The sequence below is a fragment of the Phaseolus vulgaris genome, chromosome 8 (assembly GCF_051622355.1).
Source record: "Phaseolus vulgaris cultivar YP4 chromosome 8, ASM5162235v1, whole genome shotgun sequence".
Classification (NCBI taxonomy): Eukaryota; Viridiplantae; Streptophyta; class Magnoliopsida; order Fabales; family Fabaceae; genus Phaseolus; species Phaseolus vulgaris.
In genome coordinates, this window is record NC_143505.1 from 56,802,737 (window position 1) to 56,865,631 (window position 62,895).

The 62,895-nt window shown below is 28.7% G+C and overlaps 2 protein-coding genes across 3 annotated transcripts; both read left to right on the forward strand.

The window, feature by feature from the left end:
- The first annotated feature begins 26,346 nt into the window (after window positions 1–26,346).
- Window positions 26,347–29,908, forward strand: LOC137824304 (Microsomal signal peptidase 25 kDa subunit (SPC25)). Its single transcript, XM_068629878.2, has 5 exons — window positions 26,347–26,563; window positions 26,678–26,829; window positions 27,094–27,175; window positions 29,303–29,445; window positions 29,583–29,908. The coding sequence occupies exons 1-5, from the start codon at window positions 26,483–26,485 to the stop codon at window positions 29,677–29,679; spliced, it is 555 nt and encodes a 184-aa protein (XP_068485979.1). The 5' UTR covers window positions 26,347–26,482; the 3' UTR covers window positions 29,680–29,908.
- A 10,948-nt stretch (window positions 29,909–40,856) lies between these two features.
- On the forward strand, window positions 40,857–47,821 carry LOC137826974 (flocculation protein). Of its 2 annotated transcripts, XM_090293489.1 has the most exons (5): window positions 40,868–41,434; window positions 41,569–41,684; window positions 44,855–44,901; window positions 45,805–46,048; window positions 46,212–47,821. In XM_090293489.1, the coding sequence occupies exon 5, from the start codon at window positions 46,212–46,214 to the stop codon at window positions 47,544–47,546; it is 1,335 nt and encodes a 444-aa protein (XP_090149615.1). In that variant the 5' UTR covers window positions 40,868–41,434; window positions 41,569–41,684; window positions 44,855–44,901; window positions 45,805–46,048; the 3' UTR covers window positions 47,547–47,821. The 2 variants fall into 2 exon arrangements, with proteins under 2 accessions (XP_068489244.1, XP_090149615.1); XM_068633143.2 differs by lacking the exon at window positions 44,855–44,901 and having other exon boundaries at window positions 40,857–41,434.
- Window positions 47,822–62,895: the final 15,074 nt, after the last annotated feature.

Genomic DNA, 62,895 nt, shown 5'->3' on the forward strand with positions numbered 1-62,895 from the left:
AAAATATGTTTTTATATTTTAAAAAGTAAACTATAAAATGTTCTGGAATATTCCTTGTCAATGTTCCGGAATTAAAGTTCCCTTTTGTTTTTTCCATTTGAATTTAATTTATTGTCAAAATATAGGTTGAGAAAGTCATGAAATGTTGGGTGTTTAACGAAATAATAATTTTCTTATAACTGAAATTGTTGAAAGAATTTTTTACCAACAGCTTAAATGATAAATATTAAAGATAGAAATGTTCTGAATTTTGATAACGTGGTTAAATAGAAATGGGCAGTTGGCAAAAGACAGAGGGTGTGGAATCTGTGATATAAAACAAAGCGTTGGCCGGTAATTAATTCATGCACCTTCTGCCTATGTCATATTGCTCCAATAATAATATTATTATTTTTATTACTTAATAAACAAACCAATGACTCTAGCTGACGCCATACGTCAAAAAAAAATAAAAAATCAATACAATAATTTTCGGTTCATTCATGAAGGTGCTGACCAAGTGTGAATGCTCAGTTTCACCATTCATCTATTTTTTTTAATCTAAATTCTTTAATAGAAATAATCTTATTTTAATTTTATTATAGGCAACACATTCTACTCCGAAGTTAGAGACAACTAAATGATATTACCTATTATAAGTTGATCAACCATCGTGGAATGAAAAGCTACTTTTGTTCTTTTACATTTTTAATATATCACTTTTGGCAGTCAATTAATGCATTTTATACAATTTTGTAAATAAGGTATGTTATAGAGATGAGAAAGCGGACAACTAGTTTGGATTCTTCGCAGTTTGCTGAGAAAAATTATGGGATACACCAACTATTTCAATTTCTTGACCTGAGGTTTGTCTCGCATAACTTAAAATTTGTGTAAGTTAAGTGTAGCGTGGGATGAACTGACTCGTATAACCAATGTAACTTAAAAATTTCAAAATTTATTTTTATATTTTTATATTTTTTTCATGCAGTCTCTTATTGTATAAAATTATAAAATTATTCATTTCAAATTCTATGATCTGGAATACAAATTTGTATTATGGATTCTATAATCTAGAATATTGTCAATTCGAAATATAAATTTTAACTTCTAAATTTATTGGACTATCTATAAATATATAGTCTTATGCACGACTTGATAATTTAGGTCTGAGGGGTGTGTTGGAATCCTGTATCAACTAAGGATAAAAATATTTTATATAATATAAGTGAGTGCAAATATAACCTTATAAAATCAATTTTGTAAGGTTGAATTAGACTAAAAGTTTACTTCTTAATAAAAACTAAAGTAAAAAATTTGCATAAATTAAAAAAATAAGTAATATTATGAAATAAGTAATTAAGTTTTAAACTTAGCATATAGATTTAGTTTATGTAAAAATATTATTAGCTTCCAATATATTTTAAAAATAATTGAAATAATATTGATTTGATATATTAGAAAAAAAAACAAAATAGTTGTCAATAATATAAAACATAGTGAAATAATATCAATTATAGTGATTGAAAAATTTGGAAGGAATTGAATTAGTATTTTTTTTTGGTCAGTTATATCTTAAACTTTTGCATTATAATCTTCTAATAAAGTGTTTCAAGCAAAACAAATTTAAGACTCACGTGCTTGAACTTAAAGTTTTTTAAGGCCTATTTATCTTTTAGAATGTAAAACTTATCTTTCTTATAAACCGAAATTGCACAAGAGAGAAACTCAATTTGATCTTTTTTTTCATCTCCAACTAAAATGTGTTGGTCAAAGTATATTATAAAGAAAAATCTTAAAGCTTTTTATAATTGTTGTGTCTACTACTAAGGTAAAAATACAATATTACATCTATTAATATTACAACTAATTAGGTAATATGTCTACTTTTTTTTATATTAGTTATAATCAGTAACTAGTATAATTTTTTTATTTAATTATTTATTTTAATTTAAAAAACATATTACAAATTTTTCTAACATCAACTAATATAAAAAATTATTATTGTTATTATAAGAAAATGATGCTGCATAACACTTACATCACTCTTAAAATCAATACAAAATATCTAAAATAAATTATTGTAAAAACTCCCTGTTATATAGATTCAAAGGTTTTACCAATCATTTCCTAAAATGAAATGACTTGTTACTCTTGGCAACAACCCACAATCATTCTTAAGTAACATAGCATTCCACAGTCAATGTATGTTGAATTCTCACCATCAAATAGCATTTTGGCAACAGTAAGAAAAACAACAACCAAAAAGTAAGTGGGAAGCCCTTTTGACCATTGAAACCTATTTAAACCTTTTTTATTAAGGAAATAATAATTATAAAATTATATTCAATTATTGTATGCAATATTTGACGATATTGTACCCAATTATATGTAATTAATTTAATAATTATAGAATCTCATGATTAGTATCCTACCTAATTAGATTGTAATTTGGGAGAGAGAAACTCCCTATATATTTCCTATACATGACTGATGTAATATAATATAAGAGAATAAAAAACATTTTTTCTTCTTACCATTTTTTATCATTTTCTTATATTTTTCACAAAGAACTTAAGTTGATAAAAATCAAAAGTGGTTAGTAAAGAGGTTGTTCTCATCTTCATCAACACTAGTTCTCATCTTATTTGTTGATAAAAAAATATTATTTTGACATTACTTTTTACATTGGTCCAAATTATATTTTTAAAATGATAGAGGTTATGAAATGTAAAAAAATATTTTTATTATTTGTAGATTTGTAATTTGGACAAAAAGAAGTCAAATATATTATCATTGCTTTTGTTGATCCATACTTTGTTTCAAACACATAAAGTCAAAGACCTCATTTTTCTTGCAACATACGTCATCGCCACATATCTTGTTTATTTGTCTATATCTTTAATGTCTAACCACTGTATTCCTTTTCCAAGCATGTATTAGTGTATTAGTGTCTTTCTTCCTACTACTGAATAAATACTAAAAAATATTATTAAATAAAAATTAATTTTAAAAAAATTACTAAATTATATACTATTTTAAAAATTAAATAAATATTAATATTTTAAAAAAATATTATTAATAAATAGTTTATAAAATTGTATTTAATAGTTATTAAGATTTTAACTACAAATTTTAAAATGTAAATAATTGGTATCTAAAATCTCAGTGACTAATTAGATACAAATTTTTAAACTATCTATTGATAATAGAAATTAATTTAAATATAAATAAATTTTTTAGTCTCTAAAATAATATTTAATTTAATCAATATAACAATTAATTATTTTTATTTTTAAAATATTTTTTTATTTAATATTTTTATTATAGTGTGTGTCATAAAAATATAAAGCCAAGAATATGGGTATGCAATAATAAAAGTGGAGATAACACATGAAGTTAGTTTCAAGAAAAAATGTCTTTTCAATTATTATGTGTCATCCATATTCAGCGAGTTAGGTTTCCAATTTTTCATTGTCATATTAACAAGGCACTCCCAATTTCAAGTATTGTAAAATAATGAAGTGATGACATGAATGGCCGATATTATCCATAAAAGAACAAACAAATATGTTAAGTAATAAAATAAATAAATAACACAATCGACAAAATCAAATTTTACACTTTTTTTTTTTTTGAAAAATCAGTTACTAAAAGTTTAGTGATGTATTCATATTATTATTCAATTACCAATAAAATAAATTTATAATATTTTCATAATAATTATTTTAAAAATTAAGTTAATATTAAATATTTATAATAATTGATTTTTTTTATCATAAGAAAGAATAAATAAATATGAACCACTTCAGGGGAAGTCTAAACTTTATACATCTTAGATAGAAAGCGCACCGCTATCTAGTCAACAACAACAACCCCTCATAAATAGCAGAAGGAAACACCAACCCAACCTACCACTAATCACTTGTTTTTAAATGAAAACATATAACCCAATGGATCAAGACACCAATCAAAAAAGAAAAAACAAGTGGAAGGAACTTTGGTAGTAACCTAAGACCGTACCTTTAGTTGAGCAAAAGAAAAAATTTCAAAATGATCAATCACTCTTCCCTTGAAAATATGTTTATTCCTATGATGTCAATCTCACTAACCAAAGCAATCCAAATATTTTCACAAGCTAAATTGACAGCAGCAGAAGCGCCAATCAAGTTAAAATGCAAGAAATGTGAAGTAGGCTCATTATGATCAACTGACTTCAACCCTATCCAAGCATAACAAAGATTCCATACTAGCTAAACAACTCTACATTCAAAGAACAAATGATTTGTGATCTCCTCTTTCTCCCTACAAAAGCAACAAATCGTACTATCCACCGCAACCCCACGTCTTGCCAGATTGATCTTGGTAGCGATCTTGTTCTGCAGAACCCTCCAAGCAGTGATGTGAGCTGAGGGTAAAGCCTTAATCTTCAAAAAATAGTTATACAAACTTGAAGAATCCCCTTCTAACAAATCCTTTAAAAAACCGTACGCAGAGTTGACTGAATATTTAACGCTATCACCATCATTCCAAACTCATTTATCATCAAAATTAATTGAGGGACTCGAAAGGTGTACAGTCTCAAGAAGCTGAGTAACATGTTCCGATTCCCAAACGAAAAGACCCTTTCTCCAAGAAAAATCCCACACCCAAACATGATTAACCCAAGCCCCACAAAAAGAGATCTTAGCTTCTTTTGATACTGACAGTGAAAACAACCTTCGAAAAAGACTTTTTAAACGGCCAAAACCCAACCAATTATCTTCCCATAAAAGTAACTCATTTCCATTACCAAACTCTCACCTGAATAGATCTTCCAAGGACGATCCCAAGACTTCTTGCTTCTAAACCTTCATTAGATCTCTCCACCAAAGTGAATCTAAGTTGAGTAGTCGTTGCTCTTTAAGACTTCTCCACCCACCATATTTAGACTCTAGGATATCCTTTCAGAGCCCTCCCTTAGTTTGACTCAGACGCCAAATCCATTTCCCTAGCAATGCCAGATTAAACAACCTAATATTGTGAATGCCAAGGCCTCCTGCATCCTAAGGCTCGCACACCTTATCCCAAGCGATCCAAACAATTTTCCTCCCCTCGAACCCCCAACCCCACAAAAAGTTCCTTTGGAGGGTCACAATCTTCTTCATAGGAAGGCATCTTGAACAAGGATAAAAAGAACAACATAATAGACGAAAGAACAGACTTGACTAAGCAAATCCTCCCAGCCATCGAGATAAATTTCTCTTTCCAGGTACTCAGTCTATACTTGATTCTGTCAATTATACCGTCCCAAAACGCGTTCCTCTTCTTACACCTCCTGATAGGCAACCCCAACTACCTGAAAGGGTCTTCGTCACCTCACAATTGAGAATAGACGCAAAGCGAAGGATAAGATTTAGATCGATCCCCACCCCTCTGATTCTGTTATTTGAGAAATCCACCTTCAGCCCATTAGCAACCTTAAAACAATTCAACAAAACCCTAAGGTCGTACACACTCTTAATGTTGGCAGCGCAGAAAAACAAGGTGTCATATGCGTACTAAAGCATATTAACCTTAACCTCTTTGTACCCGACCTCGAGATCCTCTAACAAGTTTTTCTCAGTCGCTTTCCTTGAAACCTCGGCTAGTCATTCTACTGCAATAAGAAACACGAACGGTGCTAAAGGATCACCTTAACTCAGTCATTTCTTTGGAGAAAACTCATTAGTCGAGCTTCTGTTTACAAGAACAAACACTTTTGCAGATTCCAAACAAGATCTAATCCAGGAAATCCACTTCTCGCAGAACCCAAGTCTGTCCAACATGTAGTGGAGGAAATCCCAACACACCAAGTCATACGTCTTTTTGTAATCCACCTTAAAAAAGACACAACTAGCCTTTTTCCTCTTCATTTCCTCTAACACTTCATTAGCTACTAACACGTTATCCAATAAACCCATACCTTCGAGGAAAACAATTTGTCTAAGATCAATGACTTTATTCAACACCTTCTTCAACCTTGTAGACAAAATCTTTGAAATAATCTTATAGATACACCCAACCAACGAGATTGGTTTAAACTCACTCAACTCTTAAGGATTTTCTGATTACAGAATGAGACAAATGAATGATGCATTTGACCCCCTAGGCCATTTTTCTCTATTAGCAAAGTCATTTACTGTCGAGGATATCCTCCTTTAAACAATCCCAACAAAAAATTTTAAAGCCAAAATTGAAACCATATGGGCCAAGACTTTTCGAGTTGCCACAACTCCACACTGCCTCTTTAGAAAAAACACCTACGAGCATCAAGTTATCATCACTAGAAATTTTATTGAAATCTTTTTTATCCAATCTGACTTGCGACCCAAAATCTCCGTCAAATTTGGCTTTGAAAAAAATCTTTGACCTTATTTTTAACACTTCCCTTTTGAAGAGTGAGATATTGTGTAGAACTATGTGACTATTTATTGTTACAATCAAAATGTCATTCAATTAAGTTGTCATCAATTTAGCACGAGAGGACCAAACACATAGACATTATACTACACTTAAAATTGTTTAGTATAGGAAAGTTAGAATTGAGAAGATAACCTCAGAGGAGAATCCCATAAATGTGTTTCAAAGTTCTTGCCAAGATCAAAGTTCAAACGGTGTTTTGAATGGATTAAATTTTGATTTGTGGACAAAAAAAGATGATGATAGAAATTCTTCCGTGATTTGAAGTCAAAGTAAATAATTGTGACTAATCATACTTGATGAGCATTCAATGAGACAATAATACTGTTTGATGAAAAGGAACTACAAAATCATCTATTGATGATCTAGATGATATACAATATTATATTTGATTAGATGTATAAACTTTACTCGGTTAATAGAAATGTTTTTACTGTTAACCTAAAAAAAATGTTTTTATTTGTTTTAATTTCTTCAATGATTGTCTTTTAATTGGCAATGGATTTCTTCACGTTGCAAAACTCTTCATATCCCAAACTCTATATGTAGTCTAACTTTGTCTATTTGTTTTTGTAATAATAGAAAACTTGCATATTCTACACGTCTCAGAAGTATTACAGTTTATCTAACAATCTGAAAATTATGTTTCCAAAAGCTGCAAGAACGCAAGGTCTACTGGTTATTAGAAGGATCGCAAGCAGTGACGTTTCGTTAGAACGAAAAGCGTGGTGGTTATGATAAATGTCTGGAAGATCATCACCCATTCTTATATCAGAAGAAAAGAAAGGGTTGTTGGTTTCTCTCCTTTTATGGTAGTAGTTGTGATGATCATGGTGTTGTTGAGTTATTTTCTCGAGTCAACTGCAGTACATATATATACAATAATATGTTTGGGCAGGATTCCCACCTATAATATGCTATGGCCATTTTTCATGGTTCGTAGTGATGATGAATACGTGACTTGAACTTGGTCATTTACTGTCACAACTGCTGCAACTGCTGGGAAGAGTTCAAAATCAAAGTCTCAAAAATGGCTCCATTGATAGAGCACGCAAGCACGATGGCCTTTGCTAAAATTAATATTTTTTCGTGCACACATGTCTTCTTAGGAAGAAACATACTTCGTCGTATTATGACAACAAGATAAAAAGATAAGATGAACCACGCTTGTACCCTCCAAATGCATGCATTATGTGATGAATGTTGCATCGGATGCAATTGTCTTCTAATAACAACAGTGAACACAAAGAGGTGTTACTGTTGTTACGTATCAGCCTTTTTTTTTTGTTTTTCTCGTCTTTGGGGAGATGAACGTAGCCTTTTGTTAACCCAATGTGTGATTAAATAAAGGAATCTTGGTCTCTCTGCAGAAAATACTATATGAAATTTTGTTCTTGTTGTTAACAGCTTAACGATTGTGACGTTAATTTAGTCTATTTTGGATTTGACACAAGCTAATAACTTCTCGACACAACACAACCAACAACTGATAGTAGTATATTTTTTTTTTCAACCCTCCGAAAAGATATGTTAAGGCCAATAATTTTGTCCGTTCAACATTTTAATCTGTCTTTATATATAACGACAATAAATTAGTACAATTGTTTCTTTTTTTCATTTTATGAGAAATAGATGTACTTTATTAGATAAACATTATATAAATTCAATGAAATTAATTTTTTTTATAAATATATAACTTAATTATATGTCTCTTAAATTTAATTTAAAAGTCCTTATTAAACTTGAAAAATGTATCAATAGGAATCTTATAAATCAATTTTGTGTGTATGATGAATTAAACTTAAATTCAACTTTTAACATGGTATTCAAATCTATCTTAACGAGATTATGGTGAATCAATGATATCATTTGTTATCGGATCGAGATAATCTTCACCTTACAAACTAATTTTGTGATAATCAATCAGACTTAAACTCACTCCTTAATACCTAAATTTGTTGTCTAATCTGATTAAATATAAGTTAGTTTAAAGCAAGTAAACTTTGATTGCAAACGTTTTAAAAGTGAAATTAAATTTACACTAAAGAAAAAAAATAAATAGAAACTAATTTAAAAAAAAATAATTAGTTATTATATTGATAAAATTAGATATTATTTTAATTACTAAAAAAATATTAGTATTTAAAATAATTTCTATTATTAATAAAGAGTTTTTAAATTGAAATTTAATTAACTATCAAATTTTTAGCTATCAACTACTTAAATTCTAGTTGATAGGTAAAACCTTAATAATTAATTAAATATCAATTTAAGAATTTATTAATGATATAAACTATTTTAAATAATAATATTTTTTTATCTCTAAAATAATATATAATTTAATTAATATAATAATTAATTATTTTTATTTTTAAAATTAATTTTTATTTAATGATTTTCTATATGTATAATTAAAGTTGGCAACAATAAAGTGATGTTTAATTTATTCATATACGGACCATTTCTTTCTTCGTAGGGCACTTAGAATTCGTTATACCAGCAAATTTGTTATAACTTATTAGAATAGGGGTATCCATAACCTGAATTGGTAGTTGCGCAAATAATAATTATGATTGGTTTTAGGGTGGTTATACTTAATATATAGCTCTTAACTGAAAATAATTATAACGGGTGCAACTTCTATAACCATACTAATCTTGTTGGGGTTAAGAATCTGGTCAGACTTGAACTCGTTTTAATGCATAACTAATGTATCTTGACTTAAATTCGGCAATTAGTAATAACAAGTAGGGGATGTATTTAAGGATAAAAATGAAGGCAAAAGGAAACTTTGAAACCGAAGTGAGATGTCTTGTAAATTTAATATTAAAAATTTCACATCAATTAAATATTACCATCTAATAGTATATAATTCTCATTATATACATTATTGCAAAAAAAATAATATTAATAACGATTAAAAAGAGTATTTAAAGATAGTTCTAAAATGATCGTTAATTTAGGTGTAGTTATAAATAAAAATTTATAATGACCATTCTAGAACTGTCGTTGATTCAACAAAACAAAATTAAAAAAATAAAAAATTGGCGCAAAAACGGAGGGAGGAACTCCAATGGGGACGACTGGGTGTGGAGGTCACGGTTGGGGCGATATCACGCAGAGCTGGCGTGTTTTTGGTTCAATGTGACTGAGGCAAAGGGTGAAGGTTGCGGTGTCGCGCAAGATGACACTTTTCCGGTGCGGTGCGGTTGGAGTGGGGTTACGTGACTGGAGTGATGGAGGTTGTAGTGTTGTGCAGTTGAAGTGAGGGTGAATGTCGCGATATCGTGCGGTTGGAATGGTGGAGGTTGCGCGATGTGGTGGAGGTCGCGGTGTTGCACGGCTGGAGTGATGGAGGTTGCACGATGACAATTTCGCGGTGTGGTGGAGGTTGCGGATGGAGTGTGGTGGCAGAGAGATGAGTGTGTGAGAGAAGTGATATTGAGAAGAATGGGAGCAGGACAAAATAGAAGAGAGAGACGCACGCGTGACAACATATTTCAAAAAAATTTACTTTTTAACGATGGTTCCTCCATAACCATCTTTATATCATAACAATTTTTAATGACGGTTCTTCCAAAAGCGTCATTACAAAATTGCTACCACTTTTTTTTGCGACAGTTTTCTACTAATCGTCTTTATACAGGGTCGTGATTTTGATATTTGGTACTAGTGATAACTGATTGCAAATCTTATTTAATAAATTAATTTTATAAAATAAAGTTAAATATAAATTTTATTTTTAATTTTTTTAATATTTAACTGTATCATAACTTCATATAAGTTTAGTATAGATTAGTTTTGTTATACAACTTTTTTTTATATTATCTATTTATATAAATAATCTAAATTTTTAATTTACAGTTTATTTAATATTTTTTATGCTATTTTTATTTTTAATAATTAATTTTTAAATTTTTATTTTAATAGTTATATTTAAATTCTTATATTTATAAGATATTCAAATTTAATATGAAATAATTACAAAATAATTAGACGATTTATTTTTTAATTTTTTAAAAAATTTATGTAAACCGGTCAAGGCTACAATTCTACGGGAGAAAGCAAAGTATTAACCTGTAAGATTTTTTTTTGTCCAAGCTTGCTTTTAGTCGGTCAATGCGTAGACTAAAATAGGACATATCTGTACGCATTTGTCATCTTTTGGTATATTCCTAAAAAAATGGTAAAAAATCATTAATTCTTTTAATAGATTTTTTAAATTAATACTAATCAATTTATGTAACGAAATTCGTTAGGAAATACCATATAATCACAAAATTTGATGTTATAACTTTTTTATACCAAATATTTCACTTAAGTTTTGTTTGGATGAGTTGATGATGTACTTTTAAAAATGATAGGTGAGTGTAGAAGATTGAATGCACTTAAAGCTTGGATTACATGATGAATTTATGTTTTTACTTTTTGTCACATGCAAAGATTTATCCTAAAGACAAATTTAAACATATCAAACTTATTTAAAGGAAAAAGGAGTAAAGTAAATTTACTTTCTCTAAAAACTCTTATCAGACAATCTTATAGTATTTGGTGTCAAATTCAATGACGGACTCCTATCGTGATTCTAATGATAGAAATGTTCAAAAAATTAGAGAAAAGGTAGAGGAAGGAAAAATGAAAAGTTTATATTGATGATGATTCTTTTAAAATGGAACTTTAATAATTGATTTTTTCTATTTATATACCTTTTTACTTTAATAATAGAATATTTAGGTGTCTTTTAAAATATATAACTTATACTTTAAAGCTATTTTCAGGGTCCTAACATTCTCCTAACAAAAAAAATCGTCCTCGAAAATTGACTTGACAAAAATGAGATAAGGATATGTTTAAATAATGATTTCTCCTAATTCCCTAATTGCATCACAAGACTTATCAGCCCACATCACTTTCATCATACTGATGGTCTTGCCTCTGAGCTGTTTACTCTAATGATTTTCAATTGTAACTCTTTAGCCTCCAAATATAAGTATCTCCTTGAGTTGCACATCATACATCTCCAACACATGACTAAAATCAGATATATACTCTCACTGTTGAGACATATGAAAAAGATTATGTAGGTTTGTTAACTGGGGAGGTAAAGCAATCTCATACGCTACTAAACCTATCTTTCTCAGAATCTGATAAAATCCAATAAACTTTAGGAGATAACTTCCTCGATTTGCTAGTTCGTCTTATACTCTTGGTAGGTGTTACTTTTACGAATACAGGTTCTTCAGTTGCAACCCCAACATTTTTCTCCTCTAATCTGCATAAGATTTTTGTTTACTTTGAGAAGTTTTAATCCTCTTTTGAATTTGCTTTTCCTTTGCAGTAGTCTATTGAAGTAACTCAGACCCAACCAAAACTTTCTCGCTATTTTGGTACCAGTATAAAGGAGTGTTGCATTTCCTTTCATACAAGTTGTATGTCATCCTAACTACCCAGATGATCACATACACACTTCTTCAACAAATATTCTAAAGACTAGATTGTTCTCTCAGGTTATAGTGTGAAGCCATAGAGCATGTCCAATATGTGAAGAGAAGACACACACCATATGAACAGTTGAAACACGGAAGAAAAACTGTGTATCTTGGGCATCGTAGATTTCTAATGAAATACCAGCACGATCGTAGATTGAGAAAAAATTTTAACGGATACCAAGTGGCCTTCAAATTTATGAAACGATAAAAAATGTTACTGTGACTTTTGAAAAAATGAAAAATAAGCAAACTCTGAGTGAAATTTGGAAGAAGAGATCAATTTTTCTTTATTTTCCTTATTGGTGTAAGTTAGATGTTAGACACTGTATAGATGTAATGCACGTAGAAAATAATGTGTATGACAGTCTAATTGGAGCACTTCTGAACATTAAAGGCAAAACCAAGGATGGTGTGAATGCATGTTTAGATTTGATTTAGATGAATATACGAGAAGAATTCGCACTGTGAGAAATTGGTAAACATACGTACTTGCCTGCAATGTGTTACACTTTGTTGAAGAAAGAGAAAACAAGTTTTTCTTAATGTCTTAAAGGTGTTAAGGTACCGCAAGACTACTCTTCAAATGTTAAGAGTCTTGTATCTATGAATGATTAGAAACAAATTGGCATAAAGTCTCATGATTGTCACGTTCTAATGCAACAATTACTACTGGTGGCTATTCGTGGAATCTTACCAAAAAAATTTAGGTACACAATCACTCGACTTTGTTCATTTTTCAATTCGATATGTAGTAAAGAGATTGACTCTTAGAAGTTGGATGAACTTGAAGAAGAAATTATTGTTATCTTGTGTCAACTCGAGATGTTTTTTCCTCCATCCTTTTTTGATATCATGGTACATTTGGTTCTTCATCTTGTAAGAGAAATCAGATTGTGTGGACCAGTTTATATGTGATGGATGTATCCAGTTGAATGATACATGAAGATTTTGAAGGGATATGTGAAGAATCAATGTCGTCTGAAAGCTTCCATTATTGAAAGATACGTTTCATAAAAACCTATTGAGTTTTGTTCTGAGTAATTGTCAAAAGCCAAATCTATAGGAGTTCTTAAAAAATGTTGTCACTCTCGTAGATTGATAAGTAAATCTTCAAAAGGTGTGCATGTCATAAGCAAATCCAGATAAGAGGTTCTACAAGTACATTTGTATATCCTAAATAACATTGATGAGATGTTAACATACTTAGATACACACAAAGACATTGTGAAATATAAGAATCCAAGACAATAAGAAAAATGGGTGTTAATTGAGCATAACAAAATTTTCATGTCATGGCTTAAGCAAGAAATCATGAATGATACATCAGCATTTGAAACATTAACATGACTTGCAAACGATCTCAAGTTTAATGTTTTATGTTGTTCTGGCTATGAAATAAATGGTTGTTTGTTTTACACAAAGTCTCGAGATGATAGGAGTACAGTGCAAAATAGTGAAGTCACTTTGAAGGCAGAGCCTATTCAATTTTCAAATTCAAAGGATCAAAATCCTGTTGTGGGATCAATGCGTTATTATGGTGTCTTAGTAGAGATTTGGGAAGTTAATTATACAAAGTTTATTGTACCTGTTTTCAAATGCAAGTAGGTTGACAATAAGACTGGTTTCAAAGTTGATGAATTAGGAATGACTTTGGTTGACTTTTATGACGAACCATTCATAATGGCATATCAACCAAGAAGATGAAGGTGACCTAGAAGATGAAGATACAAACAATGACATTTGTGAGATTAAATCAGTTACAAGAACGACGATCAATAAAGAGTACGAGGATGTTGTTGATGTTGTACATGCAACTCGAGATGATCATGGCGAAATCATATATATTTGTAAGTGCATGTGTTTCAGGTTTAGTTTTACAATATATAATTTTTATTATATTTCTTATTCTTGATGCTAATCATATTTGTTTGATAACATGAACATGACAAATGATGAAGTTCTTCATTCAAGAACTGGTAGAGGAACTACAAGATTAAAGAGTATGTGTAAGAAGATAAATAAATGTTAAAAAAATATTATTTTCTATTGATGTCAACAGTGGTGTGGCCACTGGGCCACATGCAAAGAATTTTAGCATTTATCTCGGAGTAGTTGCTCGTGAAAGGATCTTTATCTTAACTTATTCTTGGGATCACGTCACCAAGCACGAGAGAAACATGATTTAGCAAGATATTCTGGAATGTAATTATTTTTACTTTCTTCAATTTGAAGTTTGTTTATACTTTGTTCAATCTGATGTTTGTTTATGAACTAATTATCCCAAATGTGGAATGTAGACGCATTATGATATTTTGAATGTGTAAACCTTGAGAGCGAAGGTTCTATGTTTAGTCAGTATCAAGTTTCGTCAGTTTAAATCAAAATTGACAACAACTTATATATATGGTGCAAAGAAAGGAGAAAATCCTTGTACAAAATATGCATGCCTTGATGAAGAAACTTGGCAACAGTTTGTGAAGATTCGAGAAACTGAGAAATGGAAGGTTAATATCACTTGTTTTATTTGGATGTAGTTTATATTAGCGTATTATTAACTTTTGAATGTTGATGATAAGATGTTCGGAAGAAAGCAAAATCCAATCAGGCACATAATGAGACCCCACACTTATTGTCCCATGGTTATAAGATGTTAGAGAAGAAGATGCTTGAACAAAAGATTAAAGCATGTTCTACTTCTATTGAGGAAGAGAATAGTGTATATTCTTTGAAGTCTCCATCCACACCATCTGGACATGAGAAAAGGAAGAGTGCTTGTTTAAAGCCATCAAGGACATGGACTTCTGAGGAATCACAACGAACAACTGAACGAATTGTAAGAAATATGCTCTTTATGTGTTATTTTAAATTCAATGTGTGTTGAATCTTGAAATTTTTTTTTCATTTGTTGTAGGATTCTCTTGTTGAGCAAACAATTCAGGGGACTTTTAATCCATATGGTCGCGAAGATATTATTAATGTTGTTATCGGACGACCTGGGATTCGGTCATACTTTGGACCCTCATCACATATCAAGGAACAATCGTCCATTCAACCTAGCTAGGAGTATTTGCTACAGTTACGACAATAGATAAAGGCTGAGGTAACTCAAGAGATTAGAGAAAGCTTAATGGAAGAGTTTAATAAGCGAATGGATAGGGAGTTCGAAAAGCGGTTAGAGGGTTTAGGACTCTCGCAACAACCACGTACTATGGTACAAGATTACTTGCCTCCATTAAGAAAGTCAGCACTAAATCGAGTTGCTCGGCAGTTGATCTATCGGAAGATGACTTTGGCTCAACTAGCCAATGCGAATTATATGTTGAGTATAATTCTTTTATCTGATTCGTTGCCCTAGGTAAGTGTTATGAAGGGGTCACAATGTTACACAATGTGCCTATTCCTTTTAATTTGATAAAGGTCACGTGGAGAAGGTCCCTTATGGTGATGTTGCAGTTCCTATGCCGACATCAGAGGTGACAATTATAGCAAAGGCATTACATACTTTCATTGTTTGACCTAGACATCTCATCAAACCTATATCAGACTCTACGGTATATTTTTGCACTAATAGGATTATATATCAAATATATTACATTCTAACTAATTTAATTATTTGTTTGTTTGTTGATGAGTAGCAGAAACCTAAGACAAAACTGCCTCTGCAGAAGAAGAAAAAATTCTCCATTAATGATCATGTGGCAGCATTGATGGAAGTTGGTACAGCTTTATTAATTTATAACGATAATTTAAAAATCATCGTTATAAATAACTTATTTATAACGATTTCCAAAATAACCTTGAAAATCGTTTTTAATGACATTTTTAACCATTATATTAGTGTACATTTATGTATTTATTATAAACAAGGTAAATTATAACAAATATTATTAAAATATTTAAGTTTGAAAACTGGAAAATATCAACTTACATCAAAGTATTTTAAAAAAATAAGTAATCTTGATTTGCATAAGAAATTAATGCTTCCCTCCTCTAAAAAATTGAGATTAATTAAATGATGACGCCTAAACTCATGAAAGGTGCGAGAGATTGAATAGTCTTAATGCAGCACTGAATGTATCAGTTGTTGATGTTAGTGGAATTATATGTGATTAATTTTGTTTTGACAAGTTGGATCACATTGAAAACGTGGAGTGAAACTTTTAAATTTGATAGTGCGCAGTAGAATTGGGCGAAAAAGTGTTGTGAACATTGATTGATTGGTGCAGAAGAAGAGAAGATAACAGTGGGAATGGAGATATGGATCTCTGTGTCTCATTCTCAGCTCCAAAGTGCCCAGTTATCGTCACCCCCACTCATGTCGGCAACGCATTAATGGAAGAAAGTGATGGATATTAATTAAAAATATTTTTCCTTTTCTTATCATTATTTATGATCTTCTATGAGCATTTATTACAATAAAAAACATCGAAAAAGGATGAGTAAAAAACATGAGGACATGGAACGTTAGAAGACCAGGGGGAGGGAATTCCACGTTGTATGTTCATTCTTGTAACATCATTCACTTCACTTTGACAGTGTTGTAGTAATTGCTGCATGCACCTTCCTACCTTTCCAAATTCAACTCCCTTTCCCCTTAATTTATCATCATCACCTTCTATATGTGTTGGGTGGTGCTGATTGGAACACATTGTTGTGTACTCCCTATTAATAATTGCTACAACTGAAATCACAATTACACCTTCCTAACTTTTTATATTTCCCAATACAAAAGTTTCAATTCATTAATCTATATATGAAACTTTAACTGTGATGTATTTCATAGGAGAACGATATAAAACTATCTAATTAAGAAATTGCCTCTAAATTTTGTTTAATTTTAGATCAAAGTTTGTTAAGGAATTATTTTTATAAAATATATTGTCCTCATTATTAGAAAGAAATATTTCCTTAGAAAATTATGGTGAAAAATTATTAGGAACATTTTTTGAAAAAAAAACAATTTCTTACATAATTTATGAATATACATTAATTTGATGACAATAGTCCTTTAAACAGTGTACACTGCTAAGAGAGAATAAATTAGTATAATTTTTTTTCCAATTAAAAAATATTCATTGAATAATCTAAATAACAGTATTATAGAGGTCATTTTAATATCTTTAAAAGAAAAAATGAAAACATATAAAAAATAGAGATAAAAAGGAAAGTAGATGCTCTTTATTTATTTATTGACCTGTCTTGATCTCGATTTTGATAAATTAAGAGAAAATATTATGTTTAATTGTCTTTGATTTTACTCCTACGTAAAGGTGGAATATGAGACATATTAAAATAAACTCGATGATTTAAGAGAAGAAGATGTATTTAAATTATTTTTAACTTTAACTCTTAAATAAGACTATTTAACATATTGAAATACATTATTTTATAAATTTTGTCATTTTTTTACTAAGTAAAGTATAATATGATATGAAAAACCAAATCAGAAGACTACACTTTATCTACATTAAGTCATTTTTCACTAGACTCTGTATATCTGAATATAGTGGAAGGAAGTTGAATGAATATATGTAGAATGTTTATTTATGTTCTTCTGTCTAATTTAGTTTTTCAAATTATATTATACTCAACAAAAATAATGACAACTTTTAATATAATATAATATGAAAATAAAGAAAAATATGCTTAATAGAAAATAATATGATTTATCGATAGTTATATATATATATATATATATTATTTGAAAAAAATATTATATTAGAAATCTTTAGATGTCGTTTGCACTTGTACGTCTCTTTTGTGATCTGTAACGAACTAATTTATATTAATTTATTTGTGTACTATTTTATTATGTAATGATTGTTATGATCATTCGTGATATGAAGAATTCGTTTTATAAAATCGTCTACAAACTGTATAAAAAAAGTACAAAAGGATGTTTATTTTGTAAAACATTTTTTATAATTATTATTATTGTGTTTTGTATATAAATTGTGAATGTGTGTAATATAGTATGGATAAATATAGTATGTTAGAGTTTCATTTCATCCTTAAAGTATCTTGATTAACTTTTTAATATTAAATTTAATGAAAAATTTAACTGGTATTCCTGAAAAATGGACTAAAAGATAAACCAATGACTTTTTTTATTCATAATATCATCAATGTAAGTTAATCTAATTATTTTCCTTTATTTACATGAACTATTTATTAGTCTTTCTATACCTTAATAAGACGACACTGCTTAATCAAACTAAAATTTATGAATAAAAAATTGTAACTACTGAGTGCAAATATTTAAAAGAAATTAATCTTATACAACTTATTCTAGAATAGTTGGTGAGAATGGAGTGGGTTTCTAGCACATATATCTATAAAAAGAAAGTTTTAGTGTATAATGTTATTTTAAAGGGACGTGTATGAGTGGGGATTGTATTATGTTTTTGATGAACACAATTTTTTTTTGTCATGTAATGGAAATTGTCCTTTTGATTCCCCGTGGTGTATCAAAATTGTCATCTTTCTTTTTTATTCTATAATAATTAGGTCAAAAGCAGAAAACAAAGATACTTATAGTCTTGAGGGCTGGCTAACGAGTGCAATGTACTGAAAGGATGTTGGGTTGTTAATTCATTTCAACACTTTATCTGATAAGCCAACTTTATGTTGTTCCTGAGTATTTAGATTTGGTCTGCAACATGCACTTAGGTACTCACAAAACATCCAAACATAGCCTCAAATTAATAATGCAATTTGATTACGACATAAAGGTAAGACACTACGTGATTATGTTGCACGATAATTATTCACATAATAGAAAATATATGATCTTAAACAAATAACTTCTTCTCTTCTAGACCTGACGGTTTCTCGATCTTTCAATTTGGGTTTGAGTACATTGTTCATTGATTTGGGTTTGAGATTAGATGTAAGCTATAGACTCTCATTGGCTGGACTGAATCAACTGGAACTCTCGATCTTTTTTTCTCAATATCAACTCTCGGGTAAGAGTGTAGGCCCCCGATGATAAAGTTAGAATCAATTTTAGTTAATTACTAGATAAAATTCACTCTACTTACCTCTTAGGTTGATCACTTATTATAGTATTCTCTTATTGGGCTTTAGATCCAATTGAGTTTTTACTCTTCGTACCTTATATTTATTAAACATATTACACGTACTTGAGCCTATTTAATGGATTTTACTATAGTATTTTACTATTTAATTATTTATTATTTTTACTTAGTTTTCAGTGTTATTGTTATCCTTTCAACCTTTTGGTCATTTTGGCCTATACATTACAATATATAATATCATGATCAAATTTAGTTTATGCTTCTGAGAAAAAGAAAACAATCAAATGATTATATAGCTATTTATATCATTAACTATGAATTCAGATTATATAAATTGACGTAATTATTATTTTATACCAATTGATTTTGTTTAAGAATCATTAAATGGGCAGTCCATTCACATATTGTGTCTATCTGGAATGACTTTTTTATCATTTTTATATTATTAATTTTCTTATTTGTAGGGTGTATTTATTTCACTTTGTGATTTGAGTAAATTTTGTTATTTTTTATTATTGGTCATTAATTTTGATTGTCCACGAAATTATTAATTGATATCAAGAGAATCATTGACAGAGATATTATGAAAATTATTGATCGATATCTATCAAGCATAAATCATATTGAATTGTAAAGGGTGTCGCGATAATTCTCCATTAATAAGTAATATCACTGAAGATATTTGAAACTATTTAATAATAAATTATTTGTTAATATGATATCAAATTTATCTTTAAAATTTGATAGATTTATCTACTCACAATTGTAGCGTTCTCAAATAAACCATGAAAATGTAGACTTAGATATGAAATACAAGACTTATAAATTTTCAATCCTTTATTTCTTTTTTATCAAAAAGCATATTGATTAACAGAAAGATGACAAGGGTAGCATATGATGACGTGTGTATTGAGAGTGTGGAGGAATAATAGGTTGTGAGTGGCGAACCCAAAACATTATTCAAACCAGAAATGGTAAGGCAACAGAAGAGACAAAAGAAAAGATGAGGTGAGAATTTGGAAAATATGCGGTTTTGTTGGAATACAGGTTCTTCCCATTTTAAACAGGTACATTGTAATCAATCAAATTTAGTCTTATGAACTCCGGTGTTGAGAAAAAGGATAAGGAGTTGTTGTGCTCCTTGTGTCGTGGTTGTGGAATGTATACATGAAAGACAAAATGGCCTCAAAACTCAACGACTGAATAATAATATGCAATAGGCTGCTATACTTTCCAAGAGCATTTCAGGGCATCTCCACTCCACATAATTCCAAAACTCTAAACTTAAATATTACAATTTATAACATATTTTCACACTAAAAAAAAAAACCACTATCATCTACGGATTTTTATCCACAAACTTTAATCCATAAGTAAATTTAGTATTACCTACGAATATTAGTTACGAACAACATTGTATACGGATATTACTTATAAATCTAAATCCGTAGGTAAATTCAGCATTACTTACCAATTATTATCCACGGATTTTATTACCTCCGAGTTTTTACCCACAAATCTCTATTACATACCAATTATTATCCACTAATCTTTATTACCTACAAACTATTATATACATAATATTAAAAATATTATTATAATATAATTAATTATAAAATCATAAATAATATTCATATATAATAATAATAATAATAATCATAACTAATAAGTATAACATATTAATAATATTATAAAATTAATAATATTAATATCATAATATAATTAGTATTATATTAATAATATGAATAATAATAATAACAATAATAATATTTAATAATAATAATAATATTTAATAATCTTAATAATATTTAATAATGTTAATCTTTTTTATATTATTAATTATATTAATATTGATAATCTTACTAATAAGTATAATAGTAATCATGACTACAAGATTTGACTGATATAATGATTAAAGCTTTTTTTTGGACATTACTCAATGTAGTTGGGTTTGAGTTTCACCTGCTGCATGGGTGATCCGTAGATAATATTGATTTACCTACCGTTACTTACAAAATTCTTCCGTAGATAAGTTGAATTTTTTGTAGTGTCATTCAAATATAATTGTGTCTTAAATAAATTTTTAAATCATAAACATGAAGAATTATTTTTTATGATAAAACTTGCATTTTTCTTATATCAAAGTATATTTAAAGAAAATATAATATTTCATTAAACTTTTTTGTAAGAAAAATTTAAAACTAATAAAGCAGGATAAAGTTTAAAAATAATAAATGCGATCTCATAATATAATTTTTTATTAGAGATGTTCTCACAACGTGTTATGTTATAAACATTTTCATTTTTTTTTTATTTTTCTAATCGAGAAAATGAGTCAAGACGACGTTGGGTTTTGTCAAAGTGTTTTTACACCTTTAGAAAAGAAATTATTGGACTTAAAAAATGCAAAACAGAAATAATCAATTATATTAATTGCATGATCAAATTGTATTTAATTTTTTTAATGTTACATTTTTTAAAAGCCTAGCCTTAATAATAAAAACTTGCCATATTTGACAGTTTTAATTACCGACTAAAAACAGCAAGAAATGTTCAATTAACATCACGTACTTATTTCAAGGCAGAAAACAACATTTTCCTCTTTAGTCGTATGGAAAATTAAAAGTGTGGGCTCAATTCCCTATCTAGCACCATTTACATTTTTATTTCTCTATCTAGCACTCTTTTGTTTTTATTTCCCTAGCACCCTTTTGTTTTTATTTTCCTATCTAGCACTCTTTTATTTTTTATTCCCTATCTAGCATTATTTTAAAAATAAATAAATAAATAATAAATTATTATTTTTTTTAATAATTTTAATTTTGAATGCATTAAAAAATAAATATTTTTAATGTTTAAAATAATTAGAAATATAATTAATGAATAAATAAATGAGTTTTTACAAAATAAAAATAAAAAAGTAATAAATTAAAAATGTTTAGTTTAATTTTTTTTTAAATGAAGAAAATAAAAAATTAAACTATACAACAACATAAAATTTGAATATTTTTATTATTATTGATGATATAATCATGTTAATTTCAAGTAAAAAATACAGGACATAATTATAAAAAAAACCAAAGTCAATTAGTATTAATTAATAGTGAACACATAAATAATATTGAAGTGTCTACCCTAAATGCAAAAGTCTAAAAAAAAAACTAATGCAAATGCTACACTTAATGCTACACTGAATGCATTAAAAAATAAATATTTTTAATGTTTAAAATAATTAGAAATATAATTAATGAATAAATAAATGAGTTTTTACAAAATAAAAATAAAAAAAGTAATAAATTAAAAATGTTTAGTTTAAAATTATTATTTTTTAAATGAAGAAAATAAAAAATTAAACTTTACAACAACATAAAAGTTGAATCTATAAACATAAATTACTATTTATTTTGATTATTATTGATGATGTAATCATGTTAATTTCAACTAAAAAATACAGGACATATTTATAAAAAAACCAAAGTCAATTAGTATTAATTAATAGTGGACACATAAATAATATTGAAGTGTTTACCTAAATGCAAAATTCTAAAAAAAACTAATACAAATGTTACACTTAATGCTTAAAAATGAGAAGAAAAAAATGCAAAAATAAATAAGTCTAGAAAATAAAAACAACAACAATAAAATAAGTGTAACATTTGGAAAAAAAAATAATTTTAAACTAAATATTTTTAATTTATTACTTTTTTATTTTTATTTTGTAAAAACTCATTTATTTATTCATTAATTATATTTCTAATTATTTTAAACATTAAAAATATTTATTTTTTAATGCATTCAAAATTAAAATTATTAAAATAATAATAATTTTTTATTTATTTATTTATTTTTAAAATGGTGCTAGATAGGGAAATAAAAAATAAAAGAGTGCTAGATAGGGAAATAAAAACAAAAGGGTGCTAGATAGGGAAATAAAAACAAAAGGGTGCTAGATAGAGAAATAAAGATGTAAATAGTGGGGAATTGAGCCTAAAAGTGTGCGTTTCACATCTTTTTTATTTTCATTTTGTCTCTATCCATTCTTCAAAATATATTCTTTTTTCCATCCTTTTTTTCTCTTCTATCTCTGAAATCATATTTATCATAGAAGTTCTTATTATTGAAGATAAGAATGCAAATAAGAGTGATTAAACTAAATTAATTGACTTCTGGAATCATATTTATCAAAGAATTTATCATAATACGAATGATTGAAGATAAGAATGCAAATAAGAATGATTAAACTAAATTAATTGACTTGGTAAGATAAGATGTTATTGTTCTTTGATGAGCAATGTGATCTATTCATTATTATTTGGATAATTTACGCTATAAAAAATTTATTAACTAAAAATCAATTTTAGAAATAAAAAATAATTATTTACTATATTAATTAAATTAAATTAAATGTTATTAATAAAATTTATAAACTAGTTTCTAAATTGGTATACACAAGTAACTATCAAGTTTTAGCTACTAACCATTTGAGCACACAAAACTATTGTGTAACTAAATTGAAGAAAATATACATATATGTATTTTTTACAAAAAATTGTTATTACCTATCCATAATTATCTACAAAATTTGTAGGTAAATTTGGACGTACCTACTGATTATTATTCATAAATAAAAATACTAATACGATATCATCTACAGATTTTTATATACGAATATATCTGTAGGTAATTATATATCTATTAAAATCTGTTGATAATTATGTATGAATTAAAATCCATAAATAATTATATAGATAAATCCATAAATAATTTAGCTAAACATTCAAATTCTTAACTAAAAATAATAAGATGAAAATTTTTATTTGTATTGGTGTACTAATCCACTCAAAGATTTCTTTCATAATATAGATGAACCTTTGTTTGTGCTTTTCAATGTCGACCAAGTTTAAGTACGATATAGTAAGGTTTTCAAGGTAAACATAAAGAGCCTCCAATGAATGAAAATAATAATAGATATGTTTTCATCTGAGTATTAGCAGAATAGGAAAAGTTGTAGCTAATAATGGCATCAGGAACAAGTATAAGAATGGAATTAAGAAGGAATGTCCGTAGCTGTAGCCATTAAAGGTGAAAATTGTGCGCAACAACACTTCTTATATGTTTTTGTTCTCCACGAACCTTAACTACTGATCATGCCAACCCAACCGTGGTTTTCTACTGGCCGGCAAAGAGAATCTTTGGGCTGCTGCATCTCTCAGCCTGTGCTGGTGGGTTTTGAGCAAGCAACATTAATATCACTATCATATATTTTTTGTTTAAAAAAATACTATCAAATAATTTTTTTTATTTAAAATTAATTATTACAAAAGGGAATTGTAGAGTGATGAGTCTAGACCTCACGCATAGTACGATAATCGAAATTTTATCCTTAATAATAGAAAATGTACAACTTTATTTATTTATTAGACTTAATTATCCATAATGGCTCAATAAATATGGAATCGGGTTATCTGAGTCCGACACATAATACGATAATCGGAATTTTATCTTTAATAACAGAAAACATACAATATCCTTTATTTATTAGACTTAATCATCCATAATGGCTCAATGAAGACAAAATCGGATTAAGTTATGTGAAATGTGTCAATATATGTAAGAATGAACGTTAATAAGAGGATCTATCTTTTACATATTGGTATATAGTACACTTATCTTATTCCACTGATTGATTGAGTTTCTAATGTTAGGATATTCCTATATTTATCTAAAAAATAATATTCAATTATATAACAATTTATGATTTGTCGATAATGTATAATTAATTTTTTTTTTCACATTTTGAATATATTCTAACAAAATTTTAACAAGTTTTCTGATTGATATTTGAAATTTTGGGTTTTCAAAATTTGTATGAATTGCATTCCTATTATTTCATGGAGAGAAATTTTTTGAGTTTATTTCTGGTAAACTTTTATTTTTAGAAAATATATTTTATCTGGTTTAATTTTTTAAATTAAAAAATTATTACAATTTTTTAAACATTGAAATGATTAAAAGTCATTATTAATGATTAACAAGTCGAAAATCATAAATATTGAATTTCGTTTAGCGTTTAAATATGCCTATTACTCTTTAAAATATGCTCGGTTTATTGATACATTGCTATTATATAAAACATTATTTAAATTATATAATTAATGATTTATTTTAGTTTCTTCTTACTTAATAATGAGAAAATGTATAAAAAAAGCAATCAAATCTAAGTTAAAAAAATAGGTTATACTTAAATTATATACATTCTTATATAATTTCAAATTATTATAAATAATAAATTATGATAATAATTAAATAGAAAATAATTTTTAATTAGATATAGGGTACAAACTTTTACACCACAAATTCATTGCATAGTCTTTAAAACTCTTTAAAGTTTTATTCAAAGTTAGATTCCACTAAAGAAACGTACTTATGATAAATGAAAGCGTGTTCTACTACAAACCGAGTGCCAACAACCAATGACTGCTTCTTCCTGTTCCTGCACCTCCATACGCGTGTTACCCCATAAATTTTTGTGGTAAAAAAAGTAAAGTAAAAAAATTAAAGTATAATTTATATTACGGATTACATGATTTGAAACTCTTTTTCCATATGCATGATTAGTTTTAAGATTACATAGTTCGAAATTTTTTTTTAATTTGTTTTGTGATTAGTTTTCAATTACATAATTCATAAATTTTTTTAATATGAGATTAACTTTTGAATTATGTAATCTGAAATATATCCAAACGTTATGTAATTTAAGATGTCATTTTTAAAAAAATATATATTATAGAATACATAATCCAGAACTTATTTCTGGATCTAAGATTAGTTTTGAGATTCTGTAATTCGAAATAATTTTTTTTTAAAAACTGCTTCCAGATTTTATAAATTTGGATAACACTTTCCGATTTAAAAATATTTTTCTGAACTATATATTGAGTGATATAAAAGGATAAAAAAATATTTTTCACATTGGCAAAAAGTAGTCTAACCCAATTGACTACAACTTGATCCATTTTTAAATTAAAGCCCACTACTAAAAAAATAGACTATTTTTAAATCATCCGTAAGGCCCATTAATTATGCTATTATAGGCCGAGGAATTTTTGCAATATGAGCTTCTGACGTTGATTAGTATGCTACATTTGCACCATTTATATTCCAATAGGAAGATATAATTGTACTGTAATAAACATAAATATGTAATCATTTTTTAATTTTTTATCTTTTCAAAATCATATGTTTGTAAGAAAATATAAAATAAATAAATTATTTTTTTCAATTCAAATTATTTTTTGTATGAATGATTTTATAAAAATTCTCTTATTTAAATATTTACTTTTATATAAACTAATTTTAATTTATAAAAAAATTTGAAAAAAAATAAAAAAAATTGGATGCAGTACGCATTATGTAACAGTAGTTAACAGTAGTAGGGTGTAAGGAGTGAACACTGAAGGGCAGAAACGGTGGAGCTGTTGATTATTTGGGTCAATTGAAGTCTAAGAGAAGAGAGAGCAAAGAAAGAGATAAAAAATGGCGTCCAAAGCTCCAAAGAAGGCCAATCTCTTGGATCACCACTCCATCAAGCACATCCTCGACGAGTCTGTCTCTGAGGTCTGTAAAACCCTAATCCCCTTTTCGGTCTCTCCCACTTTCAAACCCTTTTTCTTCCCTCTCATTTTGTATGTTGTGTTCGCTAATTGGACTTGGATCTTATCGTTGGTGTAGGTGGTAACCAGTCGTGGGTATGTGGAAGACGTAAGATTGAGCAACGTTAGGCTTTTCATTGGGGCTATCATCATCGTCATTGCTCTCTTTGCCCAGTTTTACAAGAAGAAGTTCCCTGAAAATAGGGATTTTCTCATTGCCTGCATCGCCTTATATCCTTTTCCTGTGTTTCTTTGTTTTAATTTTTGGTTTGCATGACATAATTGGCTGAAATCACTGTCTTAATCATTTCTTCAAATTTTTGCATCTGGGATTTTATATCTTTATGATGTCGATTGGGATGCTAGAATTGTTTAATTGGAAGTTATTGAGGTTCCTCGTTGAATGACTTTTTGGTGTGTTACCTGAAAGGGGAAATAGATTGTTGATGTTTATAGGTTTTATTCATCCGGCTTTTGATCCTTAACACTTCTCACATATGTGATCTTCAATGGGCTGTTGCAGCTGATCATATTCACTAAGGAGAAAAGTGCCATTCTGTTCACTTATCCACCTGTTGTAAGTTTCTGTTAACTTGGCCGAGGCTTTGACATTGACACTGGAGTTTTTTTTATTTACATATGGAGAATAGATACTGAGTTTCACTTGCATAATTGCATTGTTTTGGTCCTCTTAGATGATTGAAGATTGAAATTCTATCTTCCATCCTCCTTGGGTTGGTAAATAACAAAGTATCAGTCAAATGGTGTTGGATTTGTAGATTTTAGAATATTGAAACATGTTTGTATAATCTTTATTGCTCACTATGCATAATGTTTAGCATTATCTATTAGATAGAATATATATAGTGATGTTTAATTGCAGGTTGATTTCGATTAATGAAGATTATACAAACACACACTTATTGGATGTACAGAATTTGTTCTTCATCTTTTAATTGTACATTAAAATTGAATAAAGGAACAATTTCTAGTCGTGTATGGCTCCTTGTTCTGTGTACTGATTAAATTTTTGTTTCATCTAACCATTTGAACTCACTTTTTGATAGAGAGAAAGAGAATATTTAAGATTTACATGATTCAATTTCTAGTTTGTGTGTGTGTTTTCGCTCGAGAGAGAGGGTGGTGAATCTATCTTTTTATCATTCATTTGATTTGACAATCTTTTGTTCTATCCTAAGAGAGCAAAGGCACTGAGACTTTAGTCTGTTTAGTTTGTTAGAATTGTACCATATATGCACTTAAGATCCATCCAATACTTTGAGCATGACTGTTTTGGCTTAATAATCATCAGACACTGAGCAGATCTCGTGTACTAAACTGGTCATATATCAATTCGTCATGATCAATTATCAATTTGCAGTATAGCAGTGTGAAGAGCAGCCATGAACCACTAAAAAGTCTGAATAGCTGTGTGCTTTTAATAGCTTCCGCAGCAGCTGCAATTGTGACCAAAATTGTGGCTGTAGTGGTAGATATTAGCTTGAGCGAGGCTTTTCAAAATCCTTATTTTGCCTTAAAAAAACATTATTTCTTTGGGGGAGGGGCAGCAGAGTTTGAGATTTCTTCCCCTTTATAGAATGTAATAAATCCCTAATTGGATGTAGTTTCCCGTGCTTCCATTTCATCTCCAATCCTTCTTTTTTCTTTTCTTTTCTCTAACACCTATCCTCACTTTTCGTTGAATGTTTATGTCTTTTATTTGAAATATGAATGTCCTTTAGATTTGTTGGTCTCCTTGAGTTTTAAATTTGTTTACCTCCTTGACTTTTATTTTATTTACTTGTTTGTTTTGATTAAACCCCATGACCTTTTATTGTAAATTAGGAATATGTCGTGAATTCTTTAACACATATATGTATGTAGTGTACATTATTTAATCTGTATATAAAAACTAGTATCCTACTGTGTGCTATACTGCTATAGCATTTTGGGGGTTGGTTGCTACATGCCACCATCGGAGATTGATAGACTAATACACTGAGTTGATGGATAGTAGTGTTATGTAATGGTTGCAGTGAATGAACTTTTAACTTGTACTGGTATAGTTATATTCTCTTTATCCTTCAGTCATTGAATTTCAATTTAAGTTGCTTGATTGCAACAGGGTAATTTTTCACACCCATTGGGTTAACAAGACTAAACTAATGCATAGTAATTTTATGTAATGGTTGCAGGGAATGAAGGTTTAGTTATATTTTATTCTTTTTTTCCATCAGTTATTGAATTTCAATTTAAGTTGCATGAAAGTTGCAACAGGATAATTTTTCACACCCATTGGGTCAACAAGACTAAATTAATGCATACCATGACACATTTATTTTGGTTTGAAGTTTAATCCAGATAGTACCGATATCTTTGTTATTTTTGAACTTTGATACATGTCATCTGGAATTTGAACTGAACTATATAACTTTATTTCACAAATTATTTAAAGGGCTTAAATCATGATATCTTTCTAGGTGGTTGCTTGGTGAATTTTGTAGGTTTTTTTCATGAACTAAGGATGTTGATATTTTATTTATTAGTGAAATATGTTATTTTCTTTCATCTAATAAACTTTGGCTTGTCATTGAACTCTTTCATCAAATAAAGCAATTTTATTTTAGGCTTTCAGCAGAAGCCCAGAAATACTATAATTTTGATAGTCACATTCCAAGTAAGATTCCCCTCTTTTCTATTACAGGGATCCTTTACCAGTACCGGATTGGTGGTTTCCTCCAAATTGCCTAGATTTTCTGACATGTACACACTCACTATAGCAAGCGCAGATCCAAAATCAATTTCTGCAAATGAACCAGTACATTTTACCAAAAGTGTTACTCAGTGGTATGTCTCTCTCTCTCGCATCTTGCCTTCACTTCTGTATGCTCACACAATGACAATGGGCATGTGAATCAGTATGCATTTCATCTCTTGCGCTGCTTTTTGGAGATCAAACTGGTCTATTTTTGTTTGGATTGCAGGTTCACCAAGGATGGAATCTTAGTTGAGGGCCTTTTCTGGAAGGATATTGAAGCTTTGATTGTTCAATACACCAAAGAACCAAAGAAGAGCAAGTAGTATGGAGATATGAACTTTGGTTATGCGGATAACTTTTTGGATGAGAAACATATATATCTCGATATGGTTTATAATTCAATACTTAGACATTTAAAATAGAACTGAGGGAATCGAGCTTTCACCAGCTTTAGGGCACAATTTATTCCCATATTTCGTCAGCTTATTCGTAGTAAAGGCTCAATCCCGTATTTTCATTTAATCTCCTAAATAACAATTAATGGTTCTCATACACCTTTCTCCTTCTACCCTCTCTAAGAAATAGTAAATTAACTTTTGTTAAGGAAGAGTGCAGAGAAAAAAGGTAAGACACTGCGACAACAAAGTTAGAAAACAAAACACTCAATACTTCATGGCGTATGTTTTTTTTAACCTCTGTTGGTATGTCTTCTTACATAATTATAGATAGAATATTATGTTACATTTTTTAAGAATTCATAAAAAGAAATTGTATATATAAAATTGTTTACAATTCATTTCAGAATTAATTTTTTTCCTAATAATCATAATTAAGGTGTTATAGCAAATAAAAGTATTACCACTTGGTATTTTCTAAATGTTTCAAAAAAAATTAAACGATAAAAACTGGTGCCATTGAAATACCAGTGATATTTGCATGTTTAAATTTGAAATTAGCAAAACAAATGACTTGTAATTTTTAATGGAATTTTTAATGGAGTCAGCACCCTAAATCTTAAGAATAAGAAATATCATATTACTGTTTATTCTGAGAAGAACCCAATTTTGATTAAAAAGTTGTTAAACAACATTGCAAACATGTGTTCCAGTAATGTTCCACCAAGAATAATAGAAAACACCACCAAATCCATCAAGATATTTTTACCATCCCTAAACCTTAAACACTTAATCTCAAAACCACCAACCCTACACAAGAAAATCTCAACCTAAATTATAAACCTACATATCATTTCAAAACACTTTATAATTTTTTTTACTTTTTTTAATTTATCCCACAACAAATTTTTAACCCAATTTGTTTTAAAAAAATCATCATTTTATACAAACTAAAAAAAACTAAATTGAAGTCATCATAGGACATGATGATTTTAATGTAAAAAGATTAGAGAGAAGTGTCAGAAACATCCACGACTTTTGTATAAATTTTTTACATTAAACTCATTATACCTCTTGATGACTTCACTTAAAAAAAAGTCTAAAAAATTAATAACTTTTTATATCTTAATTAAAGTCATCTTCACCTAATACGATTTCTATTTATAAAAAAATTCACCAAAATCATGAGAGATATTAACAATTTCAATAATTTTTTTAATAAAAAAAACTCGTCTAGCCCCAATATAATAGTGTAAAATTACACTATTTATGGAAATTATGAAACACAACTTCTCTGTTTTTATAATATTTTTTCAACTTACCTATTCTCATAATAATAGTGTAAAATTACACTATTTATGGAAATTTTCCTATTTTCATCTCTAAAGTAATATATGTATTAAGCTTTTCTATTATAAAGATATCTCCATTTGATTTGAATGGACACCGACACAGAATTTGGTGTTGCAATAATAAGTTGTTTTGAAATCATAAAATAATAGATCTTTTTATAGGGTTTCTGTTATTCATTTCACATAGTGCAGAACATAAATATAATACATGGTCACTATGATGCTTACGATGCATGTTATGTGTCTATGTGGTTGTTATCTTGCCACAAAAATAAGTATGATTTTGCTATTTATCCACACCAAATGTAGAGAGAAACAATGGCTTTCAATTCGTTGGTAGCTAATTGTTGTAGTTGATAAGAAGTATAAATAACAAGAAAACATTGTGGCAAAGAAATCATAACTTCAATATGAAATTATTTGTTAAGGAAGTGTAACCAATGATAAATATATCTAACACTTATTTTACATTTTTACATATGAAATCCAGATCTATATGTAATAGTTAATATGTAAATAAATAATTTTTTTAAATAATTTCTTCTATGAGAGTTGAGTCCACTAATAACTATTTACTATTTTAGAAGTTAAAAATCATGATTTTTTAATAATCAACCAAAATTATTTTTCAAAATTTAATTGTGATATTCACCAGAATACATATAAGTATTATAGAGCTAATACCATGATTTTTTTTTTCATAATTTTTTATAAAGTCTTGTGTTCAAAAGTTAGAACATATATATCCTACATTTAAAAAAAAAATATTATTACTAATGAAAATTAAGCTTAACTCATTGCTTAAATGCAATTCAATTTGCTGTTAATTGATTTTTATATCTCAATAATATTTTTGGTTCAATATTTTACTTGACATTGATTTTATTATTCTTTTAAAGCATATGCTAAAATTTATTCGTTTCCCAATTATTTTGTATTTATCGACAGGATAATTGTTTTATACATTTTAATCTAATTATAAATAGCGTATAAAACATGCAGATGAACTTGTATAATCTCAATTTTGAGTTTTTATTAAAAAGTGTATTACCGTTTATCAAAATTTTATATGACTTGAATAATATTGTTTTATGTAAAAGATACACACTATGTTTAAAAAGAAAGTTTGAGTATAGGCAGAAAGGAAGAAAAAAAAGATAAAGATAAAAATATAAAATATAAAATATTTATTATCTGTTTAAAAAGAAAAGAACATTTTTTTCGTAAAACTAAAAAAATATCTTATTTTGTGTGAAAATGGGGGAAAGAGAGGACATTTTTTCTCGTTTTTCATTTGTTTAAAATAATAATAATTAGTACCAAAAAACGTTTTATGATAAGAATATTGGAATAAGGATTTAGATTTTTAATCAGTATATACAATTATTTATATTATATACACCAAAATATTTTAAATTATTTTTATTTTATTTTTCCATCTTGTACCGGATCCCGAACGATCGAAGGTATGAATAAATAATACCAACAATAAATACGTGGCAAAGACAGTTACTACTCAACATTGAATAGGTTAAAGGCACGTCGAAACACCTTCTCGTAATATCAGGAAATCACCATACACGACCTAGAGACCACTAACCATGACATATGCTTTGGCAACCAACTATCCGACCTACGTAGGGAGAGACCCAAGTCAACCTATAAAAGGAACTTCTGAAAGGGGAAGAATGTATGTTTTGGATATCCTAAAAGAATAGACTAATCACTAGCACTGACTTGAGCGTCGGTGTGCAATCGCAGGTACCCGCCGACAGACGGGACGCACGCGAGAAAGGAAGAGCTTTGGAGAACTGAAAGATTATCAGCACGACAACAAATTGTATATCAACATGGATCAACATTACTCAGGCTCTGACATCCACATGTGTACACATCTAAATAAGATAGTTTTGTTTTTTATTTCTTTACTATCTTTTTATTTTTAATTATATATTTTGTCGTACGTTTGGCTTCTAATCCAAATAGAACATTGCTGCCAATGCAATGCATATTTGCAAGGGACCTACAACATACAGGTATATATGAAAACAAGTGCTGCTCTATTCGAATCACTTTTAATTTTAAGCCACTTATAGTCGATTCTAAAGTGAAGACAAACAACTACTTACAGCAATCACACTAACTTTTGGGTACAATAATATAGGCCAGCTTCTTTCTGATCTGACTTTTTGTTTATGTTGAAAATTCACTTCTTTCAACCCAAATTTAAAACATCATGTGTAGTGAAAATTGGTCAGAAATATGTTGGAATCTCACATCGATTAGAGATTAGAGCCTTTCATTGTATATAAGTGGGTGCAAACCTCAACCCTATGAACCGGTTTTATAGGGTTGAGTTAGACTTAAAGTCCACTTCGTAATATGGTATCAGAGCCATTTCGAGCCTATCCTAGCGAGTATTTGTGTTGGGCCTATCGTGTCATCCGCTATCGGGTCGCTATCGGACCACCCATAATATATAGTATATAAGTGGGTGCAAACCTCACCCCATTGCCGGTTTTATGGGGTTGAGTTAGGCTTAAAGTCCACTTCTTAATAATATGAGCCAAAATCTTGTTCAGATTTTTTTTTTAATTATTTTTCTAAATTTTTCATTTTTTTCATTAATTATTCTAAAAAAATTGAAAATTTTCACTGGAATTCAACTTCCTAATAACCAAATTTTGAGTAAGTTTTGGACATCTGTCAACACTATTCATAATTAAAAATTTGGCTTCCTAAAAACTAAAATTTGACTGATTTTCCATTACTCAATGATTTGGTTTTCAACGTGAATAATAAATAAATTTATTATAATAAATAATGTTGGCACATGTTTATTTGCAAAAAAAAAAAAATATTTAAATGAACTTATTGCAAATAAAATCGCTTGCTAAATATTTTTTTAGTTATAAAATAAATTTTAACATAGAAAATAAATATACTATACAAGTATCATTTTATAATAAGTTAAAGATATAATTATCCCCTTGTCCCAATATCTTATGAATTTATTCAATTTAGTCTCCATATTTAAAAAAATTAAGATGGTACCAACATTTTTTAGAAAATTTAATATGATTCCAACTTAATTTGGTTTTAACTTTTTTTTTAAAGGTTTACGGTGGTTTCATATTTTTAAAACAATTCAACTTGATTGTTTAAATTTTTTTAAAAAACGAATCAATTTAATATGGTAACAACACATATAATTAAGAAATGCAGTTTTAGAATCGTTAAAATGAATATATTAAAATAAAGACAATCTAAGTAAAGAAGTTACATTAATTTTTTTCTAAATATTTTGAATTTTTTAAAAATATGAGAACTACATTAAATAAAGTCATAAAATATTAGGACAAAAAAAGTAATTATGCTTAAATTAAAAATAATAAGATTTATGTGAAACCTCAAATGTCTTAAAATTATATATCAAGCGTTATTTACTTTGAAATCCAATCATCTTTCATAAAATATATTATCTTATCTAAAAGAATTATTCGTGATATAGAGTAATTGTTTAAAAAATAGTGACTAATTATTTTATATGTAAAATTTACATAAATGGTGTAATTTTATTCTAATTTTACACGAATAAGAAAATTCAAAAAATATTATAAATTTAGAAAAGTCGTAGTGAACATAACTTCATTCTTTCGAAGTCGTACTTATCCTAGATGATATCATTTCGAATTATAAGAATACAATAAAATTGCATCCACTTAATGACTTTTATTGAAAAAAAATGCATAAATTGTACTAGATGTACACAACTTTAACATTTTTTTAAGTGAAATCAAACAATTTTAATATAAAAAATAATATATAGAAGTCATTATAGTCATGCATGAATTTCTATATATTTTTTTATATTGAAATCACTATATCTTATGTAACTTTACTTAAAAAAAATATTAAACACATTAACTTTTAATCAAAGTATTGTATATCTAGTATGCTTAAAAAAGCCGTTTAAGTAAGATACAACTTCAGAAAAATGAGCACGACTTTCTTAAATCTATAATATTTTTTGAACCTGTCCATTAAATTTGGTGTAAAATTATATGTAATTTTTTTTTATACTCGTGTGGCACTATGCTTACAAATTGTTTGAAAATATAAATTTATAAAATTAGATTATAAATAATTCTTCGTTTTATTAAAATTTTACTCATCAATATTAACGACGTACGAATATTTTTTTTTGCCATTGCTAATCACGGTTTTGTTTTTATATGAGAAATAAAGAACCGTAGAGAGTGATAAAAAAAGAATTAAACAAACAAAACATTAAACCAACCTAATATTCTCCATCGTGGCCGTCCAAAAGAATAAAAAAAAGAAACTAAAGATAAGCCCGTTCACGTCCAACCATTTCTTTCTCTTCAACTTGACGTGCTTGCTTAAGTCCTTTTCCTCAGAAAAATAAAGTTTTTTTTAATAAGTTTAGAGCATGTGTGATGTGATTATAATAAATCATTGTTATCACTTTTTGAAGAAAAAATTTACAATCTGTTTTCCCTTATTTGTTCGTAGTGGTGGAAACTCATATTGCAACTTTTTTTAAGTTTTAGAGTGATTCTTCCAAAAATAAAATAAAAATATGATAAGGGAAACCAACTTAATGTTTATTTTGAAAAAAAAAAACAATGATGAGAATGAAATTGTAATGAGATTAAATTTTACATAGGTCCTTTTTAATAGTCTTTTTTTATTACCAAAAGAATAACAAAATAAAATAAGATACTTTAGGGATGTTTCAACCCTTATACAGACACTTCAGGGGTGTATGAAAAGTGGTCAAGGTCAACCTGTTCAACACTTGACCTACAGACACTTTTCCAACTCTACAGACCACCAAACAAATCCTTAAGATTGAAATAAATGGTAAGTCACATCAAAAGAAATCATCATCTATCCTATTACGGTCCTTATAACCAATCTTTAGTCAAAACAATACAAACAAAACATCCCCTAATACATCCAGAAATCCACAAACATATTTTCTATTCAAATTCCCTCAGCCACAAACAAATCTCACAAAAACCCACTCAAAATTAAATTTGCTTTCTTCAAACTTAAAGAAAACTTTACCTGCCTACTAACCTACTCGGGAGCTGCAATACTTGTTCACAACCTCAACAACTATATACCACAAGAACTTACACAAAAATCCAACAAACCTGAACTTATAGAAATTAACATTCAACACGACATCATTTTTTCAAATACTTCATACAACAGATGAGATCAAAACACCAATTTGAGTATGAGAAGTCCACCAACCTTTCCTTAGTCGTATTCCTAGACCAAGATTTCCTTTAAGCCACAATGAAAACCTCCAAAAAATATACTCTCCCATTCTTAAAGAGACATTTATTCCTGATTCCATATTTTACCTACAATTGCTACCCAAATCCCCCCAGCATCTAATGCAAGTATTCTTCATACATATAGGCTTAAACAACATGAAATACATTTTTGCATCTGAATAAAATACAAAGTAGAACCCAAGTCACTCCAAGCAAAGACCCCATATTCTCTAAGAAATCTTACACTCAAATAAAAGATGATTTACCGTCTCCTCTTACTCACCACATAAGGGTCAGAGATTATTTACTAGAACTATACCACGTCGCATAAGATTGTCCTTAGTAGCAATTGTACTAGTCAATACCCTCTAAACTGTAATTTGTGTCAAAGGTAGAATCTTTAATGGTGTGATACTAAATTATTTTGATTGATAAATGAGTATAATAATAATAATAATATTTTGGATAAAAATAGATGATATTGAGTTTATAGATATTTGCAATTTTATGACATTTTTAGTATGGGATGAAGAAGCGAATGATATGATGTAGAGTAAAGTGAATTGGTTGATGGAAAGAATAATAATATAATTATTACATAGTAACAAAAGTAATATGATAAATGAGTTTCACCAAAGTTTTATATGATGCTTGATGAGTATTGATATGGAATGACTTTTCAAGAATAAAAATGAAATATATAATGAATATGAATCGGAGGTTGGTGATTGGATGTTAAATTGGATGTGAATGTGTCCACATCAAGATAAAGTGTTTGGTGTTAAATCAGATATGAATATCTAGAAAATTAAATAAATTTGTTTATCCATATAATATAAATATTAAGTTACTTTAAATATAATGTCATTCCAATATTAAGAGGTGAGTAACGTATGGAAGTTGTTGCTAATAGTCTTATTTGGAAGAAATCTCAAATCTCATCAATTTTTTTTGAAAGTTACTCTATGCTATGACATTTTAAGTTATCAACGTTGAAGCAAAGCATATGTGTATTATTTTTTTATTTGCTATTATCATTCCAATATAATGTAGAAAGAGCATATGTAATAAAAAAAACTATCTAAATTTATATCCATACTTTTGATTGTTTGTTGAATTAAGATTATAACATTATCAACTAACCGTAATTGAAGGAAATGCATATTTTAATATAATTATTATAAAAATCAAACAATTTATTACAAATTACAATTATGATAAGAAGTGACTACATTTTCAATTTATAACTTATTTATTATATTATAAAGTTTAATTGTATAAAATAGAAAATTATTAAGTTTGTAACACTCCAAAAAATTCTTAACATTATGTTATAAATTCATTAAAGGGTCTATACTAATTAAAAATATAAACTTAAACATAACATAATATATACATAAATACGAAAAATATGCATATATAATATATTTGGTTGTGTAGATAGTAATCGTATATAATATAAAACAAACACACATGTAAGTGTGAGCTATTGAAATAAATTTATAAACATACAAAAAAATCTATGTACCAACCACAATAATTAAATTTCGTTATAAGATAAATATACAACAACCATATAAATCATACATAAATCTATATATCATGGATATTCAACAAGTAGAATATCAATTGACACGTCCTGGAAGACGCGTACTAAGTATATCTTATCAAAATCTAATATCTTATTCAATCTAGTACTTAAATTTACAAGCGAATCTAAGGATCATGGTATCAAGGTAAGTTAAATACAACTCAAGTTGTACATTTACATATGTCACAATGTATAAAAATCCTTACCTATGTTAAAAGTCCCACATCAAATTCTCATTACTTGATATCTTAGTGTATGTGACTTAGATCACCACTTAAACACGGGAATTCTTGTTACAAAATAGGTGTCAATAATTAATACACAATCAAAAAATGCCTCACATATTATCCCAAATGTATGACCTGAATTTCATATCATTTCCATCATTCTCAGTAACAATTTTCATACAATACATATCATTTAAAATTTTCACAAATCAATTGAATATACACACTAATATTTACTTTACATTTATAAAAACATCCATACACAATCCAATTTATTGAAGAGATAAGAAGAAAAGAAAAGAAAGAAAAAAAAAGTTTTTTTTGGCTTGAGCGAGAATGAACTTACTTGAGCAAAAATTTGGTCGAGATGGTTGATTTTCGATGTTGTTTTCACTTGAGTGAGATTTCTTTGTTTGAGCGAAAATAAAATTGAAAACAAGTTTTGAGCGCATGACTATTCTCACTTGAGTGAGAATTTTGACTCGCTTGAACGAAAATATAAGAAAATAAACATTTGCAACAACACAAACTCATCTTTAAAGTTACATCCCCAAACCAATTGAACAAATACAAGTATCAAATGCAGTAATCTAAGACAAAGATGACATACAACAAATTTCATTCATTAAACTACACAAATCTCATTTCAAACTCAAACATTAAAAGAATATTCAACAACACAAAATCTCGCCTGAAACATAAAAAAAAAATGTAACCACATCACTTTTTAATCCATGATTTGTGTTAAGTTCTAAAAAAAAAACATAATTAATTTTTCTTACCTATAATTTCTTATTTCCAGAAAATTCTAGCTCAAACAGTGAAGTTACTCAAAAATTTAGAGACCTAAAACAAAATATTCAAACATATTTTAGTTTGAACTTAACCAAGTTAATAATAACATTTTTCTGAACTAATTTTATGAATATTAATGATCAAATTAGAAGGAAAAAAGGGAACCAGAAACTTAAAAAAACCATAAGTTTACTCAATTTAAGAAACTGATCGAATAATACAAAATGCAATCATAATTTTAAATAATAAATATATTAGGTATGGTGAAAACACATAGACATTGAAAAAATAAACACATAGAAAGAAGATAAGAAATTAAAGAGAGAGAAGAAAGAAAAAAAATAATGAGAGAGAATGATGGGGAAGCTTACGAGGCAAATCTAAGTATTATTATTTAGATATTTTTGAAATTTTATATTAATGATAAAATCAATTTTAATTAATTAAAAAAATTGAATACTTGATTTTGTTTATATCCTTTCACCATTTTCCTATTTTAGTTTTTATGTCTAATTTTTTTACCCATTTCTCTTTTTTTTGTATCGGTAAGAATCCATTTCTCTCTTAATTTTATCTATTTTTTATACTAGGAGTAATTACCAAAATACCATTCATATAGTTAAAAATGCGATGAAAGTACAAAAATGAAAAAAAACACAAAAAATAAGATTTCTTTTGAATAGAATTTTTTTCATAATATAACAAACACAGAAAAATAATAACAATCAATTATGTTTTTTCTAGTATAATCAATTATGAATATAAATATTTAAAATATATTAATTATTTACAAACTTAATCGATTACATTTTATTAATATTTATAGTATAAATGATAAATATTTATAATTTTTTAACAATTATATTATTAATATATTTTTTCCATTATAATCAAAATAAAATATTTAAATAACCAATAAAACAAAATAAATAAATTTAATTTTTTATCAATATATGTTTTCATATTATAGAAATAAATGATTAAAATAAATAAAAAATTAATGAAATGAAATAATTAATACTATTTTATTAAAGTTATATTTTATATTATAATAAAATAAACAATTAAAACATATTTAAATAATAAATATAATATAATAATTTAAATTTTAATATTTAACATATTTTTTAAAATATAACATTTTCTTTATTAAAATTTTATAATTAACTTTATTTTAATTTTAATTCTAATTAATATTTTTGAATTTTATTTTTTACATGAATTTTATTTCACAAATAATTTTTTAAATATACTATTATATAAAATTATTCTATATATTAATTAAATTTAATTTAATTTTTTCAAATTTTTTGTAATTCAAATAGAAATTTTTTCATTATCTTTGCACTAGTGCATCCAGACAAATTAAAATGCATATTAATGCAACGATTTAATTAAAAAACAAGATTTAAAACTAATAAATTCTATGTAATAACTAAAACATAAACATTGGAATTAAACCTTATATTCAACAATTAACTTAAAAATTCAAATCATTAATCAAAATTTAAAACTGTAATAATATAGTTAAGAAAAACAAAATATTACTTAAAAAAAACTCTGTTTACCGTCTGACCCTGGCCATCATTATCGCCGTCCCTATTTCCATGCTGTCCTTTTCAAAACCTAATCAGAGAAAGGGTGGGCCATAACTCCGATGTGGCACCGACTCACGTTCACAAGTAGGACCCATAAAAAGTGACGTGGCCGTGGGACCCACCAACCAGTGTCCCTGGACCTCAAACGAGTGCCAAAAATCTGATTCCATAAACAATTTCATGTCCGCCACGTCACCCTGCTGTGCCTACTATTTATAGAACAACTTGACGATATTGGTTTCTCTACTTGGGGAGTTGCTACCACCTGTTACAGATATTAATTCTCTCTCTAAAACGGTTCGCCCCCTTCTCTCTCTCTCTAAAAAATCTTCAAATCCCTGGAATCTGTTTTGCCTGATTGCTCGATTGGAATTGGAGATATCTGATTGTAACTGAACCTAGGGTTTCGGATTTATCCGTCGACGATCTAATTCGGCTTGAAATCGATTTTGCAATGGCAAACCACAGAGAAAGAGATTTGTTTAGCGGTGACGGTGTCGATCCGTCTAACGGCGATGATTTTGACGATTCTTTGTCTGTAGACAGTGCTATTTCTGCCGGAGAGGACGACGGCTTGACGACGCCGGATAGACTTACAGAGCGGTTGACGGATATTCTAGTCGATGAACGCGACGGCGATCTGTTGATTCAGCAGACAAATAGAGAGGAACGGTTCTTGCAGTGGCTTCAGGCTCTTGATTTGCAAGTTATGGGAGCTTGTCGTGCAGACGAGAGACTGAAACCCTTGCTGAAGATGAGCACTACATGCGGCGTCGCAGAAGATCCTCTCCTGGCTCAATTGACTCAGGTGAGAATTGTTCTTGATTGTTCAGTTGACTATCTCTTATCTTTTGTCATCTTGTGACCTTGTTTCTTTCTCTTGCCGTCTTATTATTTTACTTTTTATTTACTGAAGGAGTGTTTACTTATTTCGATGTACAGCATTTCGAGCCATCGGAGGTTGGAATGTTAGCGAGATGCTTCTGCGTGCCGCTTGTTTCGATCCGTGTTGGGAAGATCAACAAGGAAGGGATTCGCTTCTGCCCTACTTTGAGTAGGTAATGTCATTTTAGTTTTTGAATCAGTGCCGAAATTGACTTCCCCCCACCCCTGCAGATGCGATAAATCTTTGCAATTCTTTTAACTACTATTTATCTTTCCTTGAGAGTTCTATTGGTTCTTTTCCTCCACATCTTGAGTTCCTCGTCCTCTAACTTTGATGACCTGTTATTCTATCTCTTAAAGCGGTTAATTGTTTTGTCGACTACATAACTACTATTTCATACGGTCATAGCTGTCTACTGGCAACTCATTGTGTGTTTTGAATTATGCTTTGAATCTTAGTCTGGTGATTTAAAATATTTCTTGGTGTTAGTGAAGTTCTGATGTTTTACAGCTTGTGAAAGATGCTAATATACATGGAAGTTAGTGTTTATGGGTGTTAGATTGTGTGTTTGTGAATTAAGATACAAACAGATTGTTGCTACCAAATTTTGTATTCTTTCTGTGCTTCTGCATTCCTTGTAGACAATTGAAGTGTGGGATTATTGTTACTCTTTTTTTACTTTTATAAAATTTAAAGTTAAATGTGATCATGTAAGGTCACCTTTATAATGTTGCCACCTTTTTCTTTAATAAGGCTGCATGCTTCCTTTTGTTGTTTCTTGATCTTGTATATACTGAGGAATGGAGATTTGAATTTGTTCGAAGTTCGAACTTCCAATAGTTTTTGCCACCAATTATCTAATATAAAAGAGTCCCTATAATATGCCTCCACACTTGTGAAGGGGAAGCATTTCATGAATGGAAGCTTTCTGTTTTGTGTAACTTGATAAATGGGCCCAACCTAGTCCAACTCCTTTCAGGCTTTCCCACTCCAGCTTTGGGGGTACTGTGGGTGCAGCTCATCGTCGCTGCTTAAATGTGAAGCTAAGGTGTGATGCTCTGCATAAGGAAGAATAAGGAGTTTACAGCCACGGCTGTCTGGGGAAGGCTGAAGGGTCTAGACCAGGGTTCAATTTTTTATCAGCCTTCTTTCTGGTTGCGGAAGGGAAAAAGTGGGTTTGGTATTAGGCCTTATTTTTTGTAGGTTACGTAAATGGAATGGCCCGACTATTGTTTTTGGCTTAAAAATTTGACCTGTGAAGGGGAAGACTGAAGGGTCTAGATCAGGGTTCAATTTTTTATCAGCCTTCTTTCTGGCTGTGGAAGGAAAAAAGTGGGTCGGAATTAGGCCTTATTTTTTGTAGGTTACGTAAATGGAATGGCCCAACTATTGTCCTTGGCTAAAAAATTTGGCCTGTGAAGGGGAAGGCTGAAGGGTCTAGACCAGGGTTCAATTTTTTATCAGCCTTCTTTCTGATTGTGAAGGAAAAAAGTGGGTCAGAATTAGACCTTATTTTTTTGTGGGTTACGTAAATGGAATGGCCCAACTATTGTTTTTGGCTAAAAAATTTGGCCTGTGAAGGGGAAGGCTGAAGGGTCTAGACCAGGGTTCAATTTTTTATCAGCCTTCTTTCTGATTGTGAAGGAAAAAAGTGGGTCAGAATTAGACCTTATTTTTTTGTGGGTTACGTAAATGGAATGGCCCAACTATTGTTTTTGGCTAAAAAATTTGGCCTGTGAAGGGGAAGGCTGAAGGGTCTAGACCAGTGTTCAATTTTTTATCAGCCTTCTTTCTGGTTGTGGAAGGAAAAAAGTGGGTCATAATTAGGCCTTATTTTTTGTGGGTTACGTAAATGAAATGGCCCAACTAGTGTTTTTGGCTAAAAAGTTTGGCCTGTAAAGGGGAAGGCCGTATTTTATGTCTGATTTGTTGGTTTTCTTTTTTTTATTTTCCACTAACGGTTGGGTTTTGAGTTCATTTTATTCTGGTTATTGTGGATTAGCTGCTGTTAATCAATTGCTTAGCTTAATCTATAGCATATCTTGATCAAATATTTATTGATTCCTTTTAAGTTTTTTGTTTGAGTTAAGGATTTTGATTTTCCCTGTAGCATTGTTTCTTTTTTAATTTATTTTATGCGTGTAATTGCATTTGTAGTTGATATTTCCCTGTTTAATGCATTATATATGGTACATGCTGTTTTAAATATTGAATATGTATGAACTGACATCTATTATATCAATTTTGATTTCCATTACTTCTATTTGTATGTATGAAGCATGTAAAAATTGTTGGATGATCATTAGTAATTACTGGAGTCTGTAGTTTAGTTTATTGATGGTAATATGTTTATTATTCCAAGTAAATATTTATCAATTCCTTTTAAGTTTTTTGATATTTAGAGTTAAGGATTTTGATTTTCCCTGTGACATTGTTTCGTTTTTAATTTATTTTATGCGTGTAATTGCATTCGTAGTTGATATTTCCCTATTTTATGCATTATGTATGGTACATGCTGTTTTAAATATTGAATATGTATGAACTGACATCTATTATTTCAATTTTGATTTCCATTACTTCTATTTGTATGTATGAAGCATGTGAAAATTGGTGGATGATCATTAGTAATTACTGGAGTCTGTAGTTTAGTTTATTGATGGTAATATGTTCATTCTTCCAAGTAAATATTTATTGATTCCTTTTAAGTTTTTTGAAGTTTAGAGTTAAGGATTTTGATTTTCCCTGTGGCTTTGTTTCTTTTTTAATTTATTTTATGCATGTAATTGCATTCGTAGTTGATATTTCCCTATTTTATGCATTATGTATGGTACATGCTGTTTTAAATATTGAATATGTATGAACTGACATCTATTATATCAATTTTGATTTCCATTACTTCTATTTATATGTATGAAGCATGTGAAAATTGGTGGATGATCATTAGTAATTACTGGAGTCTGTAGTTTAGTTTATTGATGGTAATATGTTCATTCTTCCAAGTAAATATTTATTGATTCCTTTTAAGTTTTTTGAAGTTTAGAGTTAAGGATTTTGATTTTCCCTGTGGCATTGTTTCTTTTTTAATTTATTTTATGCATGTAATTGCATTCGTAGTTGATATTTCCCTATTTTATGCATTATGTATGGTACATGCTGTTTTAAATATTGAATATGTATGAACTGACATCTATTATATCAATTTTGATTTCCATTACTTCTATTTATATGTATGAAGCATGTGAAAATTGGTGGATGATCATTAGTAATTACTGGAGTCTGTAGTTTAGTTTATTGATGGTAATATGTTCATTCTTCCAAGTAAAAATGTCTTTTGACTTGTAGGTAACTGGCGTATTCTATTATGATCTCTGAATTAAGAGGAAGTAAAGGTAGTTTCATGATCCTATATTATATATATCACTGCTGCTCAGATTTTCAGATCACTATAGGTTTGAAGCATTTGTAGGGGAAAAGAGCACATTCACTAGGTTGCACAATCTAGAAATATAGCATTTATTTGCATATCTGCATGCTGTGCTTTGCTATGTATTTAACATTGCACGTTATATATGTTTGCATTGATATGCTGAACATGTTATTCCTGTGACTACTACCCTCAAAAAGAACAAAATATGCATCACAATGATCACATATTCAAAGGATGTATTTTTTTGTAAAAGCATGAAACAACACCAACATGATGTGACAGCGGTTAGATATAATGCATTTTATTCTTTTTGAAGTGGATTTATCTATCTTTATTTGAAATTATGGAAAGGGTTAAATATTGGTTAGATGATTTAGATTGATTTTTTCTATTGTACCGCTGTTATTGTGTCTTCAATTTACCTTTTGGGTCAGCTATGATTATTTTGCCTGTGGAAGCCAATGACTTTGTTCCCAGAAAACTAATAAATATTATATTTCAATTTATTTACACTTTTCCTAAAAGACAAATGTTTTTTAACTTGTAGGAATTGGGAAAATACTGTTCACAAGAATATCTTGTTGAATCATTGGGTGCATTTTTCCTGATTTATGTTTATGTTTATAGTAAAGAAAACAGTCTGTAGTGTCTGTTATGAGGACTGATTTTTGCTGTGGATTATCTTTTAATATAATGACCAAAATTTAAATGTTTTAGTTGGAAGAGGTCTCTTGTGTTGTTGGGCTAAGGTTTTGAAGCCTATGGGTCATAATTTAATCAGAAAAATTTTAGATTGTTTGTCTTTTTTGCTTATTTTCTTCTTAAATATCACTTGCTAAGGTGTCTCATCTCAATTTGTGCACAGGGGTAACTTGACACTTGTACTGCTGCCAAGTTCTGATCTTCGTCTATCGTTCATTGGGGATGATGGTAAAACTGAGAGATTATTAACCGTTACCAACAAATCCCAGTGCTCTTCTCTTGTGGTTGATGAAATTCCAACTGATAGTTCTGGCCGATCCTTCTTTATTAGTGCTGCAGATAGCAGAACTTTTTACTTCTGGTGCTCTGAGAAGTCCAAGCTTTTGGGAATTGAATTACTCGGGAAGGTAGTTTTAGCTAATTCATTTATTAACTCATTTTCTTAAGTATTGTAGCATTAGATATGGATTGATTCTTCATGTTCATAGTTTCTCCTCTATTTGTGTGGTGTTCTGAATATATTTAATGATTTATAATTTTGGTCATCAAACTGATTTTTGTATGAATCAGATGAAGGATTTGCTCAAGAGGAAACCATCCATTGTTGAGCTGAGTGGCATTAGCAAGTCACGACTTGACTGCTTTGCCACTCAGCTTCGGGCTTTTCTTGTGGGGACAACGGGAGACAGTAGTGGTCGTGATCATTCAGTTTGTGCTTCAACATCTGCCAATTCCGTCTCATGTTGTAATGTTAGTTCCGAAAGTTCACACCCATCATCTTCAAAATTTCCCCGTTCTCGAAACATTGGAAGTCAGACAGCAAAGGCAGATACAACACTTTACCAGAGTATTCTTAGTCCAAGATCAAGTTCTTTTAAAGAGGTTCCTCCAAGAAATTTGTCTTCTCACAGGATTGCTGCCAGGGAGAAAATTAAACGACGAGGTGACAATCATCAGCAAATGGTTGATAACTTGACAAATGATTCAACAAACACTTCAGATTTATCCTCAACTTCTGATCATGACAAAGCATCTGAAGTTACCCAAGCTCTTGCCTTTTCACCAAGTTTTCTGGGATCACTTGGAAAGCTTGGTGTTCCATCAAGCCTTGGGCTGGGTGGGGAGGTCACTCCCTCGGTGTCGCCCCTTTTTTCTCCCTACTACTGTTGGTGTCCCCCAGGGATTTCTTCCTGTCCTTCCATTGCAGCAGCTACGCAATCCCCCAAATCTTCTATTGAAACGTTGCCTTTTCCCTCAGGTGCCTCTTTCCTACCAAGCCCTCTATCAGCTACCTTGTTAGATCCAGTACAGCCTCTTAGTGCTTCAATGAATTTTCCTCCTTTTTTTCCTGATCCACTGGTCAGAATGACATTGCCAACATCTCAGCAGATTCCCACTTTTACACCATTAATGTGTGATCCGATTGTTCATATCCCAGTGATTGATGTGTGCTCTTCAGGTCAGGGCTATTTTGTGAGTGCTGGCCCTGCAATGTCAACTAGTATTCCACCGTTGCATCCAAATCTTGTGAAGCCACTGATTCCTGAATCTGATGCTGTAGTAAAGGGTGCAAGAGAGACTCTAAGATTGCTGATGAGTGGTTCAAGCCAGAACCAACAAATGACTCTGCCCGCAATTTTAACTAATCCCAACGAAAAACAAAATAACATTCTCGTGGCTGGCAGCCGTGGTCTTTACACTGGAACCCGAGATATTAATGTTTTTGCTAACAGCATTGCAGCTATGGGATTAGTATCACTATCTGCGGTGTCCAAGGAAGACAGTGGAAGCTATTCGGAGGTATCTGATAACTACGGGATTATGGAAGAATCAGGGACAAAGTCCAACGATTCAGGTGGAGCCTTTTTGGGTGATGATGGCGGTGCTTCTTTTGATTCAAAATAGTAGTGACGGAAGCAATTATGTTTTTTTTTTTATGTAGATCTCTTTTGTCCAGCAAATGTAGATATGTGCTTTAGCACTTCCGAATGGTTTTAAGGTTCATATTCTCACCATTCAAGCCTTGATATCATGTAGGATGCTTTGATTATTCTTTGTTGGTTAGAAATGTGGAATGTGGCTGAATCAGATCCTTCGCCAGCTGTATATCCGTTTACGGTGCATGTAGTGGTAAATTCATGGAGTGTGGAACTGGAGGATATTTTGTACGTTTTCCTTGACGTCTATGTTTTTTGTGGTTTTAGAGGAGTGCAATAAACGAGGTTTAGGATATACCTTACTGAATTAACTTTAAGGTTGTGTGGTGTCATAGCCGGACTGGTTGTGCACGGAAGAATTTGCCTAAACCTACGGGAAGAATTTGCCTAAACCTATATTCTCATAGTTTTAGATTGGGCCCAATTGATTATACTTGGAATATAGATTCAAACCTACATGCTTATGTTTTTAAGGTGTGGGAAAAAATTGCCTAAACCTATATCCTCAAAGCTTGAGATTGGGCCCAATTGATTATGCTTGAAATATGGATTTAAACAATTGGTTATGTTCGGAACATGGATTTAAACCTAGAGACTAACATTTATAAGGTCGGAATATGGATTTAAACCTAGAGACTAACATTTATAAGGTGTGGAAAGAATTTGCCTAAACCTATATGCTCAGTGCTTGAGATTGGTTATGCTTAGAATATGTATTTAAACAATTGATTATTCCAGACATTTTGTGCCATAAATCTTAGGGCTAAATCGGTGGTGCAAAGAAGAAGAAAGTTGGAAGAGAAAAAAAAAGGAGGTTGTTTCGAGAAAGGTGGAGAAATTAAAAAATGTGGGTCATATAAAAGAAATTCAATATCCATCTTAGTATACATAGCCTTATTTTTTCTCTACTCATCCCTAGATTTGGTCCGAACATATTCTCCTAAAATGATCAACATGACACATTTATCCCATTTTCATTCTTATTAAACTCACAATTTGTATTAAAGATAAATAAAATATCTTTACGATATTATTGATATTTACCTATTAAATAGACTTATCTTATAATACCACACAGCCTTAGACTTCAAGCCGTGAGTCAGTAGGTTTAATTCAATATTCCGAGCATAACCAATCAGACCCAATCTCAAACTGAGCATTTAGGTTTAGGCAAATTCTTCTCGTATCTTACAAATGTGAGCTGGTAGGTTTAAATCCATATTTTGAGCATAACCAAATGTTTAAATCCATATTCCGAGCATAACCAATCGAGTACAATCTCAAGCTCTTAGCATATAGGTCATCTAATGTGGCATTAGTTAAAAATTCTACTGGAAAGTGAAAAATGTGTACGAATTTGAATAAGGCGTGCTAAAAGAAATTTCAGACATTCTGAATTTGAAAATTCATAAATCTTTTGGATTGAGGAATCCGTAAATCTTTCGGATTGAAGAATCTGTAAATCTTCCGGATCCATCAATCCATAACAGAAATTAGGTTTTCAGATTAACAATTTGCTTCTGGAACACCTCCTAATCCGGAAAACATGATTCACTTCTGGATTGATGAATCCGTAGTATACTCTACCACACTATCCTTTTCCAAATAAAAAGGTCAAGGCCAATTTTAGGATTTTTAAAATTGTGGGGTGCATGAAGAAAAATGTAGGGGTGCAGGAAGAAAAAGCCAAATTTAAATCTTTTTCATTCCGATGAAGAAGTAAAGCACATGCCCAATTTTTGCACCATGAGTTTAACAACCTTCCTTTAGACTCACCCCTCAAATGATTTGGATTTTGATAATTTGATAAAATGTTATGATAAAATAATTTGAAAGTTTTGTCTTCCTCAGGTTAAAATTGTTAGGAGTTTTTTTTTTCACCTAAACTTTTTAGGCCATTGTTTCCTACACCATATCATTTATGACATGCACCCAACGCAAAATTTAAAATCCAATATTGCCCTTAATTTTATTTTTGTTTATGGATGCACAAATTTGGAAGTGAGTTTTATACGTTCTAAATTTCAAAATCTGGAAGGTTATTTTTGTATTTCATTTAAGCTTCTGGATGGTTATATCCGAAATTGTGCTGTAAATGGTGTTGAGGATTGAGATCCAAAACTCATTTATGTTTGCTTACGGATCTTGACATCCAAAAGGTCATTTATGCTATTCAGGTAAGCTTTCGGATGATGAAATCTGGAAGTGACATATTAGTTCTAGATTTGTATATCCAAAACTTTATAATTTGACTCACGAATATGAATATCCAGAAGACAAAAATTTTAAAATCATTAAAGAAAAAACAGATATTTCACATCAAGTGTTGGGTGCAAATCTGAATTGATATGGTGCAGGGAGAATCAGCCAACTTTTTATCAAAAACACTGTTTATTGTCAAAGTTAGTGGCCATCCGGATTTCGCCCCCAACAAAAAGTTTTAACTAATTACTTTTTGAACCTATTGAATTCTGATTTGCACCCGATGTTTACGTGAAATAAAAAAAAAAAAAAAGTCCTTAAATACAAGAGAAGAGTGTGAATCAAAATACATTCTATAATTCTTTTTAGGGAATATGTTGGGAATATATTTCTAGATTTTGATTTTTGGAACACTTTCTGGATTTTGAAATTTTTTTCTGGAATATTCTCAGATTTTATTTTACAGAATTTCTTTCCTGAAATGTATATTTTATATTTTTTAATTTTTTTCCAAGATAAAATTTTGATTTTCTAATTCTATTCTACAATTTCATTTTCAAAATATAAAAATCTATTCAGGATTTACTTATTCATAATGTCTTTTTTTTATTTCAAAATGAAAAATAAGAAATTTAAAACTGGATCAGGTGAAGGTTTTAATTGAAATGACACTATCCCATTTAGCTTTCTGGTTTCTTAAAACCCATTTTGTCCTTTGTCTACATATAAATGATTTTTGAATACTCTTGATGTCGTAGAAGATGATGACGTGTTTATTATGCAGGTGTGTGGGTGGGTCCTGAATAATTTTTGAAGTGAAAGTAAATGTATGAGCCTATCATTGAAGAAAACAGAAAAGGAATTGATTATTTGAGAAAGAATCATGATGAAATGTTTTGATCATGGACCCAACCAATTCAATATCTCTTTTCACAATATTCAGTATCAATTCTTCATCAATCATGCTGCCAATAAACAAGGTTTTCTTTAAGCAAACAAAATTGTCTTTCAACATCACAACAATAGAAGGATAACAAAATCATTTTTTAATCAATAATTAGTGGTTTTTAATTGGATTTTTTTATCTTTTAAAAAAGAGTTTGGATCATATATATTTGTGATAGAATACAATAAATTAAGTGCTTTAAATTTATCTTAAATTAAAATAAATGTATTTATTTCAATCATCTAAATTGTAAAACCTTAATAGGTAATTAAATACCAATTTATAAACTATTTAACATTAACTAATTTAGAAATCAAATTTTTTTCTGTCTCTAAAATAGTTTCTAATTTAATCATTATTTTTTGTTTTTAAAAATTGATTTCTATTTCGTAATTTTTCTGTAGTGAGTGATAATAATAATAAACACAAATTAGTATATTAAATCTAAAATTAATCATTTTATAGTAATTAATTTAAAATTGGATATAGATTAATTGATGAAGGGTGTATTTTTTTTAACATTGATAAAGTATTAAAATTTAATTATTTTTCTTTTAAATTGAACTATATTATACTTACACACAAAGTATATTATATTTTCATCCAATAATAAATTGCTATATACAGTAAAATTATAAACTTTGTTATAATAATTACATTGAAAATCATAAATAAAATCACTCTCTTTTAATTGGGTAATGTTTTTATATTAAATATATCAAGGTTAAATTGCATTTTTTACAACTAAAACTTCTATACTTTTTGTGAATTTTACGTTAAATTTCAAATTTCATAATTTTAGCATTGAACTTTTGATCACTTATATTTTAATTTCGCCAATTTTGTTATCTAAATTTACAGTTTTACTTTTATGTTAATTAGATGCTAATTTATTAATAGTATAATAGTGTGATAAATGACGACATCAATTTGTGCTCTGTGTAGGTTTGAGAATAAAATATTATCATGTTATATAACTTTATACGAATATATTAATTATTTTATCGTTATATGGAGGTGAATCCGAATAATATATTATAAATATAAGTTAGGCAAGATTTAAAGTGACTAAAGAAACAAGACTTTAAAATTATTTCCTATAAGAAAGTATAAATAAATCAAACAAATAATTCAATAGAAAAAACTACTTCACATTAGTGGAATATAAAGCATTGTTTGTAAAATTTCTTTATTTTATGGGAGAAAGAATTTTATAAATGGAGGACAAAGCATGAAAGCATTTTAAGTTTTTCTTTTACCTGTGTTTATGATTTTCACAATCTCATAAATTTAATCTCATAAATTTAAATATGTGTACATTAATATATGAAAATTTATTATTCAATAGGTTAATAATAGATGATCACAAAAATTAATTTTCTCCTTCTTGGCATTTTTCTCACTTTTACAAGATTTTCTAATGAAAGAATAAGTATCTTATGCACTTAGTTGAAGGAGTACCAATTTTTCTCTCTTAAAAATCATTAATGTGACCCTCCGTTTCTCTTAATTTTTCATTTCATATCTCATCTATTTTAGAATTTGATCATATCACGTTATAGCTGAGAAATTAAAGAATATTTCTATCCGATCAGATCTTTAAACAGAGTAAGTTCATTTTTACTCTAAATATCATTTGTTCTCTGTTTTTCCTTAAGATTTAGTCATCAATCTTAGTGGGATCAGTTGAGAAGTTTAATCCTACCAACTTATTCTACTATATACTGAACTTTTTGTTTTGTTTAGATAACTTGCATTAGGCCCGTAAATCTTGAAACTTATCCAGACTGTGGGGAATAAAATTCTAGAAGTTGTTTGGAAAGCAAACAATTAAGGTAAGAGAAGCTAAATTTAATTTTTAATAGCATCCTATGCTAGAAGATCTGAATGTGGAGGGGACATGATCCCAAGTTTCATTTTCTCTTGCAGAGATTGTTAGTTGATAAAATTGTTTGATTTTAGTTGAGTGAATTTGTATAAATATTATATTTTGATAGTTTGAAAGTTAAATATTGTTTTGATGTTGGAAAAGTTCTTGAATGGTATAAATTTTTAAAATGTTCTGATTGAATGATATGTATTATATATGAATGATGAAAATTGTATGAAATTGATGTCATACATTTGGGATAATGTATGAGTTGTTATTTGATGGTACTTTAAGTATGAAAAGTCTATGTTTAACGGAGATCATCTAGCTTCACTGATGATATAAGTCATGTAGACTAAGCTATTAGGTGGTGAGAAGTTGAGAGGGAGTTCATACACACCAGGTCCCATTGTAGACCCTCGGTATTGGATGTTTGAACTTATCCTGATCCTTTCTATTGGATTCGCTGATAATCTTTGGATCAGGTGTTAGTCTCTGGTAGGGGCATACTTAATGAGTCTTCCGGAAGACGAAGTGAGATTGAAATGAAATCCAATGATTGTGATTGAAAATAGATCCATGTGTGGTTTATATGAATGATGAAATTGGTATTGAAATTTTACATGAAATCATTTAAAGAAATGTTTATAAATTATTAGTCAAAATTGGTTCTATTTCCATGAATTATGTTATGGATTTTCTTTGCATGAGCTTACCCTTAATTTTCTTACTGTGTTTGAACTGCGATGACTGTACTATGTATACAAGCAGATGATCCTATAGGTGTCTGAGGATCTAAAGAGCTTTAGGGTGTTAATTTTGAAACTTATATTGTAAATATTTGTATTTCTATATGTCCTAATCGTGTATTAGGAATATTTTAAAAAACTCTAAACTTGTATAAAAATATGTAGAACAAGTATTGTAATAGTTATATGTTATTTTTCGGGATGTTACAATAACTAACTAATATTATTTTTTATTTTATTATCTTTTATTATATGGTTCATTTTTTAAACCACATATATAACATGTTGGTTATATATGCATATTTTACATTCTTGGTCAATGTAACAGAATCTACCTTATTGCAAAATGAACCATAAATATAATGCACATAAATATCTTAAATATTGATTATAGACTAATATAATTTTTTTAACAACGTTATTACTCCAATATTAGTGGAATATAAAGCATTTTTTTTAAAACTTCTTTGTTTTCTAGGAGAGAAAGACTTTATAAATGAAGTTAAGGGACAACGCATGGTTGCATCCCCTCAGATAAGGTTTTTATAACAAAGAAAATCATATTGATTCGATATAAAAACATCTAATAATTTATCAATTAAAAATAAAAATATTTGATAGTTTATTAGTGATAAAAATCTTATTTTATAAATTAATTTTGTAGAAGATTGATTTAAATCTTAATAATTTTTAATATAATATAATAGTAATATAAAATTTGTACTAACAGAAATTTATTAGCCATTAGGTCACCTGTTATTGTAACGATATCACAACCCATTAGTGGTCACTCCCTGCATGTGAGGAGACAGCATAAGTAATAATGGTCTGAGCAATCTGTAGGGAAATTTGAGAGAAATGCAAGAACATGACATAATTGTTGATTTATCTCTAATTCCGAAGGAAACGATGTTTCAGCACAAATTGAATGGACAAAAGAATGGTAGCCCCGCCAAAGAAGGACTTATTTCGACCAAATTTGGATAAGCACGGCACAGGTTTTAATGTCTGAATCCGGTTCAAAGACCACACTTGGCACAAGTTGGATCTTGGAGTCCTCTGCATGGAGGACCACATGCTTTAAACCAAAGGGCACCTAGCACTTGGAGACACTTTTCTTTCATGATGTGCATATTCATCATCTATGTTCATTGTTCATCAAACTTGTCTCAAAGATATATAAGAATAATTATAAAATATTTAATTTCATCATTTTATTAAATAATTATTTTTAATCATTCTCACTTTTCTTTACAAGGTTGGATTTCTCTTAGAGTGACTCCTTCTATCTTCATCTTTCAATCTTTATGGCCTTCAGGTGTGGTGATCTTCGGTTGTTTCTTCCTTTCTTCGAGATGAGATGAGTAAGGGGAAATGTAAAGACACTCTGACAATCAAATTAGTCCAAGTACAATATGCATGTGAGTTAAGAGTGAAAAATTACCTTTGACGTTGAGTCTCCTCTAGTACTTATACCTTTAGATGAGCCTCAACTATTATGGACTTGCTCGTGAGTCTAGTGAAGAGTCCAATCATGCCTTAATTATAATTTACTACTAACCTAACTTAATTACGATAATTATAAATTTATCAACTATATTTAAATTAAAATAGTAATTTAGCCTTGACTATTCAACTATTTGACCATATGAGCCTTCTCCATAATTCAGTATACAATCATGTATGTAAGGTGTTATTTAATTCCATTTTCATTTTTAAGAGGTGTAGCATTGCAAAAACTCAAAAGCAAGTCATATATTTAATGAGTAAAACCTTTAAAATATCTCACTTCCAATAAGGTGTAGAATATGAAAATGCTGGACAGCCATATGAAGTAAACTAATTAGATACTTTGTTAATATATCTTTTCTTGTTGCATACCGTTATGAAAAGTTAAAAATTATATTATTTTCATTTTTTGTAATTGAGTTCTAATTTGTAGATATTTGTTATTCTTTAAAGTTTTTCTAACGGTTGTGAATAATGTACTTTTACTTAAGATAATTTTTTTAGTAATCAGTAGACTTGGTGAATTTGATTTCAAAGGGTAGTTTTTTTATTAAATTTATTCTCTTTAATTAAGATGACTCAAAACACAACTCAATCTCGCCCATCCAAGGTAAAAAGATTGATGTGGGTAGCAGAGAAAAAGTTTTTCTCTTTGCTACTTTTTCTCTCTATTTTTTTTTTCAAAAAACAAAAAGAGGACAAAAAGTGTCGTATTTGATACTGTGACCTATGAAAAGAATCTTGACAAGTGTCATTGATTGTGTTGAGTTAGTGTGTCCGAATGAATGGTGTTGGATGGAGCCAAACTGCACACTATGGTCGTGGAAAAGTGAGGTTTTTGTCTCCTAACCTTCTATATCCTTCTGCAATGGAATGCGCCAAAATGAGTTACGCTGAAAGCCTTGGAGATTCAACAATATTGTCGCATGTTGTTCCTGTTTTTTTTATCATCATATCCATTGGAGATCACATATTGTTGTTAAGATCTCACATCGACTAAATATTAGAGTCTTTCATAATATATAAGTGGAAGCTAACCTTACTTCATTGAACTGGTTTTATGAGGTTGAGTTAGACTTAAAGTTTATTTTGTAATATGGTATCATAAACATTTCGAGCTTATCCTAACGAGTGTTTGTGTTGGACCTATCGTGTCACCCGCTATCGGAAGGAAGCAATCAAATAAAGAATTCTCACAAAGGTTTCAAGTTATGAGATTCAATATTAATACTTTGATTACATATTATTAAATCGTGATTACTAAAAATAGGAGAATACGATATGACTAATTAATCGTGCAAGATTTGAATTGTTCATAAAATCTAATAACTATTATTATATGAAGAATTTGTGATGTACGTTTGTGGAAGTCAAGATTGGAATAAAATAACTTTTATTTTAAATATCTAAGCATAAAACAAAATAGGTGATAAAATTCAGCAAGTTTATAAATCATTAGCCCAACTAACTCACAAGTGGATCTAGGAATGGGCCCATGCATGGGCCCACGATAGCCCGCTCTAGATACGCCATGATGTTAAGGCATGTAAGTTATTAAATTTTCAATTTTTTATAATTAAACTCTCTCGTCATCCTAATTTTGTTTATTATATGTTAACCACTAAAAAAATAATGAAAATAATCCTGATTTATTTTTTATTCAAATTTTGAGATATTTAAAATATTTGTTACTCTCTTTGTCTTTTAAATAGAAATTGTATGACAATTCTGCTGTAAAATATTCATGTAATTACCTACTAATTTTATTTCACTTTTTCCAACCTCGTTTGCCTTATATTTAAATATTCGAACTTAACTTGGGCTTTCTTTCTAGGAGGAAACTTATTCCTTGGTATATTTGTATTGCTATATATTAAGAAGAATAAATATTAATTAACGGATAAAAAGTTAAAAGTAACATTATTAGATGAATATACAGTGGATGCAAACATAAGCATACCTATTGTGAAATTGAATTTTTTTTTTTAAATATAATATCACTGTATATTAGTACATATTTTTAAACGGGATTAATTGAGTCTATCGTTTCCTTTTATTTCATGTTCACTATTAGGTCTCCTTTTATTTTCATGTTTGATGTTATTGGTGTAAACATTTAATGTTCTCTATATGAAATATGTTACAAATCCTATATCATGAACCTGTTGAAATCGAATAGATAAAGTTTAGAAAAAATAAAAAATATTTCAATAAAAAAGATTTATTACTATTTGATACTTTTATGAATGACAAATATGATTTAAAATGGATCACTTTTAATAATTGTTTATCCTCGCTTTAACTATGATTTAAACAAATTTTTATTGATCATGACTACCATATAAAAATATAAATTAAGAAAATAACTTAGAACCAAAACTGCACACTAAAATTTACATCGTTGTAAAAAGAATTAATTGACCGACGACAAAAGTGACAGAAGATTTAACAATAAAAAACACATCATACTAATTGAAACCAAACGAATTATAATGAAATAATCTTTCTAATTAAATGTCAAATAGTCCATCAAATATTTTTACTAATGATAATTAATCCTTATTAATTTAGCGGTGGAGGATCTTATTGACAAATCCATGGATTTTGTGGCGGACCCCAGAGAGAACTACCGTAATTAAAAAAATATTTTAGTTCATAATCAAGCTACAAATATTGCACATAAAGTAGACTTTACTAGTTTAGAAAGATATGATTAGATTTTTAACACAATTGATGTAACATTAAGGATATGTTTGATCACGCTCAAAAGTTGTACGTGGTTTAGAAATTGAAGTTAAGAATAATTTATACACAATTTACATCAGAGTTTTGAAAATAGTAACAATGATTAATTCTAACATATTTTCTTAATAAGATGAAACCCAATAAATAAATATATATATATATATATATATATATATATTTATTTATTTATTTTTTTCCGTATATAAATATAATTTCACATCGATTGGGAGTGGAGATTAATAACAGTATAAATACACATTTCTGCATTAATCTATCGAGATATCTTTTAAGAACAAAATCATGAAACACCGATCTCCAAAGACAATACTTTTAAATGCAGTGATGACTCTAACTATATTATCTATTGAACTTGATATCAGAACAATATTAAATTCAAAAAAATAATTATGATGAATTAATGTTAAATTTTATTCTAACAGATTATCTTATCTGACGACTTACATTTCACTTTAAATTAAGTAAAAATATGAGACTATAAATTATTTAGAGATTTGTATTTAAAATATGTAACCATTCAGGTAAGGTAATGATATGTTAACATTATATGTACTAAACATTTACTTCACATACCGATAAATTAATATTTTAATTATATTTAATTTATTTTTTAATTTAAAATATTATTATATTATTATAATAGAATGTCAAGTGTATGTATTTTATTTTTTTATGTCAACGAAATCTTTTCCTATCTATTCACCCATCCTAATATTTAAAGAATATAAGAGGAATTATAAAAGTAGCTTGCATATATGTTATTAATATAAAAGGACCATAATGATAGGATGAGAATTAAAAAAAATATATTTAAATAACTATAAATAATGGAAACTAACTAACTAATCTCAACTAACAATTTATAACCTGACCGTGTCAATAGTGGTTGTTTATGGGCCATCAAAAGCAATTGAAGTAACAAGTACAACAAATATAGTTCTAATTAGATGCTGGCGCAATCCATGATTAGTGTTCCTTGGAGATAGCTATAGTAATTTTTATGATACAAGTGTATTTTCTCCCATTGGAGTCACGGTCCAACACATACTACTTTATGATTTAGATCATCCCATTTTTAAAAAATGGTTATTTAAATAAAAGTAAATTATTTTTTCTCACTTGTTTGACCTGATGTTTATATAGGTCAACGTGAAGTTGATTCAGGCTAATGATTTCATCAATTTATTCTTTTATGTTAATTTTTTTGTTTTAGTTTTTACTAATTTGATTTTATATGTATATTGATTAAGGTCGGATTGACTTGTAGGTTAATGAGTTTACTTTTTTATTTTTATGTTAAAATTTTGTGTTTTCAATTCTTATGTTGCTATTTTTTTTTGGCTTTAATTAGAGTTGTTAATTTCATATTGTTATGAACTTTTTTATATTTTTTAATATTATATATTTTAATTATATATGTTATGGATATGAGAAATATTAATAAAAAGATGCAAAGATCAAGATGTATAATATTGTTCATAATTCATCTTGTTGTTGAATATTAAATTTAAATTTTAGACATTATTATATCATAAATTTTTTTTGTATGGATAGATCAATTTTTACAGTTCTATATATAGTGTATATGACCTTTTTATATACAGTGTATATTATTATTGTTTAAGACTTAATAATACTTGTAATAATGATCATCTTCCTATACAAGATGTAATGGTCACATCCAAATAAATTATCTTACCTATTATACTAAAACGAGAATCAAATAAGATAAAACTATTTCAAAGCTAACAAATCAACTAATCAATATATGCATCTAAATGATCAATTACCTTAAGAAAAATGTATTGCATGACCTTTCTACTTAAAATATTGATATTAATCATAACATTAATTAAATGAAATATTATTATAAGTGAGTAATTTAATTTAAAATCAAATGTGCTTTAAAAAAATTTAAAACTTACCTTTTTAATAAGTTTTTCATTTCATTGTTAGGTTTGGAGTTTAATGAATGAAATCACACAAAAATTAGTCCCAATTATCATGACAATTAATTCCTAATGGAATATACAATACGATGACAAAAATTAATTAATTAGTGATATAAATAGCATTACTACAAAATAATAAATTATTGAAAACTAATCAATCTACATATGAAGTTAAACATATATTGTTTTAGACAAAAGGATAAAGGAGTAGGCAACCTTCTGGCCAAAACACTCAAGATAGTCGAGAGTGAGTGTACCCTCAACTAATGTGTAAAAGATTATCTTCCCCTTTGTTCTCTATGGTATATATTGATAGAGCCTGATTATGGTCATGATTCTACCTTAATTGAGCCATTAAGACTAATTAATTTAGAATCCCCTGACCCGTGTCAAAATAGCGTCATGTTTGGGAATATTATTCTAAAACCGATCGTCTTCGTTATAAGTCGATTATAGAGCTATCACCCTAAAAATATATTTTTTAAGTCATTTCAATCATGTGTTGTGTTGGAGTATTATTTGGTCTCTACCACAATCATCCTATATTTATGAATTAATTGAGACTTATACCTTTGTTTTTCGTTTATCGGTACATAATTTGTCCATTTACCTAAATGGATGAAATAAATACATTAAACATAATTGTTAAAATATTAGGAACATAATTAAATAAAATCATAATTTATATTGTTTATAATTGTGTTAAAAAAATGTTGAATATAGAAGTTCCTGCAATGATATCTAATGCACCTGATAGAGAAATATACGGTGGGAGAATGTAATTATCCACTCTGAAAACTCTATCATTGCACTGTAGTTACAAAGTTTCATTCCTTATGATGATAATACGGTTAAAAGATGAGATATAGAATTATATTCAACTTTTGTCATGTTGCCATCATCATCACTAATGGGTTGTCTCCTACCATGAGGTACAACCTGTGTCTCTTGTCAACCAACCGAAAAAATGAAACAAAGTTAATGCAACATTGACGAGTGAATATCTTTCTTCACATTGAAATTTCCTTGATCAAATGTCATGGTCATGCCAGAATGTATCCAATATATCTTCTCCACTAATTAAACCTCCATATTGGACACAAATGCTCGAACAACAACATTTTAAGCTTCATTAATCACCACTTACATCTAATATGATTGTAAAAGAATGTCATTGATGGTTAACTCTCCCTCAAATTTTATTCCAATTGCCACTACATGCAAGAGATCATCTTCAAGATTTAACTCACTAATTTGACATACCAATATGAGTGTGCTCCATTGAGGGATCTTAAGCAACAAAACTTCGTTGGTGCTAACTCAAATAACCCCACATACTATATAAGGTGTTACTTGAGTCTATTACTGAGAATGAGCCAAAGATTCAAATTTATCATCTCTTGTTTCACGGACTTTCGGGTTTGATTCATTTTTTTGTTCAAACTACATTTTCATCCTCTAAAAGTTCTCGTACCTCAAAGACTTACCGTTATTCCTTTGTTATGGTGCACCAAACAATCACAAAGGGCCCAACCACCACCAATACATACGCACATCCTAGGTGCTCTAGTTTTTTATTGGCTTAATTACTATATCCTAACATTAATAAAGGGGTCTTGGGTGGTCTATTATATAAAGTAATCTTACGACATAAATAGTGAATAATTATACCCCTAGCTACTTCATATATTAGTCATAGGGACTAAAGAATACTGCAATAGATTGTAACACTTACAATCTTATCAACAACTTATTATCCAACTCTATGCAGTGAGTTGTAAAGTTTATGAAATGTTATAGGATTTTTGTACCATCAAAATCGTTAATGTTTTGCTTTTTTGTTTTAAGTAAGGACTCGTAGTTTGTAATCAAATATTAAATTTCTACACTTAGCATGTGTATATGATTGATGAAAATAAAATGAAATCCAATTATTTTAAACTCAACTACATAATAAAGTGTATGTTTTTGAAACAGATGTGAGAAGATGTTACCAAAAGTGGACATTTTGTGTGTAAAGCAGATCCAGGAATTGAGCCAACAGTTATGGTTATTAACATAATAATCGATTTTCAACATCAATGACAGATGATAATCAATTCTAGCTTGTGTATAATATCCATGATATTTGATTTTTAATATTAGCAGAACTTCATAATCGATTCTTCCTTCTGCATGGTATACATGGTAATCGATTATTAAGTTAAACAAAATCCTACTTAATAGATTATTCGTTCTTTATATGATGCATGGTAATGGTAGTTTATACATTTTTCAATTTTATTTTTTTAATGTTCAAACACAAAACCTCTCTCAAACAAGCAATGGGATTTAAGAAACTTGTGAAAGCTTTCTAGACAAAGGAACCAAGCTCTTAGGACAAGGGCACAAGCTCTATAAAAATCTCTATTGCTTTGAAATATAATATAGGTATTAAAAATTTTAAAATATTTACTCTCATTGATAATTGAAAAAATCTACTTTAATTTTGATTTTTTTTTCAAAAATAAAATATCAATAACTAATAATTATAATTCAATAATTAATATTTTTCATGAAAACATTTATATATTGTTTGTGATTGAAATCCTCACAATTAACCATAAATTCAATTTTAACCACAAAATAAAAATATAAAGTATTTATCTCAAATATTACACAACTAAAAACTTCTAAATAGGACACATCAATTTGATCGACTAAAATATTTATTCCCAAAACAAAACTCTAAAGGATGGTTGAAGAACTGTCACAAAGGTGCACAACTTGATCTTTGCTGGAAAAGATAAAGATGAGATCAAAGTGTCGAATGCATTAACTAAAGAAGTAATAGTGATGTACATAAAAAAAATCATTAATAAATATTATTTTTAAAATATTTTATATTTAACCATAATTATATTTTTAGTTATTTATTTTTATGATATCAAATTTTATGAAAAATGTATATTTTAATTAATTGAAATCAATAAACTAAATTATATTAATAAAAAATTATAATGAATATAAATTTGTTATTTTTAGTTATACTAAGTTCATGTATCACATCCTGCATGTCTCACATGTCAACGACATCATCTTATTGGTTTTTATGAAGAAATAAATGCACTGCCATACGTGGCTCTGTTGTTTGTGACACGTTTCTCCTTGGAAATGAAAGTTCATCAAATAGTGTACAAAGAAAAAAGTATTAAATAATCCTGTATTCAATCCTAATAAATTTTTAACTGTCATACATTTAAACTTTTCAATTTAAAGCATTGATAAAAAATTAATTACATGTAAAGATTGATTTCTAATCATAATAATCTAAACCGTTTATTAAT

What these genes read in the sequence shown, in the direction of transcription:
- LOC137824304 (XM_068629878.2), top strand. Translation starts at nt 26,483, where the DNA reads ATGGCGTCCAAAGCTCCAAAGAAGGCCAATCTCTTGGATCACCACTCC. An exon ending in CTCATTGCCTGCATCGCCTT is followed by an intron (nt 26,830 to 27,093) that starts ATATCCTTTTCC and finishes AACACTTCTCAC; the next exon opens with ATATGTGATCTTCAATGGGC. An exon ending in ACCAAAAGTGTTACTCAGTG is followed by an intron (nt 29,446 to 29,582) that starts GTATGTCTCTCT and finishes TTTGGATTGCAG; the next exon opens with GTTCACCAAGGATGGAATCT.
- LOC137826974 (XM_068633143.2), top strand. Translation starts at nt 41,081, where the DNA reads ATGGCAAACCACAGAGAAAGAGATTTGTTTAGCGGTGACGGTGTCGAT. An exon ending in TTCTGCCCTACTTTGAGTAG is followed by an intron (nt 41,685 to 45,804) that starts GTAATGTCATTT and finishes ATTTGTGCACAG; the next exon opens with GGGTAACTTGACACTTGTAC. An exon ending in GAATTGAATTACTCGGGAAG is followed by an intron (nt 46,049 to 46,211) that starts GTAGTTTTAGCT and finishes TGTATGAATCAG; the next exon opens with ATGAAGGATTTGCTCAAGAG.